At 50.2% G+C, this 71788-nt stretch overlaps 1 protein-coding gene across 1 annotated transcript; it reads left to right on the forward strand.

The window, feature by feature from the left end:
* The first annotated feature begins 24901 nt into the window (after positions 1 to 24901).
* Positions 24902 to 60104, forward strand: gcat (glycine C-acetyltransferase). The gene is made up of 9 exons (XM_085969505.1): positions 24902 to 25152; positions 35052 to 35182; positions 36650 to 36751; positions 39862 to 40008; positions 44416 to 44570; positions 45588 to 45670; positions 47587 to 47758; positions 57432 to 57553; positions 59321 to 60104. Exons 1-9 carry the CDS (start codon positions 24915 to 24917, stop codon positions 59470 to 59472), a joined length of 1302 nt encoding a protein of 433 aa, XP_085825631.1. The 5' UTR covers positions 24902 to 24914; the 3' UTR covers positions 59473 to 60104.
* Positions 60105 to 71788: the final 11684 nt, after the last annotated feature.

Consider the following 71788-nt stretch of genomic DNA (forward strand, 5'->3'; position numbering starts at 1 on the left):
CGCTCGACGTCTGTTAAAGCGAATTCTGGGGGGGGCGCATGTAGCAGTACCACCGAGTGTCCCTTACTTACCGTACATAATTCCCTTTAACGTAACGATGTAGCCGGTGCGGGGCTTTCCTCCTTTGGGAGCGCGGGCGAACGCGATGACGCGGGTTAACGCGATGACGTCACGTTGCACATCACGTGACCGTCCCAAGCGCGGGCAAACACGATGACGTCATCACACAAGTCACGTGACTACCCAAGCGTGGGAAGAACGCGATGACGTCATCACGCAATCCACGGGACTGCCTACTCAGTCCTCGTGGCGTCTCCGTCTGGTGAAGACCTATTTTATGGCTCTCCTGTACCTAGCTCTGCAACCTGTTAGAATCCCTCTGTTCCTGCATTAAAAACCTTCTTGATTGTTCTCCTGGAGTCAAACTCGATTATTAAGTAGGAATTCGTCCAATACCTACATCGGTAAACCCGAATACCTACAGTATCATAAACAGATTTGATGGCAAACTGTTGAAGTTATGGCCTGTGTCATTTCGCAAATGGGACTTTCACATTGAGGGTTTACGGCGATTTGCAATTGTCAGTATGGTGGTCAGAGTGATAGGAATCCGCAGGTTCTTGTCCATTGTCGATACTCTGGTAAGAAGGTGCGAGACAAAAGTGTTTGATTGTGCAGGCTAAGCAAATCTGGCCAACATGAGTGCGACCCTTGCATCCCGGGCAGCAATGTGGTCACGCTGTGGTGCCTTCTGGCCTGTGCAGCTTCAGGTGGGTGAGCAGCAGCTTGGCGCTCCTGTTGGTCAGGGTTCTGCTGCTGCCGCGGCTGGTCTTCGTCTGAATCTGATGTCCAGGAAGAAAGGAAATAAATGATTCCCATGCTTCTGATATATGCCTCAGTTGAGGAAGCGCTCAGTCAAGGTGGGGAGAGGGGTTTCCCAGGAGGTCACACTGGAGATGGATCTCAGGCTCCAAACTTCCACAACAATGAGTAGATCTGTTAAAAGTTCCCCCAGACCTGAGACAACAAAGTTCTGCCACCTCCAAATGATGATTGCTGAAAACTCCTTTTTAATGGTGGAGCTGCAGCTGTTACTAAGCAACCCACTTGTGAGGCCGCCAGAGGAGGCGTGTAGGATGGGGGAAATGTCTAAAAATCAGAAAGGCCTCTCAAAATTGGATTATAGAGGCAATTAAGTGGTTGTTAAGGGCCTTAAGGGCCTATCTCGCCTCTTGGAGACGGGATGGAAAGGAGTCTGAAACCCCGATTCTGGGAAAATTGCTTGGAGGCGGGATTGGGCCCGCACGCCATATTTTGCGATTTTAACACCTCACGCCTCCAATCCCGCCTCCTCAGGCCTGGCAAAATCGAGCCCACAGAGTCTGCAAAGGGATATAGATAGGTTAAGTGAGTGGGCAAAAATTTGGCAGATGGAGTCTAATGTGGGAAAATGTGAGGTTATCCACTTTTGTAGGAAGAATAGAAAAGCAAATTATTATTTAAATAGGGAGAGATTACAGAATGCGGCGGTACAGAGGGATCTGGGTGTCCACGTACATGAATCACAAAAAGTTAGCATGCAGGTACAGCAAGTAATTAGGAAGGCAAATGGAATGTTGGCCTTTATTGCAAAGGGGATGGAGTATAAATGTAGGGAAGTTCTGCTACAACTGTACAGGGTATTGGTGAGACCACACCTGGAGTACTACGTACAGTTTTGGTCTCCTTATTTAAGGAGGGATATACTTGCATTGGAGACAGTTCGGAGACGATTCACACGGTTGATTCCGGAGATGAAGGGGTTGTCTTATGAGGAAAGGTTGAGCAGGTTGGGCCTATACTCATTGGAGTTTAGAAGAATGAGAGGGGATCTTATTGAAACATATAAGATTCTGAAGGGGTTTGACAGGGTGGATGCTGAGAGGATGTTTCCCCTAGTGGGGAAATCTAGAACTAGGGGGCACAGTTTCAGGATAAGGGGTCGCCGATTTAAAACGGAGATGAGGAGGAATTTCTTCTCTCAGAGGGTCGTGAATCTTTGGAATTCTCTACCCCAGAGAGCTGTGGAGGCGGAGTCATTGAATATATTCAAGGCGGAGATTGACAGATATTTGAACTACAGGGGAGTCGAGGGGTGGGGGGAGCGGGCGGGAAAGTGGAGTTGAGGCCAAGATCAGATCAGCCATGATCTTATTAAATGGTGGAACAGACTCGAGGGGCTGAATGGCCTGCTCCTGCTCCTATTTCTTATGTTCTTAATTTGCTCAACGCCATCCAGGACAAAGCAGCCCACTTGATTGGCACCCCATCCACCACCTTAAACATTCACTCCCTCCACCACCGGTGCACCGTGGCTGCAGTGTGTACCATCTACAAGATGCACTACAGCAACTCGCCAAGGCTTCTTTGGCAGCACCTCCCAAACCCGTGACCTCTTCCACCTAGAAGGACAAGGGCAGCAGGCGCACGGGAACACCACCACCTTCAAGTTCCCCTCCAAGTCACACACCATCCTGACTTTGAAATATATCGCCGTTCCTTCATCGTCGCTGGGTCAAAATCCTGGAACTCCCTCCCTAACAGCACTGTGGGAGTACCTTCACCACACGGACTGCAGCGGTTCAAGAAGGCGGCTCACCACCACCTTCTCGAGGGCAACTAGGGATGGGCAATAAATGCTGACCTTGCCAGCGATGCCCACATCCTGCGAATGAATAAGATGATCTTCCTACTTTGCAGCCTAAAGCCTGAAGACTATGACCCATGTCAAAGACCCTCCCCAGGTATGAGTGCACACTGCCACTCGCGTTGCCAACTCTGGGCGGGTGTAATCCTGGAGATTTCGTCCCATGACCTCCCACCGCTCCGACCCCGCCCTCCCACCATTGGCCCGTCCTCCAATTGGAAAGGGAACAGACTCTGTTACCCAATTGGATTAATCTTGACCGTTAGTGAAATAGCCTTTCCCCCCGCCCCCCCGCCTTATTTTTACAGCTAACAAAATTCTAAAAAGAAATGAAAAAAAAACACATCATTTTTTTTAGTGTCTCTATGATTTTTTTTCTCCCGGGTGTTTGCTCGCAGCGAGTGTCCAGGAGATTAATCTTCAATTCCTGGAGAGTCTGGCCCCCCTCGATGTGTCTCCCCCCTCGATGTGTCTCCCCCCTCGATGTGTCTCCGGCCCCTCGATGTGTCTCCGGCCCCCCTCGATGTGTCTCCCCCCCCTCGATGTGTCTCCCCCCCCCTCGATGTGTCTCCGGCCCCTCGATGTGTCTCCAGCCCCCCCTCGATGTGTCTCCGGCCCCCCCTCGATGTGTCTCCCCCCCCTCGATGTGTCTCCGGCCCCCCCTCGATGTGTCTCCGGCCCCTCGATGTGTCTCCCCCCACCCTCGATGTGTCTCTGGCCCCCCCTCGATGTGTCTCCTGCTCCCCTCGATGTGTCTCCGGCCCCCCCTCGATGTGTCTCCCCCCCCTCGATGTGTCTCCGGCCCCTCGATGTGTCTCCGGCCCCCCCTCGATGTGTCTCCGGCCTCCCCTCGATGTGTCTCCGGCCCCTCGATGTGTCTCCGGCCCCCCCTCGATGTGTCTCCGACCCCCCCTCGATGTGTCTCCGACCCCCCCTCGATGTGTCTCCGGCCTCCCCTCGATGTGTCTCCGGCCCCTCGATGTGTCTCCGGCCCCCCCTCGATGTGTCTCCGACCCCCCCTCGATGTGTCTCCGGCCCCTCGATGTGTCTCCGGCCCCCCCTCGATGTGTCTCCGGCCTCCCCTCGATGTGTCTCCGGCCCCCCCTCGATGTGTCTCCCCCCTCGATGTGTCTCCCCCCTCGATGTGTCTCCGGCCCCCCTCGATGTGTCTCCGGCCCCCCCTCGATGTGTCTCCGGCCCCCCCTCGATGTGTCTCCGGCCCCTCGATGTGTCTCCGGCCCCCCCTCGATGTGTCTCCGGCCCCTCGATGTGTCTCCCCCTCCCCCTCGATGTGTCTCCGGCCCCTCGATGTGTCTCCCCCCCCCTTGATGTGTCTCCCCCTCCCCCTCGATGTGTCTCCGGCCCCTCGATGTGTCCCCCCCCTCGATGTGTCTCCGGCCCCTCGATGTGTCTCCCCCCCGCCTCGATGTGTCTCCCCCCCCTCGATGTGTCTCCGGCCCCTCGATGTGTCTCCCCCCCGCCTCGATGTGTCTCCGGCCCCCCCTCGATGTGTCTCCCCCCCCGCTCTCGATGTGTCTCCCCCCTCGATGTGTCTCCCCCCCCCCTCGATGTGTCTCCGGCCCCCCCTCGATGTGTCTCCCCCCCCCCTCGATGTGTCTCCCCCCCCCTCGATGTGTCTCCGACCCCCCTCGATGTGTCTCCGGCTCCCCTCGATGTGTCTCCGACCCCCCTCGATGTGTCTCCGGCCCCCCCTCGATGTGTCTCCGACCCCCCTCGATGTGTCTCCGGCTCCCCTCGATGTGTCTCCGGCCCCCCTCGATGTGTCTCCGGCCCCCCCTCGATGTGTCTCCGGCCCCCCCTCGATGTGTCTCCGGCCCCCCTCGATGTGTCTCCGGCCCCCCTCGATGTGTCTCCGGCCCCCCCTCGATGTGTCTCTGGCCCCTCGATGTGTCTCCGGCCCCCCCTCGATGTGTCTCCGACCCCTCGATGTGTCTCTGGCCCCTCGATGTGTCTCTGGCCCCTCGATGTGTCTCTGGCCCCTCGATGTGTCTCTGGCCCCCCCTCGATGTGTATCCGGCAACTCGATGTGTCTCCCCCCTCGATGTGTCTCCGGCCCCTCGATGTGTCTCCACCCCCCCCTCGATGTGTCTCCGGCCCCTCGATGTGTCTCCCCCCCACCTCGATGTGTCTCCCCCCCCCTCGATGTGTCTCCCCCCCCTCGATGTGTCTCCGGCCCCTCGATGTGTCTCCGGCCCCTCGATGTGTCTCCCCCCTCGATGTGTCTCCCCCCCCCCTCGATGTGTCTCCCCCTCCCCCTCGATGTGTCTCCCCCCCCCTCGATGTGTCTCCCCCCTCGATGTGTCTCCCCCCCCCTCGATGTGTCTCCCCCCCCCTCGATGTGTCTCCCCCCCCTCGATGTGTCTCCGGCCCCTCGATGTGTCTCCGGCCCCTCGATGTGTCTCCCCCCCTCGATGTGTCTCCCCCCCCCCTCGATGTGTCTCCCCCTCCCCCTCGATGTGTCTCCCCCCCCCTCGATGTGTCTCCCCCCTCGATGTGTCTCCCCCCCCCTCGATGTGTCTCCCCCCCCCCCCTCGATGTGTCTCCCCCTCCCCCTCGATGTGTCTCCCCCCCTCGATGTGTCTCCCCCCCCCCCCTCGATGTGTCTCCGGCCCCTCGATGTGTCTCCCCCCTCAATGTGTCTCCGGCCCCCCTGACCCTCTGATTGATCCACAGCTCCAGACTCACGTTCTCGTCCTCCCTCTTCTCCGTTCCCCAGCTGCGGCCTGCTGCCACAGGCCTTCCAGCCCGACACACAGCCAGCCTCCCAATCTCATCCTCACTACAAGTTTCTGGACAATTTAAGAATGGTGTGTGTAGTGTATGTACCCGTCTACCTTTAAGGAAACTATTGTATGTAACCGTTCACCTTTAAGAGAACTACTTTAGGTGTGGCACTACTTGTTTGGCTTCTGTATACTGTAATACCGACAGTGACCACACCAGTATATAAGTGTTGTGGCAGGATTGCTGGGGCAGATTCGCCCTGACCTTCGAATAGTAAAGACCTGTTTGTTTGTTACTTCTGAAGTCTGTGTCGTTATTAACTGTACAACCCACAGACTTTACAGTGGCGACGAGTCCGATCGTACCCTGCGGCAAGACTACCAAAGCAACTAAAGAGCGTCGAAGAGAGGCAACCGCCCTCGTCGTTCTGCTGGAAGAAAACACGAGGCTGCAGCAATAGAAAGGAGGAAGACTTTAGCAACAAAAGCTTCCATCAGCAACAGGCACTGACTACCCTTCTACCACGGTGCGGAGTGAGCCGATCAGCAGGAAACAAGGCGGCCGCGGAAACTGTGAGTAGGGAAAAGTGTAAAGAATATCCGGAGGATAAGGGCTGTGCACTCGACCACGGTCGAGGGGGAGCGGAGCCGGTCAGAAAGTCGGGTCCAACGGCGTCGTGAGACAGCCGGACCGCGATCGGCGGGAAAAAGCCGGGCAGCGACCGAAGCCACGAAGCGCTGAGACCGGGAGCTGGCGCGGGAAGAGAGAAACTCAGCCGCAGCCGGGGAGGGAAGCACCGGACTGTGTGAGGGCTGGGAGGCGAACGGGAACAGAGCGTGTGGGAGAGGCAGAGCCGACCAAAGGAGGCTGCGCGAGAGCCAGTCCAGCGGCTGAACTGTCCTCCACCAACGGGGTACCCAGCGCCGGTAGAACCGAACGTGCGGGAGTGAGAAAGACAGAGCCGAGCAAGGGGAGAGAGACTGCGCGAGAGCCAGTCCAGCGGCTGAACTGTTATCCGTGAACGGGGTGTACCCAGCGCCGGTAGAGCTGTGCGAGCGGGAGAGAGAGAGAGACAGAGCCGAGCAAGGGGAGAGAGACTGCGCGAGAGCCAGTCCAGCGGCTGAACTGTTATCCATGAACGGGGTGTACCCAGCGCCGGTAGAGCCGTGCGAGCGGGAGAGAAAGACAGAGCCGAGTAAGGGGAGCTGTGCGGAAGCCAGCCAGCGGCTGAACCTGTCCACTGTGGGGAAAGCGTACCCCTTCCACCAGGGAAGAAACGCGGGAAGCCGCCATTAGGCGGAGAAGACGACAGAAGCGGGAAACCGCCATTGAAGTGGGCGGGGAGAGAAGGAAAGAGCGGGAAACCGCCATTTTCGCGGGAAAACCGCCATCTTAACTGCCATTGAAGTGGGCGGAGAAGGAAAGAGCGGGAAACCGCCATTTTCGCGGGAAAAACCGCCATCTTAGAAATAAACAAATAAATAAGAATACTTAAAGAAATACTTGTGCTGCTCCCAAGGAAAGAAAGATGCCTAAGCGAGGGAATATTAACGATTTTAATTCTGAGATAGAAGACTGGGCCACGTACGTGGAACGCATAGAGATTTATTGTGAGGCCAACAAAATAGAGGAAGACGACAAGGCGATAACATTGCTAAACTCGATGGGGGCAAAAACATACGGGCTCTTGAAGCATCTAATAGCACCAGATAAACCGGCGGATCAGACTTTCGAAGAGATTGTGGCTGTGCTGAAGGACCACTTGAACCCCACACCGTTGATGCTGGCTGAACGTTTCAAATTCTATGCAAGAACGCAGAGGAAAGACAAAAGTAACGTGGAATACTTGGTCGAACTGCGTAGGCTGGCGAAATACTGCCAGTTCGGAGGGAATCTGACAGAGGCACTGCGAGACAAGTTCGTATGTGGATTGTCCAAAGAAGGGACGCAAAAGCGACTACTGGAAGAGAACGACCTCACACTAGACAGGGCTGTTCTTATAGCTGCATCGCACGAAGCCGCAGCGAAAGGAACGGCAAAAATGCAGCTGAAGGCGGCGGCACTCGGGGTGGACCAAATTACCTCGAATACAACAAAATGCTATCGTTGTGGGAAGACAACGCACGACCAGAATCAATGCTGGTTTAAGAACCAAGAATGTAGGAAATGTGGCAAACTGGGTCACATCGCAAAGGTATGCCAGTCAGGGAAGAAGACCAACAACCAAAGGAAGCCACCACAAGAAAAGTACAGCAAGGTACACAAGGTGGCTGAGAAGAGTTCAGACGAACAGAATTCAGACTCAGACCCAAACAACCAGGAGCTGGGTAGTCTGAGAATTCACAATGTGGGGAGGGAAGCTGATCTACAAACTAGCTGGGTCATGCTAAGAATAGCTGGAGTCCAAGTAAGAATGGAGTTGGACACTGGATCAGCTCTATCAGTCATCAAGCGAAGGGACTACCACCGGCTATTCTCTCACATACCCTTAAGGAATACCAAGTTCGTATTACAGACATACACGGGGCATAAAGTATACCCCATGGGGAAGATAAGAGTCAAGGTGAGAGAGAGGGGTAAAGAACACCCGAGAATGAACTTGTACGTATTACCTGAGGGAGGACCACCACTTCTAGGACGGGAGTGGATTAAGAAAATAGACATGGAATGGCACTATCTAAAAGCCATCACGAGTGAGGACGCGGTACGAGCAATCAGCTCAGATTCTGGAACGGATGACGATAAGACTAACTCAAATATGGAAGACAAGGCTGAAATGGACTTGCCGACTATGGTGGAGAAAACGAAGACAGGCATAAAGGCTTATGCTACCGAGAAGGATAAAGCTTCAGAGCAGAACTCCAGGTTGACAGAGAATTCTGAGCCTGTCCAAGTTAAGGACGTATCCACGACGGAAGAACACAGAGCCCGGACTCAAACGTATCGCAAAATACAACAACAATTAGAACAGTTGAGTTACCGTCTCGTACAAGAGATGAAAACAATGGAACAATTCTGGGACACCGAATGGGAGAACCTGGAAAGACAACAGAGGCAGCTAGCTCAAGCTGAGAGCGACCATAGGGCCATCATGGCTAAGTATCGATCACATCTCCCTGATGCTGTTCAAGAGTTAGAATATTTGCAGAACGAAACAAATGAAGAGGAATCTTCAGGCAGCCAGGATTTTATCCCAGTTCCTCTCTACGACTCCTTACAAGCAGAGTGTAAGAAGTTGAAAGAACAGTATGAACAGGCCCAGGCTACAATTCTGGAGGGGGTTAACTCGGCAACCTCCGAAAAGCTAGTTTTAGTGAAAGCATATGAGCAATTAAAGGTTGAACATGAGCAAGAAGTCCAAAGGATGCAGGAAATGTTTGAGGAGCTCCAGGCCAAGACAGACTCATCGGTAGAGATTCCATCCATCGATGAAAAATTGGAGGTGGAAGACATGGCAGAACATGGAATCCAAGAGGTTCAAGAACTCATAAAAGTACTGAAGGAAACCCAAGACAAATATGAGGCGGAAATGACCAGGGTTCAACAACTTGAAGAACATAGTCAACTGGGAATCCGGGCAGTGGAAGGAAAGGTAACTGGAAGAGAAACAGAGACTGGAAGAATGGCCCCTGAACTGGAGCTAGAGAGCATCAAGGCGCAACTTCTTCGAGCGCTTAAAACCCAAGCACCAGAGGGAAAGGTGGATGAAATAGAGAAGAAGCTGATCCACAGTGTCCCCGGGGAAGAGTTAACGACCAGCCAACTCCTTCACAGGCGGAGTGACAAGACTCCACAAGGGGAACACGAGCTTCAGGCTTCAAAGGTAAGGAATTCGGAGCTTCCAAAAGGGATGGAGATAGCTGAGGTGGCAACACAGCTTTTACAAGGATGCCAAAAGGACGCTGAATTACGTCAAATTGAACAGAAGAATGGGGAAACAGCTACGCCAGTAGAAGGAGTAAATAGCCGGATAACGCAATCCCCGATGGAAGGGAAGGTATTGAACTCACAAATGAGGACAGTAGTGAAGGAATGGCAGACAACCCAGGAAGAGCGTGATGAATATGAATGTATGAGGAAGTCTTTTCAAGAAAGATGTCTAGGGAAGGAACCACAGTCGGCTAACGTCCAGATGGGTAAGGAGGAAGTAGAAGGCCCTCTCGCTGGCCTAACTCAGGACGACCCCGAATATTACCATGACCTGTTGAGTGACACTGAATATTACGAGGATCTGGTCTGCCCAGTTTGTGAGGAAAACTCCCAAAGTGCTGAAATCAGGATGAAACACTTAAGGTCTAAGGAACATAGAGAGTTGGTGGCGCTACAGCTGGCAGCCGAGAAAGGAGCCCCGAGAGTCTCAAAAAGGCAGAAAAGAAAAAGAAGAGGCAGAAGACAATAACTATCTAAAATATTATCACTTCTACCAGCTCAGGAGGGGACCTATGAAAGGAGCTAAATTAGTTGAAAAGTGGGAAATTATCAAGACAGCCAGTTGGTTATAAAAGTCGGCACTGCCGGTTCAACAGGACGAAAGTTCAAGCTGTTACGTCAAGGAAAAGGCTATGGAGGAGTCACACTATCCATGTGAACCGGCTACACCAAAGAGATGTTGTTCGGACCAAGTCAAGATCGGAGACTGAATCTGTGAACTGTTCCCGCAGAGACTGACTTTGTGAACTGTTTCCCACCGAGATTATATCTGTAAAGTGTTTTATATGAAGTTGAAGATATGTATGTTAATGGGACTCTGTAAGTAATAAGCTAAAAAGGGAGGATTGTAGTGTATGTCCCCGTCTACCTTTAAGGAAACTATTGTATGTAACCGTTCACCTTTAAGAGAACTACTTTAGGTGTGGCACTACTTGTTTGGCTTCTGTATACTGTAATACCGACAGTGACCACACCAGTATATAAGTGTTGTGGCAGGATTGCTGGGGCAGATTCGCCCTGACCTTCGAATAGTAAAGACCTGTTTGTTTGTTACTTCTGAAGTCTGTGTCGTTATTAACTGTACAACCCACAGACTTTACAGTGTGCGTTGCTCACACACTGTTGTTTTGTCAGCAAACTCTGGGCCTAACCTCATATATGATACTGTACACATTCCCATATTGTGTGCACACATTAGATATTGTACATACCCATGTTACAAAAGAACATAAGAACTTAAGATTTAGGAGCAGGAGTAGGCCCTATGGCCACTAGAGCCTGCTCCACCATTCAATTAGTGTGAGCTGTGGCTCAGTGGGCTGAGTCAGAAGGTTGTGGGTTCAAGTCCCACCTCAGAGACTTGAGCACAAAATCTAGGCTGACACTCCCAGGGCAGTGCTGAGGCAGTGCTGAGGGAGTGCTGCACTGTCGGAGGTGCTGTTTTTCGGATGAAACGTTAAACCGAGGCCCCGTCTGCCCTCTCAGGTGGACATACCAGATTCCATTACACTATTTTGAAGAAGAGCAGGGGAGTTATCCCCGGAGTCCTGGCCAATATTTATTCCTCAATCAACATAACAAAAACAGATTATCTGGCCATCATCACATTGCTGTTTGCGGGAACTTGCTGTGCGCAAATTGGCTGCCACGTTTTCTACATTACAACAGTGACAACACTTCAAAAAAGTACTTCATTGGCTGTAAAGCGCTTTGGGACGTCCGGTGGTCGTGAAAGGCGCTGTAGAAATGCAAGTCTTTCTTTTTTAATATCAATGGCCCTGAAATTAGGATCGGGAGCTTGCTGCGCGTGCAAGCCCCCGATCTGCACTCACCCGACGCGCCGACATCTGAAGCCCGGGCCTGCTTGCATTTCCTGTCACAGGCCCGGTTCAGCTGTCGGCGCGATGTGCTAACCTGATCGAGCGGCGTAGTTAGTGCGATGTGCCGGCTGGGATCAGGTGAGCACTGTGCAGCCAATCAGGGGAGGGGAAACTCATTCATGAGTTTGACAGTAAGAGCTGTCAAACTCATGAAAAGTATGGGCTGCCAAAACACTACTGTAGTGTATGTACCCGTCTACCTTTAAGGGAACTATTGAATGTAACCGTTCACCTTTAAGAGAACTACTTTAGGGGTGGCACTACTTGTTGGCTTCTGTATACTGTAATACCGATAGTGACCACACCAGTATATAAGTGTTGTGGCAGGATTGCTGGGGCAGATTCGCCCTGACCTTCGAATAGTAAAGACCTGTTTGTTTGTTACTTCTGAAGTCTGTGTATTTATTAACTGCACAACCCACAGATTTTACAGTGGCGACGAGTCCGATCGTACCCTGCGGCAAGACTACCAAAGCAACGAAAAGCGTCGAAGAGAGGCAACCGCCCTCGTCGTGCTGCTGAAAGAAAACACGAGGCTGCAGCAGGAGGAAGGAGGAAGACTTTAGCAACAAAAGCTTCCGTCTGCAACAGGCACTGACTACCCTTCTACCACGGTGCGGAGTGAGCCGATCAGCAGGAAACAAGGCGGCCGCGGAGACTGTGAGTAGGGGAAGGTGTAGAGAATATCCGGAGGATAAGGGCTGTGCACTCGACCACGGTCGAGGGGGAACGGAGCCGGTCAGAAAGTCGGGTCCAACGGCGTCGTGAGACAGTCGGACCTCGATCGGCGGGAAAAGCCGGGCAGCGACCGCAGCCACGAAGCGCTGAGACTGGGAGTAGGCGCGGGAAGAGAAACCCAGCCGCAGCCGGGGAGGGAAATACCGGTCTGCGAGAGGGCTGGGAGGCGAACAGGAACCGTGCGGGTGGGAGAGAGAGACAGAGCTGAGCAAGGAGAGAGAGACTGTGCGAGAGCCAGTCCAGCGGCTGAGCTGTTCTCCACCAACGGGGTACCCAGAGCCGGTGGAACCGAACGTGCGGGAGAGAGAGCGACAGAGCCGGGTACGGAGAGAGAGACTGCGCGAGAGCCAGTCCAGCGGCTGAACTGTCCTCCGTTAACGGGGTGTGCCCAGCGCCGGTAGAGCCGTGCGGGCGGGAGAGAAAGACAGAGCCGAGTAAGGGGAGCTGTGCGGAAGCCAGCCCAGCGGCTGAACCTGTCCGCTGTGGGGGAAGCGTACCCCTTCCACCGGGAAGAAACGCGGGAAGCCGCCATTAGGCGGAGAAGACGACAGAAGCGGGAAACCGCCATTGAAGTGGGCGGGGCAAGAAGGAAAGAGCGGGAAACCGCCATTTTCGCGGGAAAACCGCCATCTTAGAAATAAACAAATAAATAAGAATACTTAAAGAAATACTTGTGTTGTACCCAAGGAAAGAAAGATGCCTAAGCGGGCGGACATCAACGAGTTCAATTCGGAGATAGAAGACTGGGCCACGTACGTAGAACGTATTGAGATACATTGTAAGGCTAACAAAATAGCTAAGGATGAAAAAGCTTTAACCTTACTTAACATGATGGGTGCGAAAACATTCGGGTTGTTGAAGCATCTTCTCTCACCAGCTAAACCGGCAGATCAGACTTTCGATGATATTGTAGCAGCGCTGAAGGATCACTTGAACCCCACACCGTTGATGCTGGCTGAACGATTCAAATTCTACGCAAGAACGCAGAGGAAAGACGAAAGCAATGCGGAATACTTGGTCGAACTGCGTAGGCTAGCGAAATACTGCCAGTTTGGAGGGAATCTGACAGAGGCACTGCGTGACAAGTTCGTATGCGGATTGTCCAAAGAAGGAACGCAGAAGCGACTACTGGAAGAAAATGACCTCACACTGGACAGGGCTGTCCTCATAGCTGCATCGCACGAAGCCGCAGCGAAAGGAACGGCGGAAATGCAGCTAAAGGCGGCGGCACTAGGGGTGGACCAAATTACTTCGAGCACAATAAAATGCTACTGTTGTGGGAAGACAACACACGACTAGAATCAATGCTGGGGTAAAAACCAAGAATGCAGGAAATGTGGCAAGATCGGGCACATAGCTAAGGTATGCCGGTCAGGAGCAACGTACAACAATAAGGAGTCACCACAAAAATGGTACGGAAAGGTGCAAGAGGTGACGAAGAAGAGTCTGAGGGAACAGAAGTCGGTCTCACACTCCAAATGCAAAGGACTGGACAGTCTGAGAATTCACAACGTGAGCAATGAAGCTGACCGACAAACTATCTGGATAACGCTACAGATTGCAAAGGTCCAAGTAAAAATGGAAGTGGACACCGGATCGGCGTTGACGGTCATGAATAAGCATGACTACAAGAAATTTTTCAAGCATATTCCACTACGGGATACGGAACTAGTATTACAGACATACACGGGGCACAAAGTATTCCCCATCGGAAAGATAGAAGTCAAGGTGAGATACAAGGATAAAGATCATCACCGGTTGGACCTGTAGGTATTGCCTGAGGGAGGACCACCACTTCTGGGGCGGGAGTGGATCCGAAAAATAAAGTTGGACTGGCAGTCACTAAACACCATGACGGTGGATTCCGAAAAAGAGGATGTCAAACCTGAACGGTTGTCCAGAATATTGGACGAAGCTAAGGAGGTATTCCAGCAAGGACTGGGAACACTGCGAGGAATTAAAGCAAAGGTTAAGATTGCAGAGAATGCAAGCCCAAAGTTTTTTAAGGCCAGATCGGTACCTTACGCAATACGACCAGCTGTGGAGGCAGAACTGGAAGAACTTGAATGATCAGGGGTTCTGTCAAAAGTGGACTGGAGTGAGTGGGCCACGCCCATTGTTCCCGTCATGAAGTCCTCACCAAGTAATAAGCCAGGGGGACCGGGGAAGGTCCGTATCTGCGGAGATTTCAAGATTACTGTGAATCCGGTGCTTCACACGGTACAATACCCGCTTCCGCGGATTGAAGATATCTTTGCTTCGTTGGCTGGAGGGAAGCATTTCACGAAAATAGATCTGGCTCAAGCATATCTACAGATGGAGGTCGAGGAAGAGTCACGCCAGTACCTCACCATCAACACTCACAGAGGCTTGTATCGCTACAATAGACTGGTCTTTGGGGTAGCTTCGGCGCCAGCAATTTGGCAGAGGGCCATGGAACAGGTGTTACAAGGAATTCCAAGCACGCAGTGCTACTTAGATGACATTTTAATCACGGGAAAAGATGAGGAAGAACACCTCACAAATTTGAAACTGGTACTCACCGGGTTGAAGGAGTATGGCCTTCGGGTTAATCGCAAGAAGTGTGAGTTCTTCCAAAAACGGATCTCATACTGCGGTCATGTCATTGACCGAGAGGGACTGCATAAGTCACCTGAAAAGATAGAAGCGGTCGTGAAGGCCCCCGCTCCAGGAAACGTATCACAGTTAAGATCATTCTTGGGGTTGATTAATTACTATCACAAGTTTCTGCCAAATTTATCCACGGTGCTGCATCCGCTGAATGACCTGTTGCGGAAAGAAACACCATGGAAGTGGAGTGAAGAATGCAAAAAGGCTTTTCGCAGAAGCAAGGAGTTGATTACCTCTGAAGAAGTGCTGGCTCATTTCAACCCAGCATTACCCCTTCGTCTAGCTTGCGATGCTTCCCCGTACGGAATTGGGGCAGTACTCTCGCACAGGCTACCAAATGGCTCGGAAAGGCCAGTGGCTTTCGCGTCCCGATCATTGACACCCGCGGAGCGAAATTACGCCCAAATAGATAGGGAGGCCCTCAGTCTTGTGTGGGGCGTGAAGAAATTCAACCATTACCTACAATGTAAAAAGTTCACATTGCTGACAGACCACCAGCCGTTGGTGTCCATATTCAACCCAAATAAGGCCGTTTCCACCATGACAGCACAAAGGTTACAAAGGTGGTCCGTGTTACTTGGGGCACACCAATACGAAATTGAGTACAAAGGGTCTAAACAGCATGGAAATGCTGATGGGTTGTCACGCTTGCCATTGCCGATGGTAGAAGAAGCGAGTATAGTGGACCCAGTAGAGTTGTTCCACTCATCCATAGTGGAGTGTCTACCGATAACAAACTCAATGATTGAGAATGAGACAAGGAATGACCCGACTCTTTCACGAGTCTATGATGTAACGGTGGAGGGATGGCCAGCACAGAGCGAACCAACACTGCAAGCATTTGCACAGAGGAAAGAACAACTGTCAGTGTGTCGAGGAACCCTGATGTGTGGATCTAGAGTGGTGATTCCACCCAAACTCCAAAAGAAAGTGCTAGAGGAGCTGCACGAAGGACATCTGGGGGGAGTAAAGATGAAGAATCTAGCAAGAGCGTTTGTGTGGTGGCCAGGCATTGATGGAGACATAGAGGAGATCACGAAGAACTGCCTAGGATGTCAGAGGGTTCAGAACGCGCCACCCCAGGCTCCTCTGCATCCATGGGAGTGGCCCTCATCGCCTTGGCAAAGAGTACACATCGACTTTGCTGGTCCATTTATGGACTCGATGTTTCTGATAGCGGTGGATGCCCACTCCAAGTGGCCGGAAGTAATTAAGATGACCACCACCACGACAGAAAAAACCATTACAGTGTTAAGGACTACGTTTGCTCGGAATGGCCTGCCGGAACAGATCTGTTCTGATAATGGACCACAATTTGTGTCCGAAGAATTCAAGAAATTCTTAAAGAGCAATGGGGTTAAACATTACACGTCAGCCCCATACCATCCCGCCTCCAATGGATTGGCTGAAAGGTTTGTCCAGGCCTTCAAGAAGGCCGTAAAGGCCATGAGTAATGAAAACATAAGTCTACAACATAAGGTGGATAGCTTTTTGTTGGCATACCGAAATGCAACACATGCGGTCACAAATCAAACTCCCGCAATGATGTTCTGTAATAGATGCCTAAGATGCCGGCTGGATTTACTAAAACCAAACGTCAGAAGAGACGTAGAGAACCGGCAATTCCAGGGCATGAACGACAGGGTCACTAGATCTTTCCAGGTCGGTCAACGAGTTTTGGCCCGGGACTACCGTACTGAGAAATGGCAGCCTGGAACTATTGGGAAACGGCTGGGGCCGTTGATGTACACCGTGGACATTGGAGACAATATAATAAGGCGCCATGTTGACCAAATCATAGGGTCCGCCACAAATGGGCAACCGACTTCACCACCTTATCCGGGTAAGGTTGAGACTGAGATACCCAGAACACCTACTTCCGATCTAATAATAATGGAGTCAGCTGAACCTGACACGGCTTTTCAAGCCGAATCGACCTTGCCAGAAGCACCTCCTAGCCCGCCTGAAATGACGACACCACTGCGGCGTTATCCGGACAGAATCCGGAAACCCCCAGAAAGACTGAATCTATGAACTGTCTTACATAAACCTGTATATATGTTAGAATGTATGTTCACTATGGACTTAGTATGTTGAAAGCTAAAAAGGGAGGATTGTAGTGTATGTACCCGTCTACCTTTAAGGAAACTATTGTATGTAACCGTTCACCTTTAAGAGAACTACTTTAGGGGTGGCACTACTTGTTGGCTTCTGTATACTGTAATACCGATAGTGACCACACCAGTATATAAGTGTTGTGGCAGGATTGCTGGGGCAGATTCGCCCTGACCTTCGAAAAGTAAAGACCTGTTTGTTTGTTACTTCTGAAGTCTGTGTATTTATTAACTGCACAACCCACAGACTTTACAACTACTTTAACTTTAAATAACATTTTAAAAAACATCCCACTGATTATATTAACTATAAATAAGTTTTTAAAAATGTTTTAAACAATTAATCAATTTTTTGAAAAAAATAAATTTTTAAAAAATAGGATCTAAAACTAAACTTACCTTACTGTAAATTCTTTAAAAATAATAAACCTGTGGAAAAAAAAATTCTAAATTGTACTAAAAGCCCACTTACCTGTAAAACTAAGTATTTGTGTCTGGTTTTTCCACGCGTAAAAACCGGAGGCCTTTACACTCGGGCATCTCTGGAAAAAAAAAGGAATTTCACTGCGCACGCGCTGCCTGTGCAGTCGCACGCGTACTGCCTCTTAACCCCTTGGGTCAGAGGACAGGAAATGCCGGTTTTCAGCGCATGCGCTGTGCATGCTGAAAACCGGCAATTCCTCCGGGCACACGCGTGAGTACCCCAACCGTACTCATGTGTTGTGCCCGGAATTACTGGGCCAGTATATACAATACGTGGATATCTATAATATCTAATATGGGCATAAACAATATGTGAGTATATACAATATTACATAACGGAGCCCAGAGCATTTACTGAGATCAGCTCTCAATACCTAAGGCAAAGGGGCAGATTGGTGCATGGAGTCTATTTGCCCCATACAGGAACCTAACGAGGTGGTTGTGCACAAGTGCCTTCTTTTTTTTCATTCATTCCTGGGATGTGGGCGTCGCTGGCAAGGCCAGCATTTATTGCCCATCCCTAATTGCCCTTGAGAAGGTGGTGTGAGCCGCCTTCTTGAACCGCTGCAGTCCGTGTGGTGAAGGTGCTCCCACAGTGCTGTTAGGGAGGGAGTTCCAGGATTTTGACCCAGCGGACGATGAAGGATCAGCTGATATATTTCCAAGTTGGGATGGTGTGTGACTTGGAGGGGATCTTGGAGGTGGTGGTGTTCCCATGCACCTGCTGCCCTTGTCCTTCTAGGTGGAAGAGGTCGCGGGTTTGAGAGGTGCTGCCGAAGAAGCCTTGGCGAGTTGCTGCAGTGCATCTTGTAGATGGTACACACTGCAGCCACGGTGCGCCGGTGGTGGAGGGAGTGAATGTTTGATTCTATTGCAGGATGCTTTCTACAACAACAACAACTTGTATTTATCTAGCGCATTTAACGTAGTATAACGTCCCAAGGTGCTTCACAGCAGCGATTAGCAAACAGGATTTGGCACTGAGCCATATAAGGAGATATTGGGGCAGGTGACCAAAAGCTTGGTCAAAGAGGTAGGTCTTAAGCGTCTTAAAGGAGGAGAGAGAGGTAGCGAGACGGAGAGGTTAGGGAGGGAATTCCAGGAGGGTGTTGGAATATCAAGTCTAGAGGTAACAAAGGCATGGATGAGGGTTTCAGCAGCGGATGAGCTGAGGCAAGGGCGGAGACGGGCGATGTTACGGAGGTGGAAGTAGGCGGTCTTAGTGATGCTGCGGATATGTGGGCGGAAGCTCATTTCAGGGTCAAATGTGACACCAAGGTAGCCGACAGTCTAGTTCGGCTTCAGACAGTTGCCAGGGAGAGGGATGGAGTCAGTAGCTAGGGAACGGAGTTTGTGGTGGAGACGGGAAACAATGGCTTCGGTCTTCCCAATATTTAGTTGGAGGAAATTCCTGCTCATCCAGAACTGGATGTCGGACAAGCAGTCAGACAATTTAGAGACCGTGGAGGGGTCGAGAGAAGTGGTGGTGAGGTAGAGCTGGGTGTGGTCAGCGTACACGTGGAAACTGACACTGTGTTTTCGGATGATGTCGCCAAGAGGCAGCATGTAGATGAGAAATAGGAGGGGGTCAAGGATAGATCCTTGAGGGACACCAGAGGTAACAGTGCGGGAGCGGGAAGAGAAGCCGTTGCAGGTGATTCTCTGGCTACGATTAGATGGATAAGAATGGAACCAGGCGAGTGCAGTCCCACCCAGCTGGATGATGGTGGAGAGGTGTTGGAGGAGGATGGAGTGGTCAACCGTGTCAAAGGCTGCAGACAAGTCGAGAAGGACGAAGAGGGATAGTTTACCACAGTCACAGTCACAAAGGATGTTATTTGTGACTTTGATAAGAGCCGTTTTGGTAAAGTGGCAACAACAACAACAACTTGTGTATTTATATAGCGCCTTTAACATAGTAAAACGTCCCAAGGCGCTTCACAGGAGTATTTTAAGACCCAAAAAAAAATTTGACACCAAGCCACAAAAGGATAATTTAGGGCAGGTGACCAAAAGCTTGGACAGAGGTAGGTTTTAAGGGGCGTCTTAAAGGAGCAAAGAGAGGTAGAGAAGCGGAGAGGTTTAGGCAGGGAATTCCAGAGCTTAGGGCCCAGGCAACAGAAGGCACGGCCACCAAAGATTTAGCAATTATAATCAAGGATCCTCAAAAGGGCAGAATTAGAGGAGCACTGATATCTCGGGGGGATGTGGGGCTGGAGGAGATTACAGAGATAGGGAGGGGTGAGACCATGGAGGGATTTGAAAACTAGGATGAGAATTTTGAAATCGAGGCGCTGCTTAACTGGGAGCTAATGTAGTTCAGCGAGCACAGGGGTGATGGGTGAACAGGACTTGGTGCGAGTTAGGACACGGGCAGCCGAGTTTTGGACGACCTCAAGTTTACGTAGGGTGGAATGTGGGAGGCCAGCCAGGAGTGTGTTGGAATAGTCAAGTCTAGAGGTAACAGAGGCATGGATGAGGGTTTCAGCAGCGGATGAGCTGAGACAAGGATGGAGACGGGCGATGTTACGGAGGTGGAAATAGGCGGTCTTTGTTATGCTGCGGGTATGTGGTCGGAAGCTCATTTCAGGGTCAAATATGACACCAAGGTTACGAACAGTGTGGTTCAGCCTCAGATAGATGTTAGGAACAGAAACGCGATTGGAGGGATTCAAACATCGAGTTCCAGGAAAGATGGGCATGGATTTGGGAGGTGACAACACGTTCAAGGACTTTGGAGAGGAAAGGGAGGTTGGAGATGGGGTGGTAGTTTGCAAGGACGGAGGGGTCAAGGGTTGACTTTTTTGAGGAGAGCGGTGATGACGGCAGATTTGAAGGAGAGGGGGACAGTACCTGAGGAGAGAGAACCGTTAAAAATGTCAGCTAACATGGAAGCCAGAAAAGGAAGTTAGGTGTCAGCAGTTTAGTGGGAATAGGGTCAAGGGAGCAGGAAGTGGGTCTCATGGACAAGATGAGCTCGCAGAGGGCATCAGGGGAGATCAGAGAGAAACTGGAGAAAGATACGAGTTCAGGGCTAGGGCAGGGGGTAACCTTAGAGGAAGTTTGGCCCGGTGGGCTAGGGGAAGGAAGGAAAGTGGCAGAGGCAGCTGAACGGATGGTCTCAATCTTAGAGACAAAGAAATCCATGACCTCCTCACACTTGTTGGAGGTGAGGGTGGAGGAGACAGGGGAGAGGGGTCTGAGAAGACGGTTTGCAGTAGAGAAAAGAAGCCGGCGGTTATCTTTGCATTCCAGAATGATCCAGAAATAGTGAGCAGATTTGGCAGACGAGAGCAGGACCCGATAATGCTTTATTTGGTCCAGCCAGATCTGGCTGTGAATGGCCAAACCAGTTGTCCACCATGTCCGTTCAAGTCTGTGTCCCTTGGACTTAAGGCAGCGAAGATGCGAGCCGTACCAGGGGGAACAGCCAGGGTGAGAGAAGGTTTTAATAGGGACTAGGGCATCTAAGTTGTTGGGGAGGGTGTGGTTGAGCAGATTGGTAGCTGCAGAAATCTTGTGGGAAATGAAAGGCTAGACAATTGGGATTTTGAAAGTGCAGCTGTAAGTGATTTGAGAGATAGAATTTTTCCGGGGCGAGGCCATGTGAGATGGCAAGGTCGAGGGGGTGGCCGAGAATATGGGTTGAGGAGTTTACACAGAGGGAGAGATTAAGGGAGGATAGGAGGCTAGTGAACTCAGAGGAGAGAGAGCACGATGAATTGAGATGGAGTTTGAAATCAGCAAGGATGAGAAGTCGCTCGGTGCAGAGGCTGAGGGAGGACAGCAGTGAGAACATTTTTATGGTACTTGGGTGGGCGGTAGAGAACGAGGATTTTAAATGAGAGGTGAGAGGGGTGGAACAAGGTGAGATGCTCAAAGGAGGAGGAAGTGCCAGAGGAGTCGGGGGACAGACTGTTAGGGTGAAAATTATATAGCTTAAAGCAGCAACATAAAGAGTTAAAGAATGTATTGTAAGAAGTGAACTTGTAAATAAGAAACAATGGCGCAAGACAAAACAAACTCAGCTTAAGACGGGGCAGGGATTAACTGTTTTTGTCTGCTCCCATTAAAACCATTGTGCTCGACATTATTGTTGAACAGTTATTGAATGTGGGAAACACTAAATATTTCACAATTAATCAGTGGTGTAGCCTTCTGCAAACTATTTGCTGGAAGCCCTTTGGATGTATTAATGTAATTCTACTATTCTATAATGCAAAGTAGATGAATCAAAATTGTGTGTATTGATGAGTTACAGTAATTGGTAGCTGCAAAACTGCCCATTTTGTAATTAACTATTAAAAACTGCCCAAAGTTTTAGAAGGTTCCATATCATTCCTGTGAGGACAGGGGAGTTGTTGCTGGGGGAGCGTGATTGGGTGAAGACACCTGTGTGTAATATTTTGCTATAATGTATAAAAGAAGTTTCAATACCTTGTTGCTGGGGGAACGTGATTGGATGAGGACAAGAGAATTGTTGCTGGGGGAACATAATTGGGTGAACACATTTGTGTGTAGTGTTTTGCCTGTATAAAAGAAGTTTGATATCACTGTAATGGTGAGAAGGTGATCACTAGGCCGCGGGGTCTATGGCTCTTCTCCCAGAACGTTCTGTTAATAAACTGTGTACTTTTACTTTAAGACAGACTCGAGTGAATCTATTTTTCACCAACAAGACCAAGGTGTGATTTGGTGATGAGAGCCACACCGCCACTACCAAGGTCCGGGCGGAGCAAGTGGCGGAAGGTATAGCCAGGCGGGAAGGCTTCAGTTAGGGGGAAGGTTTTTTATTTATTCGTTCACGGGATGTGGGCGTCACCGGCAAGGCTGGCATTTATTGCCCATTCCTAATTGCCCTCAAGAAGGTGGTGGTGAGCCGCCTTTTACAACTGAGGGGCTTGCTAGGCCATTTCAGAGGGTAGTTCAGAGTCAACCACATTGCTGTGGGTCTGGAGTCACATATAGGCCAGACCGGGTAAGGACGGCAGATTTCCTTCCCGAAAGGACATTAGTGAACCAGATGGGTTTTTACAACAATCTGGTAGTTTCATGGTCACCATTACTGACACTAGCTTTTAATTCCAGATTTATTTATTTAAACCGATGCCTCGTCTGTTCTCTCAGGTGGATGTAAAAGATCCCATGGCACTATTTCGAAGAAGAGCAGGGGAGTTCTCCCCGGTGTCTTGGCCAATATTTCTCCCGCAACCAACATAACAAAAACAGATTATCTGGTAATTATCACATTGCTGTTTGTGGGAGCTTGCTGTGTGCAAATTGGCTGCCACGTTTCCCACATTACAGCAGTGACTCCACTTCAAAAAAAGTATTTCATTGGCTGTAAAGTGCTTTGAGACGTCCGGTGGTCGTGAAAGGCGCTATAGAAATGCAAGTTTTTCTTTCCAAGAGACACTCTATACCCCGTGGTACCCACCTGTCACATAGGAGATATTAGGACAGGTAGGGCCGAGGCAGCTGAAGGCAGTGCCGCCAATGGTGGAGCGATGAAAATCAGGGATGTGCAAGAGGCCAAAATTGGAGGAGCGCAGTGGTCTCAGGGGGTTGTGGGGCTGGGGGAGATTACAGAGATCGGGAGGTTGGGGCGAGGCCATGGAGGGATTTGAAAGCAAGGATGAGAATTTTGAAATCGAGGCGTTGCCGGACTGGGAGACAGTGTCGGTCAGCGAGCACGGTGGGCGGGGTGGGGGGGAGGTGGCAATGGGTGAACGGGACTTGGTGCGAGCTGGGATCTGGGCGGCGGAGTTCTGGATGAGCTCAAAAGTTTATGGAGGGTGGAACTCGAGAGGATTGGCCGGGAGTACGTTGGAACAGTCAAGTCTAGAGGTGGCAAGGGAGTGGATGAGGGTTTCAGCAGCGGATGAGCTGAGACTGGGGGCGGAGACGGGGGCGGCGTTGCGGAGTTGGAAACGGGCGGTCTGAGTGACGGGGAATTACAGACCGGTAAGCCTGACATCGGTAGTGGGGAAAATGCTAGTCTATTATAAAAGATGTAATAGCAGAGCACTTGGAAAACAGTGACAGGATTGGACAAAGTCAACATGGATTTACAAAAGGTAAATCGTGCTTGACTAATCTATTGGAATTTTTTGAGGATGTAACTGGCAGAATAGATAAGGGAGAACCAGTGGATGAGGTGTATTTGGACTTTCAGAAGGCTTTCGATAAGGTCCCGCATAAGAGATTAGCGTGTAAAGTTAAGGCACATGGGATTGGGGGCAAGGTATTGACTTGGATAGAGAGCTGGTTGGCAGACAGAAAGCAAAGAGTTGGAATAAACGGGTCTTTTTCTGAGTGGCAGGCAGTGACTTGTGGGGTACCGCAGGAATCGGTCCTTGGACCCTAGCTATTCACAATATATATTAATGATGATCTAGACAAGGGGACTAGATGTAATATCTCCAAATTTGCAGATGACACAAAGCTGGGTGGGCGTGTGTGCTGTGAGGAGGATGCCGAGAAACTCCAGGATGATTTGGACAGGTTGGGTGATTGGGTAGAAGCATGGCAGATGCAGTATAACGTGGATAAATGTGAGGTTATCCACTTTGGTGGCAAAAACAGGAAGACAGATTATTATCTGAACGGCAATAGATTGGGAGAAGGGGAAGTGCAACGAGACCTGGGTGTCCTTGTGCACCAGTCGCTGAAGGTAAGCATGCAGGTGCAGCAGGCAGTTAAGAAGGCAATTGGTATGTTGGCCTTCGTAGCGAGAGGGTTTGAGTACAGGAACAAGGATGTCTTGCTGCAGTTGTACAGGGCCTTGGTGAGACCACATCTTGAGTATTGTGCGCAGTTTTGGTCGCCTTATCTGAGGAAGGATGTTCTTGCCATGGAGGGAGTGCAGCGAAGATTCACCAGGCTGATACCTGGGATGGCAGGAATGACGTATGAGGAGAGATTGGGTCGATTGGGCTTGTACTCGCTGGAATTTAGAAGAATGAGAGGGGATCTCATTGAAACTTATAAAATTCTGACAGGACTGGACAGACTAGATGCAGGAAGGATGTTCCCGATGGCCGGGGAGTCCAGAACCAGGGGTCACAGTCTATGGATAAGGGGTAAGCCATTTAGGACAGAGATGAGGAGGAATTTCTTCACCCAGAGTGTGGTGAACCTGTGGAATTCTCTACCACAGAAGGCAGTAGAGGCCAATTCATTAAATATATTCAAGAAGGAGTTGGATATATTTCTTAAGGTTAAAGGGATCAAGGGATATGGGGAGAAGGTAGGGACAGGGTACTGAATTTGGATGATCAGCCATGATCTCATTGAATGGCGGAGCAGGCTCGAGGGGCCGAATGGCCTACTCCTGCTCCTATTTTCTATGTTTCTATGGAAGGGATACGAGGCAGGAAGCACACATTGGCGCTGTAGGTGCACTTGCTGCAATGACTGGTTTGTTTTATTTGGTTAGGCCGGGGGACCACTGAAGGTCAGCGCTGCTGGACCCAGTGCTGGAGCTGGTGACAGGATTTGGGGGGACTGTCCCTTTAAAAGGGCGTCCCTGAGCGCTGATTGGTGGAACAGTGCCGCGCGCCCGCCTCGCCCCCCGACCAATGATTGGCCGGGGAGGGCCGCGCCCACCGGTGATGTCAGAGGCCCCGCCCCCTCTGTGATGTCACGGGGGCCACGCCGCCCGGGTGACGCCCCTCGCCCCGCCCACTCCCCTCCCCCCCCGGGGATATGTCACTCGCCGCCATGTTGTGCCGCAGCCTGTCGGCCGCCTCCCGCTGCCGGCTCCCTGGCCTGAGCCGGGCCTACCTCCTCCCCGGCCTGAGTCGGCCGGGCAGCGCCCTGGCCCACCTCACCGGCCTGCTGGAGGCCGAGCTGGACAGCATCCGCGGGGCGGGCACCTGGAAGAGCGAGCGGATCATCACCTCCCGGCAGGGAGCACGCATCAAGGTGCAGGGCAGCGCCGGAGGTAAGGCCCCGGGGTGGAGGGAGCCGAGCCGCCGGCTCACACTGCCAGCCCAGGCCCTGGCCCAGGGGGCGGCACACCTCGCCTCTGAGCCAGAAGGTCGTGGGTTCAAGTCCCCACTCCAGAGACTTGAGCACAAAAATCCAGCCTGACACTCCAGTGCAGTGCTGAGGGAGTGCCGCACTGTCAGAGGTGCCGTCTTTCGGATGATGTGGAGATGCCGGTGTTGGACTGGGGTGGACAAATGTGAGAAGTCTCACAACACCAGGTTATAGTCCAACAGCTTTATTTGAAATCACAAGCTTTCGGAGCGCTGCTCCTTCGTCAAGTGACTTCTCACATTTGACTTCACCTGACGAAGGAGCAGCGCTCCGAAAGCTTGTGATTTCAAATAAAGCTGTTGGTCTATAACCTGGTGTTGTGTGACTTCTTACATTTGTCTTTCGGATGAGATGTTAAACCGAGGCCCCGTCTGCTCTCTCAGGTGGACGTAAAAGATCCCACAGCCGCTATTTTGAAGAAGAGCAGGGGAGTTCTCCCCGGTGTCCTGGGCCAATATTTATTCCTCGACCAACATCACTAAAAACAGATTATCTGATCATTATCACATTGCTGTTTGTGGGAGCTTGCTGTGCGCAACTTTGGCTGCTCCATTTCCAACATTACAACAGTGACTACACTTCAAACAGTACTTCATTGGCTGTAAAGCGCTTTGGGATGTTGGGTGGTTGTGAAAGGCGCTATAGAAATGCACGTCTTTTTCTTTCCATTACTGCAATGAAATCTCTTGCATTTAAGAAAGAAAAAGATTTAATCTTCTACCTTAATCTAAGTGTCAGCTGTGGCTCAGTGGGCAGCGCTCTCACCTCTGAGTCAGAAGGTTGTGGGTTCAAGTTCCAATCCAGAGACTTGAGCACAGAATCCAGGCTGACACTCCGGTGCGGTGCTGAGGGAGTGCTGCACTGTCAGAGGTGCCGTCTTTTGGATCATCACTAAAACAATCGCAGCAGTCAATTTGTGCACAGGAAGCTCCCACAAGCAGCAATGTGATAATGACCAGATAGTCTGTTTTAGTGATGTTGATTGAGGGATAAATATTGGCCAGGATACCGGGGATAACTCCCCTGCTCTTCTATCGATATAGTGCTGCGGGATCTTTTACGTCCACCTGAAAGAGCAGACGGGGCCTCGGTTTAATGTCTCATCCGAAAGACGGCACCTCCGACAGTGCAGCACGTCCCTCACTGGAGTGTCAGCCTGGATTTTTGTGCTCAAGTCTCTGGAGTGGGACTTGAACCCACAACCTTCTGACTCTGAGGCGAGGGTGCTACCCACTGAACCTTGTGATCCATAAAAACAAATAGCAAATGAACTGTAGTTGCTGGAAATCTGAAACATTAACAGGAAATGCTGGAAACACTGGACAGGTCAGGCAGCATCTGTGGAGAGAACAGACAGGTTAATGTTTGAAGTGTTGATCTCGTCAGAAATGTTTTCTTAAAGTATTGGAGCTGGGGAAACTGACTGCTGCCAGCTCGGTCCTGCAGCTCTAACTTGTCTGTTCTCTCCACAGATGTTGAATGACCCGCTGTGTGTTACTAACATTTCCTGTTTTTCTTTGAGGCTAAAGGAGAGAGGGTGTCGGTGAAGTGGGAAGGTGAAATTTCGAGAATCGCTGGAATGCAAAACTTGAAAATCTGCCGTTGAGATTGCACAGCGTGATGGGTCTCAGCTTCCAGCTCCGACTCAACCTGGGTCCCCCCCCGATCTAGGTATTGAGGATAATTATCTGAGGAAGGACGTTCTTGCCATGGAAGGAGTGCAGCGAAGATTCACCAGGCTGATACCTGGGATGGCAGGAATGACGTATGAGGAGAGATTGTGTCGACTGGGCTTATACTCACTGGAGTTTAGAAGATTGAGAGGGGATCTCATCGAAACCTATAAAATTCTGTCAGGCCTGGACAGACTAGATGCAGGAAGGATGTTTCCGATGGCTGGGGAGTCCAGAACCAGGGGTCATAGTCTAAGGATAAGGGGTAAGCCATTTAGGACTGAGATGAGGAGGAATTTCTTCACCCAGAGAGTGGTGAACCTGTGGAATTCTCTACCACAGAGGGCGGTGGAGGCCAGTTCATTAAATATATCCAAGAAGGAGTTGGATATATTTCTTAAGGCTAAAGGGATCAAGGGATATGGGGAGAAAGCAGGGACAGGGTACTGAATTTGGATGATCAGCCATGATCTCATTGAATGGCGGAGCAGGCTCGAGGGGCCGAATGGCCTACTCCTGCTCCTATCTTCTATGTTTCTATGTAATTGCAGCCGCCATGGGATCTTGAGGGATGGGGATGACACCTGAAGAAGGCTGCACATATTGTGAGGTAGATGAGGTTTGGGTGCTGGGATATATCAACCCAAGCAGCTATTCTTCTGCAATGCTCGCTGGTGGGCTTTGGCACGCTATTCGACTGCGAGGGGCATCGCAGCCCGACCATCTCCTTCCCCCCGACCTCTACATACGTGCACTTTAATAACAAAGCTCACAGGATAGTGATCAGGAATGGGAAACACTACCTCCTTCTCCTTCCTTGGACTCTCGAGGCATAGAAACATAGAAGATAGGAGCAGGAGTAGGCCATTCGGCCCCTCGAGCCTGCTCCGCTATTCAATGAGATCATGGCTGATCATCCAATTTCAGTACCCTGTCCCTGCCTTCTCCCCATACCCCTTGATCCCTTTAGCCTTAAGAAATATATCCAACTCCTTCTTGAATATATTTAATGAATTGGCCTCTACTGCCTAGTGTGGTAGAGAATTCCACAGGTTCACCACTCTCTGGGTGAAGAAATTCCTCCTCATCTCTGTCCTAAATGGCTAACCCCTTATCCTTAGACTGTGACCCCTGGTTCTGGACTCCCCCGCCATCGGGAACATCCTTCCTGCATCAAGTCTGTCTAGTCCTGTTAGAATTTTATAAGTTTCAATGAGATCCCCTCTCATTCTTCTAAACTCCAGCGAGTATAAACCCAATCGACCCAATTTCTCCTCGTACGTCATTCCTGCCATCCCAGGTATCAGTCGGCCAATTGCATTGCCCATTACTGGAACCCCAACTGAGATCAGCCAACTACTGGGACTTGCTTGGCTCAGCTGCTCATTGGGCAAGTTGCAGCTAAGGCGGGAGGCTTCGTCATTTTAAAAATAAAGAGCGGGCTGGATACCAGTGAGTATCACGATGTCTTTGGACTGCTGGCCGTGACCTTGCAGACACTTGTGCTTCCAGTCCTGCTAAGCTGTTCGAGAATTTTCACTGCATAACCACTGTTGTCCCCTCGGGTTTCAGTAAAGCATAATGGGCGTGATCAAATGTTCACCTTGGGTTCACACGAGCTGTATAAAGCGCCCAGCAGAAGCGTTCCAGAAGCTGCCCTTCCAAATGTAGGTTGTGTCTGGAAAGACCCTTTAAAGATGTGATGCACTGAGGTATTGCCCACGGGTGTCTTACTGGGGGGAGCAGTAGTGGAGACAAATGAGGGGTAAAACCTATTGGCACAGGCACCTTTTCTCAAAAATGAAGCATTTTGTCTTTGTTGGATTGTTTATTGGATTCTTTCTTGCGAGTCACAGCACGCAGGGTTAAAATTGGATACTGCCAGCTGTTTCTGGAAGTTGCAGAGAAATGCGTTCCAGTCTGGTATTTTTTTTGTTCCTGGGATGTGGGCGTCGCTGGCAAGGCCAGTATTTATTGCCCATCCCTAATTGCCCTTGAGAAGGTGGTGGTGAGCCGCCTTCTTGAACCGCTGTAGTCCGTGTGGTGAAGGTGCTCCCACAGTGCTTAGGGAGGGAGTTCCAGGATTTTGACCCAGCGACGATGAAGGATCGGCGACATACTTCCAAGTCAGGATGCTGAGGAACTTGGAGGTGGTGGTGTTCCCATGAGCCGGCTGCCCTTGTCCTTCTAGGTGGAAGAGGTCGCGGGTTTGGGAGGTGCTGCCAAAGAAGCCTTGGCGAGTTGCTGCAGTGCCTCTTGTAGATGGTACACACTGCAGCCATGGTGCGCCGGTGGTGGAGGGAGTGAATGCGCCGGTGGTGGAGGGAGTGAATGTTTAAGGTGGTGGATGGGGTGCCAGTCAAGCAGGCTGCTTTGTCCTGGATGACATGCTGAAGATCTTGGATTTGTGCAAATCATTGTTGCCAGTGTCCATGGATGGGGACTTATCTCCAATCTTTCCAGGTGTATAGAACTGACCAATAGATTGAGTCATTCCATTCAAATACAAGCATCCTGTGAGGCTTTGTAGAATACTTGTTCATTTGGGAGCAGTATTTGTGTGATCAAAGGCTGTTTTGAATCTTGTGAATATCTGACCGCCCATATCTAGGTAAGAGATGTACGATGTTAATGTCTTTTTCATTCTGGCGTATCGTCTAAGAAGTTTGCAGCTATATGTTTGGCAGTATTGCATGAGGACTGAAGGCAGCATAGGGACAGGCTAGCGACTCCATGGTGACGTACAGCCGCATTAGAAGTAAAAGATCTGCGTTTCAAGGGTCAGTTTAATATAGAGAAGAAAGACCATAACTTTTTGAAGTGTGGTCACTGTTGTAATGTAGGAAACGCGGCAGCCAATTTGTGCACAGCAAGCTCCCACAAACAGCAATGTGATACAGGAAACTTTGTGATATCCGGCACAGACGGGACCGGCGTGTTGCCGATCTATCAAAACTGCCGGACATACAAAGTTAATGTTGAAGCATACGGAGGTTTTCATCTCCGTATCTGACAACAAACACTGTTGCTTAGCAACAGCTTCTAAAGAGTCGGCTGCAGCTGCAAGCGTCTCTAGCTGAAGCTGTTGCTATAGCTACAGACCTTGCAGTGGCTGACTGGGGGGAAAAAAAAGAACGAGATCTAAAAAAAACTTATAGAAAACGGCTCCTGATTTTTGCCGTTAGATCGAGTATTCCGGACATACAACCTCCGGATAAACCAAAGTTTCCTGTAATGACCGGATAATCTGATTTAGTGATGTTGGTTGAGGGATAAATATTGGCCAGAATGATAGAATTTATCCTGCCAAACTTGGGTTATATCTGGAGAGAGTGTTTGTGTTGTATAACACTGGAGGTTACTATAACACTGGAGGTTACGTGTGTGTTACTGGTGGTGGTTGTGGGGTTGGGGCAGCCTGAGGTAAGAGACATATTAGTTGAAGTGTTTTTTTTTGTTCCTATATCGTATTGCTGCCAATACCCGAAACACTAGAGTGAAGCCTTGCCCGAGTCTGACTTTGGGGGTCCTTCTTTAACTTGGTTTAATTTTGATTATTCATTCAGACCAAAATATAAGTGAAGTGAGCAGCTTTTGGTCCTGAAAGAGTTAACAGACGTTAGCAGGGTGTGTTACAGTGGCTTTCTCCGTTGCACAGTTCACCAGAGGAAATCGCATCCCTCATTAAGTTGGCTGATGTCGCGGAGTAAACAAGCCGTCTGTCTGAGACAGGCTGGGGCTGCACTGATTCAGAATAACCTGTTGTCTATTTACTGTCTCACTCCCCTAATCCCCCTGTCCCGCCCTACATTACAACAGTGACTGCACTCCAGAAGTACTGCACTGTCTTGGGATGTCCTGAGGATGTTAGCCACTTTGTGCCAATGCCTGTTGGTTGTTGTTTTCAAAGGCAGAACCTGGGTAGGTTGGCAGAGTAGGTTGGCAGTGCCACAGCGGCCGGTGCCAGCACTTCCCATTGCTCAAACCCTTGGCCGACATTACGCTTTGAGCGCAGGGTAGCTCATTAAATAAAGTCAAAATTTTTGCCCTTCAGTTTAGCGAGCTTGCCGGAGATTTCCACGCCCGGCAAACACTTTCAGCCTCCCAATTTTAGAGCGTTAGGAATGTTAATTTGTTTATTGAAACTCTCGTAGGAGGCCTCGAGCCTGTTCCACCATTTCGTTAGATCATGGCTGATCTGTATCTTAACTCCATCTACCCGCCTTGGTTCCATATCTCTTAATACTCTTGCCCATCAAAAATCTATCAATCTCAGTTTTGAAATTTTCAATTGACCTCCAGCCTCACCAGCTTTTTGGGGGAGAGAGTTCCAGATTTCCACCACCCTTTGTGTGAAGAAGTGCTTCCTGACATCACCCCTAAACGGCCTGGCTCTAATTTTAAGGTGATGCCCCCTTGTTCTGGACTCCCCCTTCACCAGAGGTAATAGTTTCTCTCTCTCTCTACACTATCAACTCCTTTAATCATTGTAAACACCTCAATTAGATCACACCTTAATCTTCTATACTCGAGAGAATACAAGCCCAGTCTATGCAACCTGTTATTGTAATTTAACCCTTTAACCCCGGTATCGTTCTGGTGAATTTGCAGCACCTCCTCCAAGGCCAATACATCCTTCCTGCGCTGCGGTGCCCAGAACTCTGCTTCGTTACACATCAAACTATCCGGTTGCGCTGAAAGTTTAAAGAATGAAAGAAAGACTTGCATTTCTATAGCGCTTTTCACGACCACCGGACGTCTCAAAGCGCTTTACAGCCAATGAAGTACTTTTTGAAGTGTAGTCGCTGTTGTAATGTGGGAAATACAGCAGGCAATTAGCGCACAGCAAGCTCCCACAAACAGCAATGTGATAATGACCAGATAATCTGTTTTAGTGATGTTGATTGAGGGATAAATATTGTCCAGGATCCCGGGGAGAACTCCCCTGCGAAATAGTGCCATGGGATCTTTTACATCCACCTGAGAGAGCAGACGGGGCCTTGGTTTAATGTCTCATCTGAAAGACGGAAACTGCATTGCGCAGTGTCATCCTGCAGTCTACAGATCAGGACGATCCCATATCACAGAATCTACAGTGCAGATAGAGGCCATTTCGGCCCATCGAGCCTGCACCGACACATATCCCACCCTATCCCCGTAACCCCACGTATTTAATCCCCTAACACTAAGGGTCAATTTATCATAGCCAATCATCCTAACCCGCACATCTTTGGACTGTGGGAGGAAACCGGAGCACCCGGAGGAAACCCACGCAGACACAGGGAGAATGTGCAAACTCCACACAGACAGTCACCCGAGGCCGGATTCGAACCCGGGTCCCTGACGCTGTGAGGCAACAGTGCTAACCACTATGCCACCGTGCCCCCCAACTGATCCTGATCAGTTGACCTTGCTTAAGGTGGTGGTAAAGGACGCAACAGATGACCTCTGACCTGCCCCCCCCCCCCCCGCCCTCCGCGGGTTAGGGAGGTGGAAAGAACAGACATCCAGGGTTCCTACTCCTGTTCACTAACCAGTGATGTTAAATGAGGGCAGGATTGACTCGCACGTGATGCCCCTGTGGTAGAATAGCCCTGAGCCTAAACTCTTGGCTTCTTTATGAAGAATGGTCACTTGGGTGAGGATAGAAACATAGAAGATAGGAGCAGGAGTAGGCCATTCGGCCCCTCGAGCCTGCTCCGCCATTCAATGAGATCATGGCTGATCATCCAAATTCAGTACCCTGTCCCTGCTTTCTCCCCATATCCCTTGATCCCTTTAGCCTTAAGAAATATATCTAACTCCTTCTTGAATATATTTAATGAATTGGCCTCAACTGCCTTCTGTGGTAGAGAATTCCACAGGTTCACCACTCTCTGGGTGAAGAAATTCCTCCTCATCTCTGTCCTAAATGGCTTACCCCTTGTCCTTAGACTGTGACCCCTGGTTCTGGACTCCCCCGCCATCGGGAACATCCTTCCTGCATCTAGTCTGTCTAGTCCTGTTAGAATTTTATAAGTTTCAATGAGATCCCCTCTCATTCTTCTAAACTCCAGCGAGTATAAGCCCAATCGACCCAATCTCTCTTCATACGTCATTCCTGCCATCTCAGGTATCAGTCTGGTGAATCTTCGCTGCATTCCCTCCATGGCAAGAACATCCTTCCTCAGATAAGGCGACCAAAACTGCACACAATACTCAAGGTGCGGTCTCACCAAGGCCCTGTACAACTGCAGCAAGACATCCTTGTTCCTGTACTCGAACCCTCTCGCTACGAAGGCCAACATACCATTTGCCTTCTTAACCGCCTGCTGCACCTGCATGCTTACCTTCAGCGACTGGTGCACAAGAACACCCAGGTCTCGTTGCACTTCCCCTTCTCCCAATCTATTGCCGTTCAGATAATAATCTGCCTTCCTGTTTTTGCCACCAAAGTGGATAACCTCGCATTTATCCACGTTATATTGCATCTGCCATGCTTCTTTCTGCCCAATCACCCAACCTGTACTGGAGTGTCCACATGATCTTGTGGGGGTGGGGGGGTGGCTGTGGGTGGAGATTAAAAGGGGGTGCAGTTTTGTTTCATAAGGGGAATTTTAAGATGGGGGAGCAGGTGAGATTGGGTGCGGGTGGGGGCTTAAATGGCCAAAAAACAGACCCTGGCAACTGCAGCGAGGAACGGACAGCCTCGGGGAGCACTCAATTTACCCTTGTTGTTTTAAAGATTGTCACGATGTGCTGTCAACAACAGTCCAAAGACGCTTGGTGTGCAGAGATGCTTCAATATAACAACTTGTATTTAGACAGAGCCTTTAACATAGTAAAACGCCCCAAGGCGCTTCACAGGAGACACCGGGCCACATACGGAGCTATTAGGACAGATGACCAAAAGCTTGGTCAAAGAGGTAGGTTTTAAGGAGCGTCTTAAAGGAGGAGAGGTGGAGAGGTTTCTGGAGGGAATTCCAGAACTTGGGACCCAGGCGGCTAAAGGCACGGCCGCCAATGGTGGAGCGAAGGAAATGAGAGAAGCACAAGAGGCCGGGATCGGAGGAGTGCAGAGATCGCGGAGGGTTGTAGGGCTGGAGGAGGTTACAGAGATAGGGCAGGGTGGGTGAGGCCATGGAGGGATATGAAAACCAGGATAAGAATTTTAAAATCGAGGCGTTGCTTAGCCGGGAGCCAGTGTAGGTCAGCGAACAACAGGGGTGATGGGTGAACGGCACTTGGTGCGAGTTAGGACACGGGGCAGCAGAGATTTGGATGAACTGACGTTGACGGAGGGTGGAATATGGGAGGCCGGACCAGAGAACGTTGGAATAGTCAAGTCTGGAGCTAACAAAAGCATGGATGAGAGTTTCAGCAGCAGATAGACTGAGGGAGGGGCGGAGGTGGAAGGACAGTGTGATAGATATGTACTGTATTGCATATGTTGCTGTATATTGAGCTATGGTATCTAATCAGCCAAACTGTGCTGCACTCTTCAATCTAAGGAAGTCTCAAGCTGGTTGGCCTGGAACTCCATTCAGATCCAGCAGACAGGCAGGGTTTTGTTACTGGCCCCAGACAGTCAGACAGACAGGCACAGGAGTGCCACGTGTGCTGGGCATGATTCCCTCGTTGCCAGTTGGACTGGCAGTGTCAACATACTCCAATCCAGCAGAACATTGCATCAGCCAATTTCCATACCGTAATCCCTATAATAGAAGAGCCGTCTCGGCCTCAAGAAAATACGATGAAGGAGACTGGCTCCAAAGCGGCTGCGTTCTGAGGTTAGCCTGGGAGCCGGAGCTGGCATCAGCCCGGCTGACGATGCCAAGTGTCTGTACTCAGTTCAACAACCGGAATATCAGGTATGGCGGGGGTCACTTCACCCAGTGGTCTGCTTGTGTTGTCAGCAGAGCTCCAGCTATTGCACTAAGCTGCTGTTTGGCGAGGTCACGGAGGGCGGTGCCCTGTTTGCTGAGTGTGAGGATGCTCGCTCTGCACTTCAAATGATTCTGGTGTCATTGCTGGGGGTGGGTGGGGGGGCGATCGAATCCCCATGAATGATCTGCCAGTGTACACCCTCCCGCTTTGCCGGCTACTCATTAACCACTGATGTAATTTCTCTCTCTCTCTCTCCCTGTAGCCATTCTGAATTTCTGTGCAAACAACTACCTTGGCCTCTCGAGTCACCCTGCCGTGATCCAGTCGGGAATCGAAGCCCTTGATCAGTACGGAGCGGGGCTGAGCTCCGTGCGTTTCATTTGTGGCACCCAGGTCAGTCCAGAATAACATTTAGAACTAGACAAAGGTCATGAGGCGCAACTCCTCCGTCCCGATTTTATCATCGACCTAACCCAGGGCCTTCTCTCCACCTCTCCTAACACTGAGCTGAGAGACAGGAACTGGCGACCGGCCACGAAACCAGGCGCTGGCATCGAATATACAAATTACCAGATCTGTCGTGTCTCTCCAAGTATGTCTCATCAACCCTCCCAACCCCCAGCCTCCCAGCATCTACACACGTCCCCCATTCTCACCGTCCCCACCCAGCCTCCCAACATCTACACACGTCCCCCATTCTCACCGTCCCCACCCAGCCTCCCAACATCTACACACGTCCCCCATTCTCACCGTCCCCACCCAGCCTCCCAACATCTACACACGTCCCCCATTCTCACCCTCCCCACCCAGCCTCCCAACATCTACACACGTCCCCCATTCTCACCCTCCCCACCCAGCCTCCCAGCATCTACACACGTCCCCCATTCTCACCCTCCCCACCCAGCATCTACACACATCCCCCATTCTCACCCTCCCCCACCCAGCCTCCCAACATCTACACACATCCCCCATTCTCACCCTCCCCACCCCCAGCCTCCCAGCATCTACACACGTCCCCCATTCTCACCCTCCCCACCCAGCATCTACACACATCCCCCATTCTCACCCTCCCCCACCCAGCCTCCCAACATCTACACACGTCCCCCATTCTCACCCTCCCCACCCAGCATCTACACACATCCCCCATTCTCACCCTCCCCACCCAGCCTCCCAACATCTACACACGTCCCCCATTCTCACCCTCCCCACCCAGCCTCCCAACATCTACACACGTCCCCCATTCTCACCCTCCCCACCCAGCCTCCCAGTATCTACACACGTCCCCCATTCTCACCGTCCCCACCCAGCCTCCCAACATCTACACACGTCCCCCATTCTCACCCTCCCCACCCGCAGCCTCCCAACATCTACACACGTCCCCCATTCTCACCCTCCCCACCCCCAGCCTCCCAGCATCTACACACATCCCCCATTCTCACCTTCTCCACCCAGCCTCCCAACATCTACACACGTCCCCCATTCTCGCCCTCCCATTCCCAGATTGTATACGTGTACCCCATTCTCGCCCTCCCCAGCATCTACACGTCCCCCATTCTCGCCCCCCGCCCTTAGTTTCAATACATGTAACCCATTGTTACCCTCCACCTTCAACACACGTCCCCCATTCTTACTCTCCAGGGGGAAGTGCTAACTGGTGCGGCTTTGAGACCCCCACACAGCGGTGATCCTGTCCACGGGGATGGGGAGTGCGATAGGAAAGAGGTCGCTGTTAAGTGGTTGGGGGGTATATTTTATGGTTTCACGGGAAGACTACCCTGGAAGAATGAAAGTGCCGAGTGCAGTTGAGTGTTGCTGAGCAAAGTGGAGCCTGACCGAACCTCCCTCTCTTTGTATCCCCAGAACCTGCACAAGAACCTTGAGGACAAGATCGCCAAGTTCCACCAGAGGGAGGATGCCATCCTCTATGCCAGCTGTTTCGATGCCAATGCTGGGATTTTTGAGGTGTGACCTATGCCCTCTGAGTATCTCGGGCTTTTACCCCTACACCTGACAACATGAAATACCTGTCGCAGGGGGCTTTCTGTTTCAACGGGGACTTTAGGCTCCATGTGTGCATCATGAACCCTGAACTGTCAGGGGCCTGTTAGGAGTGAGATTTATGATCACAAAGTGAGACAGATTATTGATCCACTTCAACACCTGGAGCTCGATTTACTTTTAATCGTGGGATTTGCATGGTCACATTTTTAAACCAGAATGAGGGCGATTTGATGGGTCTACATGTGTCCAGAGCACACGGTGGCATAGTGGTTAGCACTGTTGCCTCACAGCGCCAGGGACCCGGGTTCGAATCCGGCCTCGGGCGACTGTCTGTGTGGAGTTTGCACATTCTCCCCGTGTTTGCGTGGGTTTCCTCCGGGTGCTCCGGTTTCCTCCCACAGTCCAAAGATGTGCGAGTTAGGTTGATTGGCTATGATAAATTGACCCTTAGTGTTAGGGGGATTAAATACGTGGGGTTACGGGGACAGGGTGGGGTATGGGTATGTGTTGGTGTAGGGGTTACGGGGATCGGGTGGGATATGTGCAGGCTCGATGGGCCGAAATGGCCTCTATCTGCACTGTGGGGTTTCTGTGATTCTGTGATTAGCAGACAGACAAGATGTGTGCATGTGTGTCCAGCAGGACATAGGTGACCCATTTTCCCTCCGTAATCCCCTCGTCATCTCGTGGTTGTTCTCTCATTGCCTCCCATTTCGACCATATCAGGCAGGCTAAGAGATTCCTAGATTTTTGGATACTATGGGATTCAAGGGATCTGGGGATAATGCGGGAAGGTGGAGATGAGGTTGAAGATCAGCCATGATCTTATTGAATGGCGGAGCAGGCTCGAAGGGCCGTGTGGCCGACTCCTGCTCCTACTTCTGATTGTTAGATTTTGAAGAGGGGATGTTAATTCCCCATCCCACTCCCAGCGGAACGGCCTGTTTCCACGTGATGCTATCTCCTGCAGTCTTGCTGAAAACTGATGCCCTCTGACCCCTCCCTCCCACCATTGAGTGGGGTGAATGTCGAGCAGGCCTAGCAAAGGCCGCGTGCAGCCAACCATCTGGTGGCTGGAACCAAAAGCTTAAAAGTGTTTTTAATGAAATACAATAATAGTCAATGAAATGTTGTATCTGGTCAGTGTTCCTTTATACTCCTGATTTTGGAGGATTCTTCAAGGGGCTGTGTAATCATCCAAATGATACCAGCACATTGCTGAGCATCTCTCAGTCCACCGTTAGTTAGCATCTCGTGGTTTAAAACTGCTGGACAGAGGCAGCCTTGTTATGAGGAGCATTTTACCACCTCATTACAATTTTAAACACCTCGTTATCAATTTAACTACCTCATTGAACACCAGAGGCGTTCAAAATCATGAGAGGTGTTGATCGAGTAGCTAAAGCGAAACTGTTTCCACTGGCAGGAGGGGGGTCAGTAACCAGAGGACACCGATTTAAACAAAAGCAAAATACCGCGGATGCTGGAAATCTGAAATAAAAACAAAATGCTGGAGATACTTGGCAGGTCAGGCAGCGTCTGTGGAGAGAGAAACAGTCAATGTTTCAGGTCGATGACCTTTCGTCAGAACCGTTCTGATGGAGGGTCATCGGACTGAAATGTTAACATAGCTGCTGCCTGATCTGTGGACACAGATTTAAGATTGGCAAAAAATCCAGGGGGGAGGAGAGATGAGAATTTTTTTTACTCGGCACGTCGTTGTGATCTGGAACGTGCTGCCTAAAAGGGCGGTGGAAGCAGATTCAATGGTAACTTTTGAAAGGGAATTGGATAAATACTTAAAAAGGAAAGACTTACAGAGCTGTGGGGAAAATGTGTCCCAGTGTTGTTCAGGGCTCTTCCTGAACTAATGTTCACTGAACCACTGTTCCAGCTGAAATCCATTTAACCTGTGAAATCCCACCACATTGCCACAGACTGATTATATTTGTTAAGACATGTCTGAAAGGTAGCGAGACATTTTGCAATCTCGAGTGGTTTTCCCTAGTAATGTTGTCCCGTGGTTGCAGCCGTGTAATCTCCTTGCATTGATCCGACTATGGCCCAGAAATTCAGGTCGGGGGCTTCCCGCGGGTGTGAGCCCCCGACCTGCACTTAACTTGCGCGCCGGCCGTTGAGCTGTGGGCCCCCGTGGAATTCCGATCCTGGGCCTGCTCCAGCTGCCGGCGCGCAGTGCTTGCGTATCCCAGGGGCGCAGTTAGTTCGATGTGTCCCCTGGGATCACGTGAGCCATGGAGAGCCAATCGGAGCAGGGAATGCTCCATTCATAAGTATGACAGGAAGAGCTGTCGAAACTTAGAAATACTACGGCCCCAAAACATCACTACATCTTCAAATAAATTTTTAAAAAACACATTTTTTAAATAAACTATAAATTACATGAAATAACTATTTTAAACAATAATTTAAATTTTTGAAAAAAATAGTTTTATTTTCTAACGGGGCTAAAAATAAACTTACCTTTCTTTAAAGTATTAAAAAATAATAAACCTGTGGAAAAAATGTTTTAATTTTAATTAATTCACCACTTACCTTGTAAAAAGCAGGCCTTACACCTGCTTTTTAAATGTGTAACTTCTGCAGACTTACCCTCCCGGGAAAACCTGCAAAAAAAATGCAAGTTTGATGCGCACGCGCTGCCTCTCCCGCGCACGCGTTCGACCTCTGAACCCCTGCTTTCAGGGGAACGGAAGTGCCGGTTTCCCGCGCATGCGCAGTGCATGCAGGAAACCGGCACTTCCATTGGGCCTACGGGTGAGTACCCCGTGCGTACTCACCCGTGGAGACCCGAATTTCTGCCCCATTAAATCTCAGCAATGGACAATGGCAAGCCTACCCCACTGTAGCTCAGTGGCCAAGGGTGCTGCTCACTGACTCTCCCGGTACCTACTCCCCATGAGGAGGGAGCTCCTATTTGGCACCACCCCCTCCCCCGAAGAAGCTTTACAGGTGTGACCTCGGTGTGCCTGAACTTGGCTTCGGTGCCAAGAGAGCACTCGCACACCAAGCTGTTCCTCCAGAGCAATCTGACGACTCGTTGTCTTTTCCAGGCCATGTTAACCCCCGAAGATGCCATTCTCTCCGATGAACTCAACCACGCGTCGATCATCGATGGAGTCAGGCTGTGCAAGGCCAACAAGTACCGCTATAAACACCTGGACCTCGGTGACCTGGAGGCCAAGTTGAAGGAAGCCCAGGTACATTTAACTCTACTCATTTAGATGCCTGCGCAGTGGCTAGCGATCATTAATGTTGTTTCTAAAATGCTCACCCCAACACGAGGCACGAGGTGTGGGTGGCTCCATTTTGTCCTCTCTCTGCCTTTCTCCCCGTGCTTCTCTTGTAGTTTCCCCTCTTATTCTGTCACAACTATGGAATCCCTTTCATAGAAACATAGAAGATAGGAGCAGGAGTAGGCCATTCGGCCCCTCGAGCCTGCTCCGCCATTCAATGCGATCATGGCTGATCATCCAAATTCAGTACCCGGTCCCTGCTTTCTCCCCATATCCCTTGATCCCTTTAGCCTTAAGAAATATATCTAACTCCTTCCTAGGTCTTCCCTTCTTCCTATAACTGGGCTTCTTGTAACTGTTGGTTTTCTGATTTAGCTCATCACCTCTGCCTTGTTGAGAGTCCTCCATATGGGCATTGGAGCTTCACCTGCTTTTTGTTGCAGGGGTATTTTTTGGCCATATAGATTTTTATAAAGCTCTCTCAACAATACAATGATATAATGGCGGTATAAACTAAATGGTACAATTTTAAAGCGGGTGCAGGAACAGAGAGACCTGGGGGTTCACAGACTCAAATCTTTGAAGATGGTAAGACCAGTTGATAAGGCTGTTTTTAAAAAAAAAAAAAAGAAGCACACTGGATCCTTGGCTTTACATAACAGAGGCATAGGGGTCGATTTTCCTGACGCTGTCGGGAAGAAGGCGGAACTACAATTTTGGGTTTTAGACCCGCCTACTTCGACGTCCGGCCAATCCGCGCGATTTTCCCTTGACTGACCTTGTTGAGCCCGCCCAGCGGGCTCAGCAGGCCAATTAAGGGCCACCCGGCAACAGGTGACGTCACAGACTGAAATTTCATCTGTCAAGAGTTTTTGACAGATGAAATATCAGTGTTTCACAGCTGTTTGAAGCTGTCAAACACTGACAGTCTGAGTTCTACCATGAGTCATTCTGCACAGACTCAGTTAGAACTCTCACCGACACTCAAAGCTGAAGGCTGTCACTTTTCACAGATCGCAGCCGTTCAGCTTTAAGTTCCGGCTGAGTGATGGGCTCCTGACGGCTACAGGAAGAAAGGCTGTTAAGGTAAGTACAGGTAAGTAAAAGTTCTTTACACACTTTAGACACACCAAACACACTTACCTTTGCACTCATACACCCATCACTCACCTGAGCACCGACATCTCGACCCCTCCAACTCCTTCAACCCGACGGCCCGCCTGCTCTAACCTGGCGTGGTTTGGAGCTGTTGGGAATCCCACACGAAACCCCTCAAAATAGGGATTAGGCTAAAAACTGCCTGTTAACTACCTGTTAACAGGCAGTTAATTGGTACTAATCCCTTCCCGCCTCGGGGCGGGGTTTTGGGCGGGATGGTGTCGGGACCCCCAAATTCGGGATTTCCCCCCCCCCCCCCCACACGCCTGAAACCCCGCCTGATGGCTCCAGGAAAAGCGACCCCATAGAGTACAAAAGGAAGGAAGTTATGCTAAACCTTTATAAATCGCTGGGTAGGAATCAGCTGGAGTATTGTGTCCAATTCTGGGCACCACACTTTAGGAAGGATGTCAAAGCCTCGGAGAGGGTGCGGAGGAGATTTACTAGAATGGTACCAGGGATGAGGGACTTCAGTTATGTGGAGAGACTGGAGAAGCTGGGGTTGTTCTCAGAGCAGAGAAGGTTAAGAGGAGATTTAATAGAAGTGTTCAAAATCATGATAAATAGGGAGAAACGGTTTCCGCTGGCAGGAGGGTCGGTAACCAGAGGATATGGACTTGAGATAATTGTCGAAAGAACCAGAGGGGGAGATGAGGTTTTTTTTTACGCAGCGAGTTGTTGTGATCTCGAACACGCTGCCTGAAAGGGCGGTGGAAGCAGATTCAATAGTAACTTTCAAAAGGGAATTAGATAAATACTTGAAAAGGACAAATTTGTAGGGCTGTGGGGAAAGAGCAGGGGAGTGGGACTAATTGGATCGCTCCCTCATAGAGCCAGCACAGGCACGATGGGCCGAATGGCCTCCTTCTGTGCTGTATCATTCTATGGTAATACGAGTTTACCATTCCCTGGTTGAATTATTGTTTTTCACTAATTTCTTCCTAACATTACAACAGTGACTCCACTTGGAAGTACTTCATTGGCTGTAAAGCACTTTGCGACGTCTGGTGGTCGTGAAAGGCGCTATAGAAATGCAAATCATTTTTCTTTTTTTCTAACTTCAATGCAGTGGCATTATTAAAGGGGGAGGGTGTGTTCCAGGCTGCCGGGCCCAGCCCTCCAAGTTGTCCTTTGAGAAAAGCGGGGTTGTTGCGGTTTCATTCTCGGTGCAGTACTGTTCTTCCGCGTGACCCAGTCTTCGCCCACAGCCCCAGACCTGGTCTGTCTAAGGATAAGGAGTACATAAGAACATAAGAAGTAGGAGCAGGGGTAGGCCATACGGCCCCTCGGGCCTGCTCCGCCATTCAATAGGATCATGGCTGATCTGAATCTAGACTCACGTCCACTTCGCTGCCCTCTCCCCGTAACCCCTAATTCCCTTATCTGCTAGGAAAATGTCTATCTCCATTTTAAATTTATTTAATGTTGCAGCTTCCGCAGCTCTCTGGGGTAGCAAATTCCATAGATTTACTACCCTCTGAGTGAAGAAGTTTCTCCTCATCTCAGTTTTGAAAGGGCAGCCCCTTATTCTAAGATTATGCCCCCTAGTTCTAGTCTCACCCATCAGTGGAAACATCCTCACTGCATCCACCCGATCAAGCCCCCTCACAATTTTATATGTTTCGATAAGATCGCCTCTCATTCTTCTGAACTCCAATGAGTAGAGTCCCAACCTACTCAACCTTTCCTCATACGCCAACCCCCTCACCTCCGGAATCAACCGAGTGAACCTTCTCTGAACCGCCTCGAGAGCAAGTATATCTTTTCTTAAATATGGAAACCAAAACTGCACGCAGTATTCCAGGTGTGGCCTCACCAATACCCTGTATAACTGCAGCAAGACTTCCCTGTTTTTATACTCCATCCCCCTTGCAATAAAAGCCAAGATTCCATTGGCCTTCCTGATCGCCTGCTGCACCTGCATACTAACTTTTTGTGTTTCATGCACCAGGACCCCCAGATCCCTTTGTACTGTAGCACTTTGCAGTTTCTCTCCATTTAGATAACTTGCACTTTGATTTTTTCTGCCAAAGTGCATAACCTCACACTTTCCAACATTATATTGCATCTGCCAAATCTCTGCCCACTCACTTAGCCTGTCTATGTCCTTTTGCAGGTTTTTTATGTCCTCCTCACTCACTGCTTTCCCTCCCATCTTTGTATCGTCGGCAAACTTGGATATGTTGCACTCGGTCCCTTCCTCCAAATCGTTAATATAGATTGTAAAGAGTTGGGGTCCCAGCACTGACCCCTGCGGAACACCACTAGTTATTTTAGACTGAGATGAGGAGGAATTTCTTCACCCAGAGAGTGGTGAACCTGTGGAATTCTCTACCACACAAGGCCGTTGAGGCCAATTCATTAAATATATTCAAGAATGAGTTAGATATATTTCTTAAGGCTAAAGGGATCAAGGGATATGGGGAGAAGGCAGGGACCGGGTACTGAATTTGGATGATCAGCCATGATCTCATTAAATGGCGGAGCAGGCTCGAGGGGCCGAATGGCCTACTCCTGCTTCTATCTTCTATGTTTCTATGTCTTCACTCCCCCTCTCTGTGCACAGCTCTAGTCTCCATATTACAAAAAGGATATAGAGGCACTGGCAAAGGTGAAAAAAAGATTTACAACAATGATACCAGAACTGGGAGGTTATAACTATCAGGAAAAACTGATGAACAGGCTACGGCTCCTTTCGCTAGAAAAGAGAAGGCTGAGGGGGGGACCTGATAGAGGTCTTCAAGATTATGGTAGGGTAGATGTAGAGAAGATGTTTCCACTTGCGGGGGAGTCAGAAACTCAGGGCCATAAATATAAGATGGTCACTAATAAATCCAATAGAGAATTCAAGAGAAACTTCTTTACCCAGAGGGTGGTTAGAATGTGAGGAAAGAAAGATTGCATTTCTCTAGCGCCTTTCACGACCTCAGGACGTCCCAAAGCGCTTTACAGCCAATGAAGCACTTGTTGAAGTGTAGTCACTGTTGTAATGTAAGAACTTGCTACCACATGGAGTATTTGAGGCGAAAAGCATAATGGATTTCAGGAGAAGTTAGAGAAACACATGAGGGAGAAAGGAATAGAAGGTTATGTTGATGGGGTGAGATGAAGAGGGGTGGGTGGAGGCTGGTGTGGAGCATAAACACCGGCACGGACCAGCTGGGCCGAATGGCCTGTTTCTGTGCTGTAAAATTCTATGGAATTCTCTTCCAGAAACACCGGATCCGTCTGATTGTTACGGACGGCATTTTCTCCATGGACGGAGACGTGGCGCCGCTGAAAGAGATATGTGACCTGTCGGAGAAATACAAGGCTCTGGTGTTCATTGACGAATGTCACGCCACCGGGTTCATGGGACCAAATGGACGGTAGGGAGCTAGGTGTGCCCGCGCTCTTGGATTGTGGGGGGTGGGCTGGCTAGAGGTTTGATGCGCGCAAAATAAGCCACCTTACGCTACATTTCTATTCCAGCCTGACTCCTGGGATTTTAGGGCGTGCACTTTAAAGAAGTTCCCCAACGTGGAAGGGTCAGTGGCGAAGGTCAACGGGTGGCACCAGATACCAGGTGCTGCCTTTATTACTGGCACAGGGTGGTGGATGTAAAATTGTCATGGGATGCAGTAGAAAGAAAGACTTGCATTTCTATAGCTCCTTTCACAACCAGACACCCCAAAGAGCTTTACAGCCAATGAAGTGTAGTCACTGTTGTAATGTAGGAAATGCAGCAGCCAATTTGCGCACAGCAAGCTCCCATGAACAGCAATGTGATAATGACCAGATAATCTGTTTTCAGTGAGGGATAAATATTGGCCGGGACACCGGGGAGAACTCCCCTGCTTTTTTTCGAAATAGTGCCATGGGGCCTTTTACGTCCACCTGAGAGGGCAGACGGGGCCTCGGTTTAATGTCTCATCCGAAAGACGGCACCTCCGACAGTGCAGCACTCCCTCAGCACTGCATTGGGAGTGTCGGCCTGGATTATGGGCTCAAGTCTCTGAGGTGGGACTTGAACCCACAACCTTCTGACTCGGAAGGCGAGGGTGCTGCCCACTGAGCCACAGGGGACGCTGCTCTGAGGTTAGGGCTAAGGTTCATTGTTGGGACAGAGCAGAGGGAGCTCTACTCTGCAGCTAACCTGACTGCCCAGTGGTGACCTTGGGTGGCCCAACAGGGAACTCTTCCAATCGCCTGCATCAACAGTCCTGGCCTTGATGAGCACACAGTTCAAACCTGTGAATTGCGACAAAGACAATTTCTTCCCTTCCTCTTTTCACCGCTGCCCCCATTTAAAAAGAAAGATATGAATCAGAATTTCAGATGCTTCTGTAAAACTAAAAGTGAAATGTAATTGAGTGCGGTTCTGTTTTTTTCTCTGATTGGGATAGGGGCACAGATGAGTTGCTGGGCGTGATGGACCGAGTTCATATTGTAAACTCCACTCTCGGGAAGGCGCTGGGTGGAGCAGCAGGTGAGTGGAGACAAAGTCCTGGGTTCATTTCTACAGGGATCGCACTGAAAAGCAGAGAAGTCCTGTTATACTTGTATCACACCTTGGTTTGACCACACTTGGAGTGCCGTGTGCAGTTCTGGTCTCCGTATTACAAAAAGGACATAGAGGCAGTAGAGAAGGTGCAAAAAAGATATTTGATACCAAAACTGAGAGGTTCTACCTATCAGGAAAGATTGAACAGGCTGGGGCTCTAGAAAAGAGAAGGCTGCGGTCTTTTAAGATTATGGCTGGAATTTATTGGGGTGGTAGCAGGCGTGATTGCTGGCGGGTCGGGTGGGAAAGTTGTTATTTTTGACCGGGTCGGGAACTTGCTGTCATCTCGCTCCTATGCGCCTTTCCCCTAGGCATGTCTGTCGCTGCGGAGCCGACCCGACCGGCAGCCGCGGGGGGCCCAATTGAGATGATTATCAGGTAGTTTACAGGCACTTGAGCCTTTTTTCACTTACTTTTTAAATTTCCCTGCATGGCCACGGGATTCACGCAGCTTGGGAAACACGTCTGTCAACCTGAGGCGGGAGTTCAGTGGCCATTGCTCCAGCTGATTACTTGACAGCATCAAATGTACAATAAAAGCTCCCACCTGACAGATGACCACTTTCCTCAGGCAGAAGCTGTTGCTCAGTCCATTTCCAGCACAGATTCTGCAGGCTGCAAGTCTTTCCAGCAAAGTCTCCATCCAGTCTCACCTCATTGGGTGGAGGTGCAAGGTAAGTTGGTGTGAGTAAGGATGTGCAGGAGTAGGGTAGGGAAGGCAGAGTGATGTGAATGTGATGAGAGGCACAGCAGGATGAGGTTGAGTGTGGCTTTGTACTAACGTTTCCTGATCTACTGAGATCATTGAAAGGTTTGCGCAACTGCACCCAGGTCCTCCTAATGACATCCCTGCTTGTGTCCTCCTCTGCAATGTGCAACCAGGCTGTTTTGGCCTCCTGGGGAGGTCTCTTCCACCCATGGGAAAGGAAGGGGACCTCCCTGTGTGCTCTGGAGAACCTGGGTGCAGCCCTCTGCCTCAAGAATTCAGGAGGAACTTCTTTACCCAGAGAGTGGTGAGAATGTGGAGATTTAATCGAGGTGCTCAAAATTCAGACGGGTTGTGATAGAGTAGATCAGGAGAAACTGTTTCCACTGGCAGGAGGGTCGGTAACCAGAGGACACAGATTTAAGGTAATTGGCAAAAGAACCAGAGAAAGAAAGAAAGACTTGGATTTATATAGTGCCATTCACAACGTCGCAAAGTGCTTTACATCCAGTTAAGTACTTTTAAAGTGTAATCACTGTTGTGATGTAAGAAACGTGGCAGCCAATTTGCACGCAGCAGGCTCACATAAACAGCAATGTGATAATCTGTTTTTGCTTTAGTGATTGAGGGATAAATATTGTCCAGGACACTGGGATAACTCCCCTGCTCTTCTTTGAATGGTGCCATGGGGGTCTTTAACATCCACCTGAGACGGCAGGCGGGGCCTCGGTTTAACGTCTCATCTGAATGACGGCACCTCCGATAGTGCGGCACTCCCTCAGTACTGCACTGGGAGTGTCAGCCTGGATTTTTGTGCTCAAGTCTCTGGAGTGGGACTTGAACCCACAACCATCTTGACTCAGAGGCTCGAGGAGAGATGAGGAAATTTTTTTTTTACGCAGCGAGTTGTGATCTGGAATGCGCTGCCTGAAAGGGCGATGGAAGCAGATTCAGTAGTAACTTTCAAAAGGGAATTGGATAAATACTTGAAAAGGAAAAATTTGCATGGCGATGGGGAAAGAGAAGGGGAGTGGGGCTGATCGGATAGCTCTTTCAGAGAGTCGGCACAGGCACGACGGGTCAACCAGCCACATTCTATGAAACACCTGAAACATTAACATGTCTTCTCTTTAAGGTGGATACACCACGGGACCCAAGGCTGTGGTTGCCTTGCTGCGTCAGCGCTCCAGACCCTACCTCTTTTCCAACTCTCTGCCTCCTCCTGTGGTCGGTTGTGCCTCCAAAGCCCTGGACCTCCTGATGGAAAGCAACGCCATCGCCCAAACTATGGCAGCAAAAACCAAAAGGTACGTCGCCAATGAGCGGGTCTGTCTGCCACCCTCACCTCCCTTATAATGTTTAATCGTTGTCTTTGTAGGTAAAAGGGAGAGTTTTGCTTTGAGGACAGATCTTCTGGCTTCTTACCTGTTAATATTTCTGGTCCAATGATTAAAGGAGTTGCTAGGGTAGATAGAGGTTCAGGGCTAGAAATTCATTACAGCCCAGAAATGGGCGGTATCTTTAGAAAAGTTTGAGAATTAGTGCCAGGCACTAATGCTTTAGACTGCATGCAAAATTCATTCTCACTGCTCAAAGAAATGATTGGGGCGGTAAATCAAGCCTTAATGGTCTAGCTCAGGGGCTTTACACTCAAAGGATGGACCAATATCGGGTGCAGTCTAATTGCAACTCATCATTGCCGCAGGCTTTTCCCAGTACTTAAAGGGGAGGTTCATTGATGCTGCAGCACCTCATTCTCAGCATTGCTGGCTATGCAGCTGCCTCAGCAAGGAGAAGCACAACAAGGAGAAGGAGCCGGAGGACTGAAGCAGGTGTGCTCATGGCAGATCCACCTCAGTCGGGCGGTCAGGGTAATTGAATGCTTCAACAAATGCTACATATCACCATCTGTACCACAAGCTTCGCACACTGCCCAAAGCACCAGGCCCCCAGCACTCACCCACCAACAATCTCTACTTACCAACACACACACCCACATCTCACACCTTGCACACAATGACAGCTATTCAAGTATGGCAGGCACAAGGGTCATTAATGTGATATGTTTATGCATACATTTATTAATGGAGTTTGCAATATTTTGTGGTCCCTCTCATTTCACCTTTGCACCCAGGAGGACGCTGTGATACGGCATGACACAGGGATGATATGATGAGCATGTGGAGAGCAAAAGGGATCTGGGGTTTAAGTCATCCTGGTGAGAGCCCTGATGTCCCCCCTCATCCCTCTGCGCACGTGTTCCCGTATTTCTGGCTGCCTCCGCTCCCTCCGCCGTAGATCCTGGAGGACGAGGTGGCCAGTACAGCCCCCACTAAGTGTAGCAGTTTGAATCTTTAAACAATAAATGTAGCCACTTTGCACTTGCCAGAACACTGCTGATCAAAAAGAACCTTGAAATTAATCATGCAAACTCCTCCACTAGCTGAAACTGACAAGAGACCACAGAAACTAACCGGCCCTGACAGCTGGGAGTGATTAATGCGGACGCCTTTAAATAGCGTCCCTGGAGCGGGTGTCCTGCAGCTGTGCGCCTCCTCTCCCTCTCGCTGTCTGGTCGAGGTGCAAAGATAAGTGTCCATAATTAATTCGGCAGTTTGGGCGCCTGGTGTTGAAGTCCCTGGCGGTACCTCGAACCGGCGGGGCAATGGGGGGGGGGGAGGGTCCGGCTTTGCCGTGCGCCGCCGGATTCACCTCGCTCCAGCGCTACTGCATCAGCGCCCCATTAGCGCCAGCTGTAGGTGAATTTTTCCACAAAACTATTTCCTCTGGTGGGGGGAGTCCAGAACAAGGGGGCATAACCTTAAAATTAGAGCCAGGCCGTTCAGGGGTGATGTCAGGAAGCACTTCTTCACACAAAGGGTGGTGGAAATCTGGAACTCTCCCCCCCAAAAAGCTCTTGAGGCTGGCGGTCAATTGAAAATAGATTTTTGTTAGGTGAGGTTATTAAGGGTTACGCGACCAAGGTGAGTAGCCGGAGTTAAGATACAGATCAGCTGTGATCTCATTGAATGGCAGAACAGGCTCGAGGGGCTGAATGGCCTCCTGCTGTTCCTATGATCCTAATCGATGTATCTCTAAAAATGAAGAACTGTTGTATTTGAGCCTTATCTGGCGTGTTGTTAAATATCATGTTGAGTTTTAATGCGTTTGCTGGTTTGATTCTCCCTTCTTGTTCTATTACTAACTGCTGACTCTGTGTCAGCCTGGACAATCTGTGCCATTGTGTACCCTTAACATATTGGCTCCAAACATCTGTGCAGTTGTCCCCCAGGATCGGTCAATGGATAGCGATCAGGAGAGGTGGGGGGCTTTGACTGGTGTCCTGTTCGACCCCCAGCTGGGATTTAAACTCCACTTCTCCATCGCCAAGACCACTTACCCCCACCCCGCCACCCCCCCAACACCTCCCCATCCACCTCAGCCCAGCTCCGGCCCACCTCCTCCCCACATCCACCTCCGTCCCTGATCCGCCCACATCCACCTCAGTCCCAGCTCACCTCAGCCCAGCTCCGGCCCACCTCCTCCCCACATCCACCTCCGTCCCTGATCCGCCCACATCCACCTCAGTCCCAGCTCACCTCAGCCCAGCTCCGGCCCACCTCCTCCCCACATCCACCTCCGTCCCTGATCCGCCCACATCCACCTCAGTCCCAGCTCACCTCAGCCCAGCTCCGGCCCACCTCCTCCCCACATCCACCTCCGTCCCTGATCCGCCCACATCCACCTCAGCCCCAGCTCACCTCAGCCCAGCTCCGGCCCACCTCCTCCCCACATCCACCTCCGTCCCTGATCCGCCCACACCCACCTCAGCCCCAGCTCACCTCAGCCCAGCTCCGGCCCACCTCCTCCCCACATCCACCTCCGTCCCTGATCCGCCCACACCCACCTCAGCCCCAGCTCACCTCAGCCCAGCTCCGGCCCACCTCCTCCCCACATCCACCTCCGTCCCTGATCCGCCCACACCCACCTCAGCCCCAGCTCACCTCAGCCCAGCTCCGCCCCACCTCCTCCCCACATCCACCTCAGCCCCAGCTCAGGAAGGTATGAAATAATGGCTTTTCTTTCCAAAAGTGAGCTGGACAGTTGGTGACTGATTAGCCTCGCGGATTGGGGTGGGATGGGGCCGAACAAACGTTAACTGTGATACATTTATGACTCAGTGGTCATCTGTGCCTCCTAGTGGGCAGCAATGCATCACCCAAACTATGGCTTCAAAAACCTAAAGGTACATCGCCAATGAGAGTGACCAGTCTGCCCAGTGTCCTCAGCTTCCCGAGGAGAATTCATTTATTAGAGCTCCTTTTCTCAGGATAAGGGGTCGACCATTCAGGACTGAGAAGAGGAGAAATTTCTTAGAATATAAGAGATAGGAGCAGGAGTCGGCCACACGGCCCCTCGAGCCTGCTCCGCCATTCAATAAGATCATGGCTGATCTTCTACCTCATCTCCACTTTCCTGAACTATCCCCATATCCCTTGATTCCCTTAATATTCTTCACTCTCAGAGGGTTGTGAATCTGTGGAATTCTCTGCCCAGGGCTGTGAATGCTGAGTCGTTGAGTATATTCAAGGCGGAGATCGATAGATTTTTGGACTCTAGGGGAATCGAGGGATATGGAGATCGGGCGGGAAAGTGGAATTGAGGTGAAAGATCAGCCGTGATCTTATTGAATGGCGGAGCAGGCTCGAGGGGCCGTTTGGCCGACTCCTGCTCCTAATTCTTATGTTCAATGATTCCCCATGGACAGGTGGGATTGAGGGACCCGTCCCCATTAGATGGTGGTCTGGCATCCTTGCTGGGGGGGAGAGGACACTGCTGATTGTGAGGGTCCAGGTGTGAGGGGAAGGGACCCAGCCTGGAGAGTACTGCAGAGTGAACTGGGTTTGCCGTGTTACTCTAAGCTCATCCAGGTGAGGGATGTTGGTACTTTCTATTTCAGGATTCCTGTCTCTGCATCAAGCGCTCCCAGATCAGCTACAGCTGGCTGGGTGCGGAGTGCAGCTCCCTTTACCGTGCCGCAGCCCCAACCTAAAGAGAGCGTCCGTCCCCCCGATACACCAGTGTGACACATCACCATTCTGTATACCGGCCAGTCTGCATGGCAATTAGTGCCTTGTGCTGGAGCTCCACACTCTCACAGAGCTGGAGCTCCACACTCTCACAGAGCTGGAGCTCCACACTCTCACAGAGCTGGAGCTCCACACTCTCACAGAGCTGGAGCTCCACACCCTCACGGAGCTGGAGCTCCACACTCTCACAGAGCTGGAGCTCCACACTCTCACAGAGCTGGAGCTCCACACTCTCACAGAGCTGGAGCTCCACACTCTCACGGAGCTGGAGCTCCACACTCTCACGGAGCTGGAGCTCCACACTCTCACAGAGCTGGAGCTCCACACTCTCACGGAGCTGGAGCTCCACACTCTCACAGAGCTGGAGCTCCACACTCTCACGGAGCTGGAGCTCCACACTCTCACGGAGCTGGAGCTCCACACTCTCACAGAGCTGGAGCTCCACACGCTCACGGAGCTGGAGCTCCACACTCTCACAGAGCTGGAGCTCCACACGCTCACGGAGCTGGAGCTCCACACTCTCACAGAGCTGGAGCTCCACACGCTCACGGAGCTGGAGCTCCACACTCTCACAGAGCTGGAGCTCCACACTCTCACGGAGCTGGAGCTCCACACTCTCACAGAGCTGGAGCTCCACACGCTCACGGAGCTGGAGCTCCACACTCTCACGGAGCTGGAGCTCCACACTCTCACAGAGCTGGAGCTCCACACGCTCACAGAGCTGGAGCTCCACACTCTCACGGAGCTGGCGCTCCACACCCTCACGGAGCTGGAGCTCCACACGCTCACGGAGCTGGAGCTCCACACTCTCACAGAGCTGGCGCTCCACACTCTCACAGAGCTGGAGCTCCACACTCTCACTGAGCTGGAGCTCCACACTCTCACAGAGCTGGAGCTCCACACTCTCACAGAGCTGGCGCTCCACACTCTCACGGAGCTGGAGCTCCACACTCTCACGGAGCTGGAGCTCCACACTCTCACGGAGCTGGAGCTCCACACTCTCACGGAGCTGGAGCTCCACACTCTCACGGAGCTGGAGCTCCACACTCTCACGGAGCTGGAGCTCCACACTCTCACGGAGCTGGAGCTCCACACTCTCACGGAGCTGGAGCTCCACACTCTCACGGAGCTGGAGCTCCACACTCTCACTGAGCTGGAGCTCCACACTCTCACAGAGCTGGAGCTCCACACTCTCAGAGCTGGAGCTCCACACTCTCACGGAGCTGGAGCTCCACACTCTCACGGAGCTGGAGCTCCACACTCTCACGGAGCTGGAGCTCCACACTCTCAGAGCTGGAGCTCCACACTCTCACAGAGCTGGAGCTCCACACTCTCAGAGCTGGAGCTCCACACTCTCACGGAGCTGGAGCTCCACACTCTCACGGAGCTGGAGCTCCACACTCTCACGGAGCTGGAGCTCCACACTCTCACGGAGCTGGAGCTCCACACTCTCACGGAGCTGGAGCTCCACACTCTCACGGAGCTGGAGCTCCACACTCTCACGGAGCTGGAGCTCCACACTCTCACGGAGCTGGAGCTCCACACTCTCACGGAGCTGGAGCTCCACACACACAGAGCTGGAGCTCCACACTCTCACGGAGCTGGAGCTCCACACTCTCACGGAGCTGGAGCTCCACACACACAGAGCTGGAGCTCCACACTCTCACGGAGCTGGCGCTCCACACTCTCACGGAGCTGGCGCTCCACACTCTCACGGAGCTGGCGCTCCACACTCTCACTGAGCTGGAGCTCCACACTCTCACGGAGCTGGCGCTCCACACTCTCACTGAGCTGGAGCTCCACACTCTCACGGAGCTGGCGCTCCACACTCTCACTGAGCTGGAGCTCCACACTCTCACGGAGCTGGCGCTCCACACTCTCACGGAGCTGGCGCTCCACACTCTCACGGAGCTGGCGCTCCACACTCTCACGGAGCTGGCGCTCCACACTCTCACTGAGCTGGAGCTCCACACTCTCACGGAGCTGGCGCTCCACACTCTCACGGAGCTGGCGCTCCACACTCTCACGGAGCTGGCGCTCCACACTCTCACAGAGCTGGCGCTCCACACTCTCACAGAGCTGGGTGCAACACTCTCACGGAGCTGGCGCTCCACACTCTCACAGAGCTGGAGCTCCACACTCTCACAGAGCTGGATGCAACACTCTCACGGAGCTGGCGCTCCACACTCTCACAGAGCTGGAGCTCCACACTCTCACTGAGCTGGAGCTCCACACTCTCACAAAGCTGGGTGCAACACTCTTTAATGTTTCCTTTGATTGCTGGGGGCGGAGGGGAGAGACCTCTCTGGACACTCGTGTTTCAGTGGGTAACACACTGAGTGACTTGCAAAGCACACGCATGCTATCTAGTGGCAAGAAGGACATGTACAAGGGACTGAAATGCCTGCCGCTATAATGGCATTTATATTTTCTGCACCGACCATTGGTCAGGTCTGGGAGTGAGTGCCGGCTGTGCTGAATTATAGACGGTGACTTACTGCTGCCCATTTGCACCCATGTCCCAGAATGGGGAGCCTGCTAACCCACTGCAGGGGGCACTTGTAGCATAAGAACATAAGAAATAGGAGCAGGAATAGGCCACTTGGCCCCTCGAGCCTGCTCCGCCATTCAATAAGATCATGGCTGATCTTGGGCTCAAAGCCACTTCCCCGCCCGCTCCCCATAACCCTTCACTCCCTTAACTTGCAAAAATCTGTCTATCTCCACCTTAAATGTATTTAATGACCCAGCCTCCACGGCTCTCTGGGGCAGAGAATTCCACAGATTTACGACCCTCTGAGAGAAGAAATTCCTCCTCATCTCAGTTCTAAAAAGGCGACCCTTTATTCTGAAACTGTGCCCCCGAGTTCTAGATTTCCCCACATCTACCTTGTCGAGCCCCCTCAGCATCTTATATGTTTCAATAAGACCACCTCCTTCTTCTAAATTCCAATGAGTATAGGCCCAGCCTGCTCAACCTTTCCGCATAAGTCAACCCCTCATCTCTGGAAATAACCGTGTGAATCGTCTCTGAACTGCCTCTAATGCAAGTATATCCTTCCTTAAATAAGGAGCAGTTGAGATGATTCAGGTTGGTCCTTACCCCTGTAGGTGGAAGGCTGTTGCGACACACATTGCGCAGTCCATGCCTTCCACTGTCTGAGGTAGGTTGTGGGGGTGGGGGGGGGGGGGGTGGTGGTGTTCAGACCCTCTGCTGAGGGGATATGGATTGAGATAGGTGTCTGCCAGACCAACTTGCATTTCATCCCTGTTTCGTCTACTTGCAAAAAGATACCTTTTTTGTTCTTTTGGCAATTCTTGGATTTCACGGGGTCACAGAGAGGGAAAGGGCACGGGGTCACAGAGAGGGAAAGAGCACGGGGTCACAGAGAGGGAAAGAGCACGGGGTCACAGAGAGGGAAAGAGCACGGGGTCGCAGAGAGGGAAAGAGCACGGGGTCACAGAGGGAAAGAGCACGGGGTCACAGAGAGGGAAAGAGCACGGGGTCACAGAGGGAAAGAGCACGGGGTCACAGAGAGGGAAAGAGCACGGGGTCACAGAGAGGGAAAGAGCACGGGGTCACAGAGAGGGAAAGAGCACGGGGTCACAGAGAGGGAAAGAGCACGGGGTCACAGAGAGGGAAAGAGCACGGGGTCACAGAGAGGGAAAGAGCACGGGGTCGCAGAGAGGGAAAGAGCACGGGGTCACAGAGGGAAAGAGCACGGGGTCACAGAGGGAAAGAGCACGGGGTCACAGAGAGGGAAAGAGCACGGGGTCACAGAGGGAAAGAGCACGGGGTCACAGAGAGGGAAAGAGCACGGGGTCGCAGAGAGGGAAAGAGCACGGGGTCACAGAGGGAAAGAGCACGGGGTCACAGAGAGGGAAAGAGCACGGGGTCACAGAGAGGGAAAGAGCACGGGGTCACAGAGAGGGAAAGAGCACGGGGTCACAGAGAGGGAAAGAGCACGGGGTCGCAGAGAGGGAAAGAGCACGGGGTCACAGAGGGAAAGAGCACGGGGTCACAGAGGGAAAGAGCACGGGGTCACAGAGAGGGAAAGAGCACGGGGTCACAGAGGGAAAGAGCACGGGGTCACAGAGAGGGAAAGAGCACGGGGTCGCAGAGAGGGAAAGAGCACGGGGTCACAGAGGGAAAGAGCACGGGGTCACAGAGGGAAGGGGTCACAGAGGGAAAGAGCACGGGGTCACAGAGGGAAAGAGCACGGGGTCACAGAGAGGGAAAGAGCACGGGGTCACAGAGAGGGAAAGAGCACGGGGTCACAGAGGGAAAGAGCACGGGGTCACAGAGGGAAAGAGCACGGGGTCGCAGAGAGGGAAAGAGCACGGGGTCACAGAGAGGGAAAGAGCACGGGGTCACAGAGAGGGAAAGAGCACGAGGTCGCAGAGAGGGAAAGAGCACGGGGTCACAGAGAGGGAAAGAGCACGGGGTCACAGAGAGAAAGAGCACGGGGTCACAGAGAGGGAAAGAGCACGAGGTCGCAGAGAGGGAAAGAGCACGGGGTCACAGAGAGGGAAAGAGCACGAGGTCGCAGAGAGGGAAAGAGCACGGGGTCGCAGAGAGGGAAAGAGCACGGGGTCACAGAGAGGGAAAGAGCACGGGGTCACAGAGAGGGAAAGGGCACGGGGTCACAGAGAGGGAAAGAGCACGGGGTCGCAGAGAGGGAAAGAGCACGGGGTCACAGAGAGGGAAAGAGCACGGGGTCGCAGAGAGGGAAAGAGCACGGGGTCGCAGAGAGGGAAGTAGAACTGTTTGTGCATCTCGCTGTCGTTACTGCCTAGCCTGGTCCTCCACCATTGTTCGCTCTCCACCTGGACCCCACTGCCCTCGGCCAGTTCCCAATTGATGTTTCCATGCTTCGATCTTCCCGAGTACAAACGTGGCGAAGCCTCTTGGAACCTCCTGGCCTGCAGTGCCAGTAATTGCTGCTCCATGATTGGTAGATTTACACAAATCAGTGAGTCGCCTGTTCCAGTCCTCCAGACCTGCGCAGCTTAAACCGGCATAATCCGCAGAACATTCCACACACAGGTGCGCAAAGATGAAAATATCCCAACAGGGGCTTTGGGAGGTTTCTGCTCAGATCCAGGCTGCCTCCTGGATGCAGCCGCGTTCTAGCCTGATTGTTCCGGTTTCCCAAACAAGAAGGGACGGAGTTGCAATGTATGAAATGTAGAAGACTCTTTTATTGTCTTTCAGCGGCTGGTCTCCCTGTGTGCTGAAACCCTCACCTGTGCCTTTGTTACCTCTAGAGTCGACTATTCCAACCCACTCCAGGCCGGCCCCCCACCTTTCACCCTCCGTAAACCTGAGCTCATCCAGAACTCTGCTGCCCGTGTCCTAACTCGCACCGAGTCCCGTTCACCCATCGCCCCTGTGCTCGCTCTGCTACATTGGCTCCTGGTCCGGCAGCGCCTCGATCAAAAAATGTTCATCCTTGTTTTCAAATCCCTCCATGGTCTCACCCCTCCCTATCTCTGCAACCTCCTCCAGCCCCACAACCCTCCGCGCTCCTCCAATTCTGGCCTCTTGAGCAGCCCCTTCAGCTGCCGAGGCCCTAAGCTCTGGAATTCCCTCCCTAAACCTCTCCGTCTCTCTCTCCTCCTTTAAGACGCTCCTTAAAATCTACCTCTTTGACCAAACTTTTGGTCACCTGTCCTAATATCTCCTTATGAGGCTCGGTGCCAAATTTTGTTTGATAATCGCTCCCGTGAAGTGCCTTGGGATACTTTACTACATTAAAGGTGCTCTATAAATGCAAGTAGTTGTTGTATTGTCCTTCAGATGCTGAGCTCCCTGTTGTATGTTGCAGTTCTTATTGAGGGAAGGTTTCTAAACCGCTTTTAATTGACTCTAATTGGCTGTTCCGCACAGGTTCCGCAGTCAGATGACAGCGGCGGGATTCACCATCGGCGGAATGAACCATCCCATTTGCCCGGTGATGCTGGGAGACGCCCGGCTGGCATCGTCCATGGCGGAGGACATGTTGGAGCGAGGTAACCTGCAGACCGAGAGCCTGTAGTATCGGCGCGCCCCGATTTAAAGGCAACTGCTCGCGGAGTGTTGGATTTTTCCTGTTGTTGTTCCCTGCCTTTGGTTCCTGGGCGAGTCTGCGACCACCTCAATTGTCCTCTCCTCCCGCTGGGTTTTTAAAAAAAAAATTTGGAGCCTTTGATTGCTCCGTGTGTTAATGTTATTGTTCTGTGTTGTTTTCTTTGGCGAGCTCTTGTTGCCATTGTTGAAGTATCAAACGCACGAGGACATTTGTTTTTAATTGCCACCGAATGGCTTTTGGCCGAGTGAAGATCGCAGAATCGCACCAAGTCCCATTCACCCATCACCCCTGTGCTCGCTGACCTACATTGGATTCTGGTTAAACAGCGCCTCGATTTTAAAATTCTCATCTTTGTTTTCAAATCCCTCCATGGCCTCGCCCCTCCCTATCTCTGTAACCTCCTCCAGCCCCACAACCCCCCCGAGATATCTGCGCTCCTCTAATTCTGGCCTTTTTGAACATCCCTGATTATAATCGCTCCACCATTGGCGGGCGTGCCTTCAGCTGTCTGGGCCCTAAGCTCTGGAATTCCCTCCCTGCCTCTCTACCTCTCTTTCCCCCTTTAAGACGCTCTGTAAAACCTACCTCTTTGACCAAGCTTTTGGTCACCTGCCCTAATTTCTCCTTATATGGCTCGGTGTCAAAGTTTGTTTTATAATACTCCTGTGAAGCACCTTGGGATGTTTTACTACGTTAAAGGTGCTATATAAATACAAGTTGTTGTTGTTAGTGAGACAGGATATTCGGCACATCTGTTTGGCCATCAGGATCAGTGAACAACATTGCCCCTCCCTGCCCCCAGTCGTCCGCTCTAACCGAGCCTGCACAGCCCTGCAAACCATTCCGTGTGTGGATCACTCTTTGCTGAAATGGTTCTCCTGACGTTGGTCTTGAACTGTCCTTGCATCACCTTTACCTATACTAGTGGTAGCACTCTCGGCTCCGAGTCAGGAAAGTGGAGTTGAGGTACAAGATCAGCCATGATCTTATTGAATGGCGGAGCAGGCTCGAGAGGCCAAATGGCCGACTCCTGCTCATTTCTTATGTTCTTATGAGTGCTTCCCCCAGCCCCCCCCCCCCCCACCCTAAACTAACCTGTTGCGATCTGTCCCTTTCACGCCATTGACCAACCCCACTCCCTCCCTGTCATCCCTCTCCCCACTACAATCTGACCCCCCGCCCCGATCTTCTCGATTGTCAGCTGTGGCTCAGTGGGCAGCACCCTCGCCTCTGAGTCAGAAGGTCGTGGGTTCAAAGTCCCACTCCAGGGACTTGAGCACAAAAATCTAGGCTGACAGTCCAGTGCAGTGCTGAGGGAGTGCTGCACTGTCGGAGGTGCATCTTCCGGATGAGACGTTAAACCGAGGCCCTGTCTGCCGTCTGTCTGAGTACTTGTATTTAACAGCGCCGGAACTTGATTAGCGCTCTGCCTTAGCGCCCTAAGAGGAGTGTGTAGCGCTTGATTTAGCGCTCCACTTCCCTCTTGGGGCGCTAAAACTGATTTTCGTGGTCGCCGCGCTAATTAGCGCCCCAAAATGGTTGATACCGAATTTTTCCCCCTTTCTGTTTCGTGTTTTGCATCGATAGGATTCCTGTATTCCAAGGACCGGAGGCTAGGCACTTCCCGGATTTTTTTCCCCCCCAGGAATGCTTGTCCTTCCAGCGCTTTTTCCTGATCTAATGTTTACCGTGCCTTGTTTTGACGCAGGAATATACGTGATTGGCTTCAGCTACCCTGTGGTGCCCAAGGGCAAAGCACGAATCCGGGTGCAGATCTCTGCCGCCCATAGCGACCAGGATATCGAGCAATGTGTGGAGGCCTTCTTGGAGGTTGGGCGCAAACACGGTGTGATTTCCTGAAAGACATCTGAAGCCCTGCAGCACAAACCATTGCCATATGTGGCACGAGGGACCTCGACAGTATTAATTGGATTTCCACCCCGGAACATTATTTGACACTGAAAACCGAACTGAATCAAAGTTCGCTGGGTTCGGTTTAACTGCTAGTGCCTATTTTTGAAGGATGCATCGGACTTGTATGAAATCACTGATGTCTATTCATTGCATTTATAAAACAGCATATTTCATCCCTTGCCTCTGAGACATGTTACATTTAATCAAATCGCAGGATCTTGACCATTCTGCAATTCATGGACACGATGTACAGATGAAGCCTGTCTGCCAGAGCCCAGACCTGTGAAGTTAGGATTCGGCCCAGTTGGAAGTATTTATTTGAGTCACTATATTCCAGAGAGTGTCCTGGCCATTCGGCCCAACTGATCTGTGCTGCCGTTCATGCTCCGCACCAGCCTCCTACTTAATCTCAACCCTTCAACATAACCTTCGCTATGTTGATCCTTCCGTCGATAATCAGTTGTTGGAATCGGTGAACGCGTTGTCTGGTGATAGTTTCACACCCAGTCGCGGTTTCACCAGCTGAAGCTCTGGCCCTGGGTATCAGGGTGAAATAAAGAACAGATTTGCCTTTCTAATCTAGGCTTTATTAACTTAAAAATCCTGTAGCACATCTTCAACACCCAGTCCCAACTAAAGGCTGGAAAGAACTGAATTTAAGATGGCCACCACAAATCACATGACATCAACTACCAATGAGATTACAGCATATATCCCAAGGCAGGAAACAAACAACCAATCACAATACTTCTTACTAAACATAAAGAATAATCACCACATTCACCCCTCCTTTTAAAATATACTCCAACCTAAATAACCTTTACAATTTATAATTAATTATTTACAACTAAAGCTATGCACAGAGCGGTGTAATGATCCTGTCGGTGAGTTTCTGGGCTGGCCGGCAGGGAGGGTCGTTCCATATTACTCTGGTCGATGGATCGGTGATTCCAAGTGTTTCATAGAATGATACAGCACAGAAGGAGGCCATTCGGCCCATCGTGCCTGTGCCGGCTCTTTGAAAGAGCGATCGATTAGTCCCACTCCCCCTGCTCTTTCCCCGTAGCCCTGCAAATGATCCCCTTCAAGTATTTACCCCATTCCCTCTGGAACGTTACTATTGAACCTCCTTCAGGCAGCGCGTTCCAGATCACAGCCGCTTTCTCCTCTGCTTTATCGCATGAAAACAAAAGAAAATCACAGCAACAGAGACATTGGAGTCTGTTTGGAAACGAAGGGATGATAATTTAACACTTCTCATTGCTCCTTGCTCATGACCATGTTCCTTTCGAGAAATCATGTTGGTCCTGTTTGTAAAATTGGAGGTCCTGTGTGATATCGGGAGTTGCTGAGTCTCCTGTCCCGTGTATGAGAGGTAGGCCGCACAGTGCATTGGCCTTTCACCTCTGTAACATAGAATTACAGAGTATTTACACCACAGAGCCAGGCCATTCGGCCCAACTGGTCCATGCCGGCATTTATGCTTCACACGAGCCTCCTCTCCTGGGATGAGAGGGCTGTCCTATGAGGAGAGATTGAGTAGATTGGGCCTATACTCTCTGGAGTTTAGAAGAATGAGAGGTGATCACATTGAAACATATAAGATTCTGAGGGGGATTGACAGGGTAGATGCTGAGAGATTGTTTCCCCTGGCTGGAGAGTCTAGAACTAGGGGGCATAGTCTCAGGATAAGGGGTCGGCCATTTAAGACTGAGATGAGGAGGAATTTCTTCACTCAGAGGGTTGTGAATCTTTGGAATTCTCTGCCCCAGAGGGCTGTGAATTCTGAGTCTTTGAGTATATTCAAGGCTGAGATCGATAGATTTTTGGACTCTAGGGGAATCGAGGGATATGGAGATCGGGCGGGAAAGTGAAGTTGAGGTCGAAGATCAGCCATGATCTTATTGAATGGCGGAGCAGGCTCGAAGGGCCGTACGGCCGACTCCTGCTCCTGTATCTTATGTTCTTCATCTCACCCCATCAACAAATTCTACTTTTTCTTCATGTGTTCATCTAGCTTCCCCTTAAATACATCTGTACTATTCACCTCAACCACTCCCTGTGGTAGCGAGTTCCACATTCTCGCCACTCTCTGGGTAAAGAGGTTTCTCCTGAATTCCCTGTTGGATTTATTAGTGACTCTCTTATATTGATGACCCCTAGTTCTGGTCTCACCCACAAGTGGAAACATCTTCTTTGCACCTACCCTATCAAACCCCCCCCCCCCCCAGCCGCCTTTTCTCGAGAAAAGAACCCCAGCCTTTTCAATCTTTCCTCTCACCTCTGGCCATAAGAACATAAGAAATAGGAGCAGGAGTAGGCCAATCGGCCCCTCGAGCCTGCTCCGCCATTCAGTAAGATCATGGCTGATCTGATCCTAACCGCCAATCTACTATCACAGAACCATCTCCTGAATCTAACAGAATTAGACACACGAAATAGGAGCAGGATCAGGCTACACGGCCCCTGGGCCCGCTCCGCTACCCACAGGGCCATGACCGATCCGAACCTAGACTCATGTCCAAATTCCTGCCCACTCCCCATAACCCTTAATTCCCTTCTAGGAAACTCTATTTCTGTTTTAAATTTATGTAATGATGTAGCTTCTGCAGCTTTTTGGGGCAGCATATTCCATGGACCTACCACCCTCTGAGTGAAGTAGTTCCTCCTCATCTCAGTTTTGAAAGAGCAGCCCCTTATTCTAAGACTATGCCCCCTAGTTCTAGTTTCACCCATCATCGGGAACATCTTCCCCACATCCACCCGATCCAACCCCTTCACAATCTTATATGTTTCAATAAGATCGCCTCTCATTCTTCTGAACTCCAATGAGTAGAGTCCCAATCTACTCAACCTCTCCTCATATGTCCATCCCCTCATCCCCGGGATTAACCGAGTGAACCTTTGTACTGACTCGAGAGCAAGTATGTCCTTTCTTAAGTATGGACACCAAAACTGTACGCAGTATTCCAGGTGCGGTCTCACCAATACCTTGTACAACTGAAGCAATACCTCCCTATTTTTATATTCTATCCCCCTAGCAATGAAAGCCAACATTCCATTGGCCTTCTTAATCACTTGCTGCACCTGCATACTAACCTTTTGAGTTTTGTGCACCAGGACCCCCAGATCCCTTTGTACTTCAGTACTTTCCAGTTTCTTGCCATTAAGATAATAACTTGCTCTACGATTTTTCCTGCCAAAGTGCATAACCTCACACTTTCCAGTATTGTATTCCATCTGCCAAATCTCTGCCCACTTAGCCTGTCTATGTCCCCTTGCAGGTTTTTTATGTCCTCCTCACTCACTACTTTCCCTCCCATCTTAGTATCATCTGCAAACTTTGATATGTTACACTCGGTCCCCTCCTCCAAATCGTTAATATAGATTGTAAAGAGTTGGGGACCCAGCACTGACCCCTGTGGAACACCACTAGTTACTGATTGCCAGTCTGAGAATGAACCATTTATCCCAACTCTCTGCCTTCTGTTAGATAGCCAATCCTCTATCCATGCCAGAATATTACCCCCAATCCTGTGATTTTTTATCTTAAGCAATAATCTTTTGTGTGGCACCTTGTCAAATGCCTTTTGGAAGTCTAAATACACTATGTCCACTGGTTCCCCTTTATCCACCCTATATGTTACTTCCTCAAAGAACTCCAGCAAATTTGTCAAACGTGACTTCCCCTTCATAAAACCATGCTGACTTTGTCCTATTAAATTATGATTATCCAAATGTCCTGTTACTGTCTCCTTAATAATGGACTCCAAAATTTTACCTACCACAGATGTTAGGCTAACCGGTCTATAGTTTCCAGCCTTCTGTCTACTGCCCTTTTTAAATAAGGGTGTTACATTAGCAGTTTTCCAGTCTGCCGGGACCTTTGCCGAGTCCAGGGAGTTTTGGAAAATTATTACCAATGCATCCACAATCCCTACCGCCACTTCCCTCAAGACCCTAGGATGTAAGCCGTCAGGTCCAGGTGATTTATCCGCCTTGAGTCCCATTATTTTACCGAGTACCACTTCCTTAGTGATTTTGATCGTGTTTAGCTCCTCCCCCCCCCCCTTTAGCCCCCTGTTTGTCCAGTGTTGGGATATTCTTAGTGTCTTCTACTGTAAAGACTGATATAAAATATTCATTCAGTGTTTTTGCCATCTCCATATTTCCCACCATTAATTTCCCGGTCTCATCCTCTAAGGGACCAACATTTACTTTAGCCACCCTTTTTCTTTTTATATAACTATAAAAACTCATCCTTGTAAATCTTTTTTGCACCTTCTCCAGTGCCTCTACATCCTCTTTATAATATGGAGACCAGAACTGCGCACAGTACTCCAAGTGTGGTCTAACCAAGGTTTGATACAAGTTTAACGTAACCTCTCTGCTTTTCAATTCTATCCCTCTAGAAATGAACCCCAGTGCTTTGTTTGCTTTTTTATGGCGTTATTAACCTGCCTCGCTACTTTTAGTGATTGGTGTATCTGTACCCCACCAGATCATTCTGTTCCTTTACCCCATTTAGACACTTATTTTCCAAGGAGTATCTGGCCTCTATTCTTCCTACCAAAATGTACCACCTATATTGAAGTTCATTTGCCAATTACACGCCCATTCTGTAAGTTTATGAATGTCTTTCTGTATTTTGCCGCAGTCCTCCTCTGTATTAACAGTACCCCCCCACCCAATAACCTGAGTCAGTCTAGCCCGGGCAGTGGAGATGAAAGTAACCTCTCTCTTGACTGAAAAGTTCCTATTGGCAAAAGGCTGCAGACTAAACTGCCTTCAATATGGCTTAACAATCTGACTCAGATAGCCCCTACTGTGGCTATTTGGGCCATGGCGATACCACGCTGGTTCTGAAGAGGGTGCTTGTCTGAGGTGAGATTGAAGTGTATTGTTGGGGTAGAGTAGAGGGAGCGTTACTCTGCATCAAACTCCTCTTTATCTTCTGTTCCTCTCTTTCTGCCCCCCTTCCCCACAACAAAATACAGGCCTAGACACAGCGGTGCTAAAATTTGCAAATGATACCAAACTAAGAGAGATATGGTTAATTCTTTAGAAGCCCAAAGGAAACTGCAATGAGGGGGATGGAATGGGCTAAATGTGGTAGACAGCATTCAGTGTCAGTATGTGTGAGGTGTTGCATTTTGGTAAAAAGAAATCCCAGCAGTAATTATACTGGGAATGGAAGCCAGCTCGGTGCTGTGGAAGAGCAGAGGGATTTGGGAGGACAGGTTCACAGGTCATTAAAGGCAGCGCCTCGGGCGGAATAAATCCAACGGAATTCTGGGTTTAATCTCGAGAGATAGAGAACATAAAATCCACAAGGTAATGATGAGCTGATATAACCTTAAGACCTCCGTTGGAGTACTGTGTGCAGCACTGGACTCCGTGCTACAGGAGGTATATGAGGCTTTAGAGAGAGTACAACACAGGCCCCTATCTTTTTCTTTTCTCTCTCTCACATGCCTTGCCTTGCACCATCATCCCTTGTGTCTCTTAATCTCTCCTGCCTTCCACCCTATCACAGACCTTCCCTTTTGTTCTTTCCTCCCCTCCCCCCTTTCCCTGCCCCTACACTTGCTTAAAAACCTGCTCCATCTCCAACTTTTTCCAGTTCTGATAGAAACATAGAAGATAGGAGCAGGAGTAGGCCATTCGGCCCTTCGAGCCTGCTCCGCCATTCAATGGGATCATGGCTGATCATCCAAACTCAGTACCCTGTCCCTGCCTTCTCCCCATATCCCTTGACCCCTTTAGCCTTAAGAAATATATCCAACTCTTTTTTGAATATATTTAATGAACTGGCCTCCACCGCCCTCTGTGGCAGAGAATTCCACAGGTTCACCACTCGCTGGGTGAAGAAATTCCTCCTCATTTCAGTCCTAAATGGCTTACCCCTTATCCTTAGACTATGACCCCTGGTTCTGGACTCCCCAGCCATCAGAAACATCCTTCCTGCATCTAGTCTGTCCAGGCCTGACAGAATTTTATAGGTTTCGATGAGATCCCCTCTCAATCTTCTAAACTCCAGTGAGTATAAGCCCAATCGACACAATCTCTCCTCATACGTCATTCCTGCCATCCCAGGTATCAGCCTGGTGAATCTTCGCTGCACTCCTTCCATGGCAAGAACGTCCTTCCTCAGGTAAGGCGACCAAAACTGCACACAATACTCAAGGTGCGGTCTCACCAAGGCACTGTACAACTGTAGCAAGACATCCTTGTTCCTGTACTCGAACCCTCTTGCTACGAAGGCCAACATACCATTTGCCTTCTTAACCGCCTGCTGCACCTGCATGCTTACCTTCAGCGACTGGTGCACAATAACACCCAGGTCTCTTTGCACTTCCCCTTCTCCCAATCTATTGCCATTCAAATAATAATCTGCCTTCCTGTTTTTGCCACCAAAGTGGATAACCTCACATTTATCCACATTATAGTGCATTTGCCATGTTTCTGCCCAATCACCCAACCTGTCCAAATCGTACTGGAGTTTCACAACATCCTCCTCACAGCTTACCCTCCCACCCAGCTTTTTGTCGTCTGCAAATTTGGAGATATTACATCCAATTCCCTCGTCCAGATCATTAATATATATTGTGAACAGCTGGGGTCCTAGGACCGATCTTTGCGGTACCCCACTAGTCACTGCCTGCCACTCGGAAAATGACCCGTTTATTCCAACTCTTTGCTTTCTGTCCACCAACCAGTTCTCTATCCAAGTCAATACCTTGCCCCCAATCCCATGTGCCTTAATTTTGCACGCTAATCTCTTATGTGGGACCTTATCGAAAGCCTTCTGAAAGTCCAAATACACCACATCCACTGGTTCTCCCTTATCTATTTTACCAGTTACATCGTCAAAAAATTCCAGTAGATTAGTCAAGCATGATTTACCTTTTGTAAATCCATGTTGACTTTGTCCGATCCTGTCACTGCTTACCAAGTGCTCTGCTATTACATCTTTTATAATAGATTCTAGCATTTTCCCCACTACCGATGTCAGGCTTACCGGTCTATAATTCCCTGCTTTTTCTCTACCGCCTTTTTTGAATAGTGGGGTAACATTAGCTACCCTCCAATCCATGGGTACTGTTCCAGAGTCTATCGAGTTCTGGAAGATGACCAGCAATGCATCTACTATTTCTAGGGCCACTTCCTCAAGTACCCTGGGATGTAGATTATCAGGCCCTGGGGATTTATCGGCCTTCAGTCCCATCAATTTTCCTAACACCATTTCCCTACAAATACTGATTTCTTTCAGTTCCACCCTTTCATCAGGCCCTATGTTCCCTGGCATCTCTGGGAGGTTATTTGTGTCCTCCTTTGTGAAGACAGAACCAAAGTATGAATTTAGTTGGTCTGCCATTTCTTTGTTTCCCATTATAAATTCCCCTGATTCTGACTGCAAGGGACCTACGCTTGACTCCACCAATCTTTTTCTCTTCACATATCTATAAAAGCTTTTACAGTCAGTTTTTATGTTCCCTGAAAGCTTACTCTCATACTCTATTTTCCCTTTCTTAATTAATCCCTTTGTCCTCCTTTGTTGAATCCTAAACTGCTCCCAATCCTCAGGATTATTGCTTTTTCTGGACAATTTATATGTCCTCTCTTTGGATCTTATGCTATCCCTAATTTCCCTTGTTAGCCACGGTTGAGTCACCTTTTTTGTTTTATTTTTATGCCAAACTGGGATGAACAAATTCTGTCGCTCATCCATTCGGTCTTTGAATGTTTGCCATTGCCTATCCACCGTCAACCCTTTGAGTGCCATTCCGCAATCAATGACAGGTCATCGACCTGAAACGTTAACTCTGTTTCTCTCTCCACAGATGCTGCCTGACCTGAGTATTTCCAGCATTTTCTGTGTTTATTTCAGATTTCCAGCAGCCGCAGTATTTTGCTTTTGTATTTCACTAGAATACTGCCTGGGATGAGGAAATAGAATTACGAACAGACTTGAAAATTGGGTCTTTTCTCATTAGAACAACACAGATTACGGGGCAACCCGATAGAAATGTTTAAAATGATTAAAGGATGGGGCAGGGGAGATAGAAGCAGCTGAGGGGGTCTCCGATACACAATGAAGTGTAAGATGTAGAACTGAGGGCAGGAGAACCTTGGCTTCACTTCCAAGCTTGGTGGTTGAGGCAGAAATGATATCAACGTTGAAGGTTAGATCAGATAGATGGACGGATGAAGTAAAAGGGGTTGAAGGGTTATGGGAAGAGGGCGGGGAAACGTGACCAGGACACTCTGCTCGTGCGGAGGGTAACGGGCGACGCGGACTTGTTGGGTCGAGCTGCCTCTTTCCGAGTTGTAACTGCTGTGTATTACGGTACAGCGCGGCAGTCTTCAGGCCTGAAATATCAAATCACAGCAATTCTAACTGGCCGCTCGGTATCTGACTATCCAATCAGAAGCAGGATGTGATTGCCATGTGATGACGGAAGCTGTTACAAGCAACGTGACCCGTTGTATTTGTGATTTTATTCAAAATGGAGTGCTGCTTTTTCATAACGATTTGAGTTACGGCTCGGTCTCCAGTTGGGGCTGTACTTGACTCCTGACGGAAGGGGTTTTGTTGCTTAATTTTCTTCATAGGAGAATAAACTGTTACAGACAGTAAAAGAAAGAAGTCGCAGTATGTGGTGATTGTACATGTGGTGCTCAATAACGCACGGGGTGGGGGGGAGGGACCTCGGCCTTGGATTTCCTGCCTGGTTATGACGGGGAAGTAGTGTTGCCCGACAACCTTCAGCCACAGTCCCAACTAATACCTCGTGTCAGCCGTGGCTCAGAGGGCACCTCTCGCGCCTCCCAGTCAGAAGGTCGTGGGTTCATAGCCCCCCTCTAGAGATCTGAGCACAAAGTCCAGACTGACACTCCAGGGGAGTGCTGCACTGTCGGAGGTGCCGTCTCATAAGAACATAAGACGTAGGAGCAGGAGTAGGTCCTTTGGCCCCTCGAGCCTGCTCCGCCATTCAATAAGATCATGGCTGATCTGATCTTGGCCTCAACTCCACTTCCCTGCCCGCTCCCCATAACCCTCGACTCCCTTATCGTTCAAAAATCTGTCTATCTCCACCTTAAATATATTCAATGACCCAGCCTCCACAGCTCTCTGGGGAAGAGAATTCCACAGATTCACGACCCTCTGAGAGAAGAAATTCCTCCTCATTTCTGATTTAAATGGGTTTCCCCTTATTCTGAAATTATGCCCCCTAGTTCTAGATTCCCTCACGAGAGGAAATATCCTCTCTGCATCTACCCTGTCAAGCCCCTTCAGAATCTTAAATGTTTCAATAAGATCCCCTCTCATTCTTCTAAACTCTGAGTATAGGCTCAACCTTTCTTCATAAGACAGGTCTCTCGGATGAGACGTTGAAATAAGGCCCCGTCTGCCCTCCCGGCTGGGCGTAAAAAGTCCCATGGCACTATTCAAAGAAGAGATGGGGAGTTCTCCCCGGTGCTAATATTTATCCCTCAATCAACATCACTAAAACAGATGATCTGGTCATTATCACATTGCTGTTTGTGGGACTTTGCTGTGCGCAAATTGACTGCTGTGTTTCCCACATTACAAGAGTGACCACACTTACTTCATTGGCTGTAAAGTGCTTTGGGGCATCCTGAGGTTGTGAAAGGGGCTGTATAAGTCTTTCCATTTTCCTTTCTTTTGATGGCTGCTTTCTGGGATGCAGCAGCACTGATTTGTGGATCCTGAGGTTCCCCACATGGTGAGCTTTTCATTGCCCTGGGAAGTTGACATGTGTGCGGGCTGGAAAGAGAAATGCATCAAATCTATAAGAGCAAAATCTTTCAGGAAAGATTGAACAAGCTGGGGCTCTTTCCTTTAGAAAAGAGAAGGCTGAGGGGTGACCTGATAGAGGCTTTTAAAATTATAATAGGGTTCGATGGGGTAGACGTAGAGAAGATGTTTCCACTTGTGGGGGAGACCAGAACTGGGGGTCATAAATATAAGATAGTCACCAATAAATCCAGTTAGGAATTCTGTAGAAACGTCTTCACCCAGAGAGTGGTGAGAATGTGGAACTCGTTACCACAGGGAGTGGTTGAGGCGAATAGTATGGAAACTAGATAAGTACATGAGGGAGAAAGGGATACAGGAAACTTTGGTTTATCCGGAGGTTGTATGTCCGGAAACCTCGATCTAACGGCAGAAATCAGCAGCCGTTTTGTTGTTTTTTTTTTCCTTCTAGCATTTTTTTTTTTAAACAGTCAGTCTCTGGAAAGCCTCTCTGAAGCTGTTGCTAAGCTACAGAGACGCTTCCAAGGTACGGGCTGACTGTTTACAAGCTGTTGCTAAGCAACAGTGTTTGTTGTCAGATATGGAGATGAAAACCTCCGTATCCTTCAACATTAGCGCTGGTCTGTCCGGAAGTTTTCATAGATCGGCATCACGTCGGTGCCGGATATCGCGAAGTTTCCTGTACAAGGATACGCTGATAGGATGAGATGAAGTAGGGTGGGAGGAGGTTGGTGTGGAGCATAAACACCGACACGGACCAGTTGAGCCGAATGGCCTGTTTCCGTGGGTCAATAACCAGAGGTCATAGATGTAAAATCATTGGCAAAAGATCTAGAGGGGCAGATGAGGAGAAATGTTTTCACTCAGAGAGCTGAGGGGACCTGGAACGCTCGACCTGAAAGGAGGGTGGAAGTTGGTTTCATCAATAATTTGAAAAGGGAGTTGGACGGGTAATGGAAGATGAGGAACTGACAGGGTCACGGACAGAAAGCGGGGGTGTGGGCCAATGTTCCCTTTAGCGCTCTGGAGCTCCCGCACAGCCGGCTCACCGGTTTTCAAGTGGGAAAAACCGTGCATACGCGGTATTTGAGATGGGCGGCAGAGCCCCTTAAAGGGGCTGCACACCGAAAACAAATTAAAGGGAACACTGTGTGGGACCAAGCACAGGCACGACGGGCCGAATGGCCTCCTCCTGTGCTGTAAGTTTCTCTGATTCTATGAAATTCTATAATAGTTTAAATATTTAACAGTCCTATTTTCATGAAACCCTTTCACTGGTCGTATAAACGCTGGAGCTGGAGCGCCCTCTCTCCAAATAACATTCCCTTGCTGCCTTTTATTCGAGAGCAAGAAAAGGGGAGAGCAGCACACAGTCGCAAGTAGATCAACACCACACAGCTGAGTTGGCCACGAGTTACAAGTAGAAATAATTAAGTGTAACTTGCTTTTCTCCCTTATGTGTGCCCCACTCTTCATTTATAATTGTGTCCAGTGCACAAGGTGTGATGCTTAGTTGACTGGTGCCTCAAATGAGTCCGGATGGACATTTTCTTTAACAGACTTGCTTGATGGTCGTTTTGTCTGATGGATCAGTCAGGGTCCCAATTTCTCGTTACCTTTATATAAAACACTGGTTCGGCCTCAACTGGAGTATTGTGTCCAATTCTGGGCACCGCACTTTAGGAAGGATGTGAAGGCCTTAGAGAGGGTGCAGAAAAGATTTACAAGAATGGTTCCAGGGGTGAGGGACTTCAGTTACGTGGATAGACTGGAGAAGTTGGGGTTGCCCTCCTTAGAGCAGAGAAGATTGAGAGGAGATTTGATAGAGGTGTTCAAAATCATGAGGGGTCTGGACAGAGTAGATAGAGAGAAACTGTTCCCATTGGCGGAAGGGTCGAGAACCAGAGGATACAGATTTAAGGTGATTGGCAGAAAAACCAAAGGCGACGTGAGGAAAAAAAATTTTACTCAGCGAGTGGTTGTGATCTGGAATGCACTGCCTGAAAGGGCGGTGGAGGCAGACTCAATCGTGACTTTCAAAAGGGTTGGGTAAGTACCTGTAGGAAAAAAATTGCAGGGCTACGGGGAAAGGGCGTTCTTCCGTGCTGTAACCATTCTATGATTCTACCCTATAATTGGAAGTCTAGGAATTATCCCCAGACTAAACATTTGCAATAATGTCAAGTTCAAATTGAGGATGTCTTTATCTAATGGTTACTGTTGACCATCCTTTACACAAAGTACTGCATTAATTATATCAAACTGGATCCGTGCAAGACATCGCACAAAGTTCACGTTTGCATTTCAAACGTGGCTATTCCAGATTACTGCTGTGGTCATCGCTGCTCAGCACTCTAATTCTTTGTAAACTCCATATAGAATCATGGAATGGTGCAGCACAGAAGGAGGCCATTCGGCCCATTGAGTCTGCGCCGGCTCTTTCGAAGAGCAATCCAGTTAGTCCCACTCTCCCTGCTC

This window comes from Somniosus microcephalus, chromosome 28, assembly GCF_052327205.1.
Source record: "Somniosus microcephalus isolate GS21.2 chromosome 28, FLI_Smic_1.0, whole genome shotgun sequence".
Taxonomy (NCBI): Eukaryota; Metazoa; Chordata; class Chondrichthyes; order Squaliformes; family Somniosidae; genus Somniosus; species Somniosus microcephalus.

Coding starts and splice junctions, on each gene's coding strand:
- gcat (XM_085969505.1), top strand. CDS start 24,915: ATGTCACTCGCCGCCATGTTGTGCCGCAGCCTGTCGGCCGCCTCCCGC. Junction 45,671..47,586: donor GGCGCTGGGTGGAGCAGCAG/GTGAGTGGAGAC, acceptor CTTCTCTTTAAG/GTGGATACACCACGGGACCC. Junction 47,759..57,431: donor ATGGCAGCAAAAACCAAAAG/GTACGTCGCCAA, acceptor TGTTCCGCACAG/GTTCCGCAGTCAGATGACAG.